The sequence below is a fragment of the Abrus precatorius genome, unplaced genomic scaffold, assembly GCF_003935025.1.
Source record: "Abrus precatorius isolate BTA unplaced genomic scaffold, Abrus_2018 Scaffold2, whole genome shotgun sequence".
Taxonomy (NCBI): Eukaryota; Viridiplantae; Streptophyta; class Magnoliopsida; order Fabales; family Fabaceae; genus Abrus; species Abrus precatorius.
In genome coordinates this window covers 4,634,721-4,706,809 of record NW_020874362.1, presented here as the reverse complement: position 1 = coordinate 4,706,809, position 72,089 = coordinate 4,634,721, and the positions used below count along the sequence as shown (strand labels likewise).

General features: G+C 35.8%; 4 protein-coding genes and 2 non-coding genes across 6 annotated transcripts; 4 read left to right on the top strand and 2 right to left on the bottom strand.

Annotated features, from left to right (window-relative positions):
* The first annotated feature begins 5,832 nt into the window (after positions 1–5,832).
* LOC113859339 lies at positions 5,833–12,357 on the top strand. The gene is made up of 6 exons (XM_027492143.1): positions 5,833–5,952; positions 6,022–6,361; positions 8,645–8,781; positions 8,896–9,772; positions 9,857–9,923; positions 12,078–12,357. The coding sequence occupies exons 1-6, from the start codon at positions 5,833–5,835 to the stop codon at positions 12,355–12,357; spliced, it is 1,821 nt and encodes a 606-aa protein (XP_027347944.1).
* A 12,841-nt stretch (positions 12,358–25,198) lies between these two features.
* Positions 25,199–25,305, bottom strand: LOC113860484. Its single transcript, XR_003503935.1, has one exon. It is a non-coding gene; the product is annotated as a small nucleolar RNA R71 (small nucleolar RNA).
* An 8,807-nt stretch (positions 25,306–34,112) lies between these two features.
* On the top strand, positions 34,113–44,115 carry LOC113859338. Its single transcript, XM_027492142.1, has 5 exons — positions 34,113–34,390; positions 43,067–43,112; positions 43,204–43,467; positions 43,537–43,850; positions 43,944–44,115. The coding sequence occupies exons 1-5, from the start codon at positions 34,113–34,115 to the stop codon at positions 44,113–44,115; spliced, it is 1,074 nt and encodes a 357-aa protein (XP_027347943.1).
* A 13,406-nt stretch (positions 44,116–57,521) lies between these two features.
* On the top strand, positions 57,522–60,925 carry LOC113858065 (protein Dr1 homolog). Its single transcript, XM_027490499.1, has 5 exons — positions 57,522–57,764; positions 57,849–57,938; positions 58,550–58,644; positions 59,409–59,477; positions 60,446–60,925. The coding sequence occupies exons 1-5, from the start codon at positions 57,710–57,712 to the stop codon at positions 60,605–60,607; spliced, it is 471 nt and encodes a 156-aa protein (XP_027346300.1). The 5' UTR covers positions 57,522–57,709; the 3' UTR covers positions 60,608–60,925.
* Positions 60,926–62,358: 1,433 nt separating this feature from the next.
* LOC113859234 (protein MIZU-KUSSEI 1-like) lies at positions 62,359–63,649 on the top strand. Its single transcript, XM_027492047.1, has one exon. It carries the CDS (start codon positions 62,496–62,498, stop codon positions 63,270–63,272), a length of 777 nt encoding a protein of 258 aa, XP_027347848.1. The 5' UTR covers positions 62,359–62,495; the 3' UTR covers positions 63,273–63,649.
* Positions 63,650–68,063: 4,414 nt separating this feature from the next.
* Positions 68,064–68,170, bottom strand: LOC113860477. Its single transcript, XR_003503929.1, has one exon. It is a non-coding gene; the product is annotated as a small nucleolar RNA R71 (small nucleolar RNA).
* Positions 68,171–72,089: the final 3,919 nt, after the last annotated feature.

The following is a 72,089-nucleotide window of genomic DNA, read 5'->3' as shown; positions in this document are numbered from 1 at the left end:
TAGGAGAAGAGTGTGAATTCTACAAATGTGATGTATTGAAGAGATCAAAAATTAATAGGAGAAGAGTGTGATGTATTGAGTTCAACAAGTACAGTTGAATCTAACCCTTTTGATTTTAATGCTGCAGGAATTTCTTCTACTGAGAGTACCAAATCACTTCCCTCTATAGAGCAACCTCCCACACTGGAGCTCAAACCCTTACTAGAATATCTGAAATATGCCTATCTAGAGGCAAATGAAAAGCTCCCAGTGATAATCTCTACCAAGCTGAATATTGATCAAGAGGAGAAACTCCCTGAAGTGATAAAGAGGCACAAGAAAGCTATAGGCTAGACCCTCGCTGATATTCCTAGAATCAGCCCCTCTTTGTACATGCACAGAATACTATTGGAGGAGGGTGTCAAACTAGTGAGGCAGCTCAGAGGAGGGTAAATCCCATCATTTTGGACATGGTGAAGAAGGAGGTCACCAAGTTGCTACAGGTTGGGATCATCTACCCTATCTCAGACAGCACTTGGGTTAGCCTGGTCTAAGTGGTTCCAAAGAAATCTGAACTCATTGTGGTGAGGAATGAGAAAATGAACTAATACCCACCAGAGTTCAGAATAGTTAGATAGTCTGCATAGACTACTGGAGACTAAACCAAGCAACCTGGAAGGATCATTTTCCACTACCCTTCATTGACCAGATGCTGAAGAGGTTGGCTGGTAAGTCTTATTATTGTTTTCTTGATGGTTTTTCTGGTTATTTTCAAATTTATATAGCTCTTGAAGACCAGGAAACAACCACTTTTACATGTCCTTTTGGCACTTTTGCCTATAAGAGAATGCCTTTTGGCTTGTGCAATGCTCTAGGAACATTTCAAAGATGTATGTTAAGCATTTTTTTTACTTAGTGGAGCATTGTATAGAAGTCTTTATGGATGATTTCATTACGTATGACCTATCTTTTTCTGCATGCTTAGTTAATTTAGAGAAAGTTTTGAAAAGATGCATTGACACTAACCTTGTGCTAAATTTTGAGAAATGTCACTTCATGGTAGAGCAAGGTGTAGTGTTAGGTCATATCATATCTGAAAAAGGCATTGAGATAGATCCTGTAAAATTAGATTTTATTGCACAATTGCCTTACCCCTCTTGTGTTCGAGAGGTTCGTGCTTTCCTTGGCCATGCAGGGTTCTACAGGAGATTCATCAAGACCTTCTCCAAAGTTGTCATTCCCCTGTCCGAGCTTTTACAAAAGGAGGTTGAGTTCAATTTTGATGAAAAGTGCAAAGAAGCATTTAATATGCTTAAAGAAGCCCTGACTACCACACCCATTATCCAACCCCCAGATTGGACCAAGCCATTTGAATTGATGTGTGATGCATCTAATTTTGCAGTAGGAATTGCCCTAACACAACGGGTTGGTAAATTTCCTCACATAATTTATTATGCTTCTAGAATCTTGGATCCAGCACAATGTAATTATACCACAACTGAAAAAAAATTGTTGGCCATAGTCTTTGCATTGGACAAATTTAGGTCATATCTTTTAGGGTCAAAAGCTGTGGTTTTTACTGATCATTCTGCCTTGAAGTATTTACTGAAAAAGACATATTCTAAGCCTAGGCTGATAAGATGGATGCTTTTACTTCAAGAGTTTGATTTGGAGATCAAGGACAGAAGTGGAACTCAAAATCTGGTAGCGGAGCACCTGAGCAAAATAGAGGGAGTTCTTGACCCTATTCCTCTTTTAGATAATTTTCTTGATGAACAACTCTTAGAGTTGTATGCTTCACGGGCACCTTGCTATGTTGACATTGTTAACTTTCTTGTTGCAGGGGCCTTTCCAGCAGATGCACCCAGAGCTAAAAAGAAAAGATAAGGAGTGATGCCAAACATTACGTTTAGTATGACTAATCAATTAGAATTTTTACAATCTTATTTCATCTCGTTCCTAGCTCATTAATCATCTTTTGTGCCTAATTGGTTTGAATTGGATCATTTTATGATGTTTGAATTTTATTTGGGCTTTATTTAATTTTTCTAGTATTAGGCAAATTCTGATACTGTTTTGGTTTCTGGGCCATATCTTGAGTTGTAGAGCTCATTTCGTTATGATTCTTGATTTGTAGGAAAGTTGAGAGAAAGGCGCACAATTCCTATAAGAGGTAAGAAACCAATTTTGACGATAAGATGCTGAAACTGGGCCTGGAAAAAGTCAAAAATATGCACTCGCAGTTTCTGACCTTAGTACAGTATTTGAGCCATATCTCAGTCCACAGATCTCCGTTTAAGCCCATTCTAGTTGCGTTTTGAAGCTAACATCTAGGACTACAATTTCTCTTCATATCAAAAATTGAAATGGACAGATATTCATAGTAAAAAATACCACACAATATCTTCTCGGATTTAGCATGGATACTGGGCAGCAATTACAAGCATAAATTTCCCTCCAAAATTCAAACTTGAACAAATAAGGATTTCAGAGACAGCTATTGAGTAGAGGATTAATGTAATTGAATAATTATTAATTAGTTTTTATGTTTTGACCTTTAAAAGGCCTGTATTTAAATTAGGGTAGTGATGAATCCACACTTTATAGATATTTTATTTGATTTTTATAAAGTTTTAATAGAAAAAAATAGATTTAGAGGCTGTAAATAACATTAAAATCTTATTTAGGTAGAAAACAATAGCTTTCTTAATTTTTGTCTTATTTCCATTAATTTTTGTGAATATATTTTACAATTTTGATCATTTGAATAATTGTGCAGGGAATTCTAGACAAATTTCATGAATTTTTGGCTCTTTGAAAAAAATATGAACTGAGAGTAACTACTATCAGATACCAGAGTAATCACTCCAGGGAGCTGGTTTCAAGGGATAGGCCAGAGTAACCACTTTCAGATATCAGAGTGACCACTCCAGAAGCCCCAGACCCCAAGTGTCCTGCGCGTAAACACTCTCAGAAATGGGAGTAATCACTCCAGAGACGCCCAGAAGAAAGTGTCATGCGCGTGTTTACTCTCAGAAATGAGAGTAATCACTCCAGAAAGGGAAAAAGCTAAAGTTGCTGCGCGTGTTTACTCTCTTGTTTTACAGAGTGATCACTATGGGGCCATGTCAGACTTAGTATATATAGACTTTTAGAAATTAGGGTACGTGAGGCAATTTTCCTTAGATTCTTTTACCACTTTTGGAGCATTTTGCAGAGCTTAGGATTCTTGGGTGACAGCCAGGGATCCATTATAGGTTTTAATTTCCAATTTCCCTTGGATTCTCCTTGATTTTACATTAATGTTGCTTATGTTTCTACATTCTCTTCTTTCATTTGTGAAGCCCATCCATATGGAGGGCTAAATTCTCTTGTAATTCCTAGTCAACTCATATGGTTCTTGAATTCTTGAGTTTAATGGCAATATCACTCTTTCTTTCCTTGGATTTATTAACCCCAATCTCTGAATGAAATGAAATTTGCATGAGGGGAACATTGCTTAATGAACCCTAAATTACCCAACGAAATTCTAATCTAAAATTGCTTAATTTTGATTAATCTTTGAGATTGCTTAATCTTAGGGATAGAGAATTGGAGCCCATTAAGATGCTTAATTTTAATTGGGATACTAAAGTTAATTTTCGCTTGTTAAATTAACTTAATTCAAGGGAAAAATAGAGGATTATTGAATCATTTGAAAGAATAGGGATAGAACACATTGATTGACTAGGGATTACTCTTTTTAATTGATTGAATTTCATTAGTTTACATTCTGTTCTTGATTAAAATCTAGAAATTGACAAACCTCCCCCCAATTTACTTGCTTTAAAATATATGTTTACACTTGTTCGATGTATGTTCCCAACCAAAAGTTCCTTGGAGATAACCTAGGACAACACCCTAGTATTGCATTTATATCTTGCATATTTGATGAGGATTAACGACAATCTTTGTGCATAACGAGTAGTGAAAAATCGTTCCATCAAATTGGCGCCGTTGCCGGGGAACTTTGGTGTTAATTTTGCATTGAACTTGTTAGTTGCTCTGTTTTAGTGTTCTGTTTCCTATTTTTCTGCATTATTACTCTGTTTTTGCTGCATAATTCTGCAGCATTTGCTAGCTTGTGTTGTGTTTTCTTGCAATTAATTGCAATTCCTTTTCTGTTTTTGTTGCTTAACCTCTTTGCTTCATTTTATGCACATAGACATTAGTTTTCTGCATAATTATCATCTGATTTTTTCTGCATTTTTTGCTGTTTCATCTAGCTTACTTCTTTTCATTCCTTATAATTAGATTCTAGTGCATGACCAGATCGAATCCTGGGGACTTGTATCCACTTGACCCAGAGATTGATAGGACATTTCATAGTAGCATTAGAACACATAGGAATAGTTCTGAACATTTTGAAGAGTTTTCATCTCCTTCATCTATCTATTCATCACCCCATTCATTAGAATTTAGAATTGAAAACATGGCTGACAATGAAAGAACATTAAAGGAACTAGCTGCACCGGATGTAACATATCAAACCTTATGCATACAGTATCCTGATATTGATGCTCCTTTTGTTCTAAAGACTGGACTAATACACTTGTTGCCAAGATTTCATGGCCTTGCAGGTGAAGATCCGCACAAGCACCTCAAGGAGTTCCATATTGTTTGTTCAACTATGAGGCCACAAGGTGTGCCTGAGAAGCATGTCAAGTTAAAGGCTTTTCCGTTCTCTCTGATGGATGCAGCTAAGGATTGGCTCTACTATCTCCCTCCAGGATCTATTGCTAGTTGGGACAACTTGAAGAGACTTTTCTGGAGAAATTTTTTCCAGCATCAAGAGTTGCGTCCATAAGAAAGGAAATATGTGGGATAAGGCAACTTGAAAGAGAGACCCTCTATGAATATTGGAAAAGATTCAAGAGGTTGTGTGCTAGCTGCCCTCATCACCAAATTAGTGATCAATTGCTCATACAGTACTTCTATGAAGGACTGCACCCTATGGACTGAAGCATGATAGATGCCGCAAGTGGAGGGGCGTTGGTTGACAAAACTCCAATTGCAGCCCGGAATTTGATAGAGAATATGGCTACCAACTCACAACAATTTGCAACAAGGCAAAATTCTTGTGTTACCAGAAATGTGAGTGAAGTTCAAGTTGCTGAGTCTAGTAAAACAGAACACAAGCTTGATGAATTGGCATCCATGGTGAAGCAATTGGCTTCTATGCAAAAGAGTGCTGCTGCATCCTCATCTGCTCCACCACCTATTCCAGCCATGTTGTGTGGTATTTGCTCAGCTACAGACCATTACACTGATAGCTGTCCTACACTACAAAAGTCTGATACTTTAGAAGTGAATCCTCAGGGCTATGCTGCAAATATTTACACTAATAAATTTCCTTTTCCAAATTCGCAGAAGCAGCCCAATTGGGATCTATCTTCCAATAGATATAACCCAGGCTGGAGGAACCATCCAAATTTGAGATGGGGGAACAATTCTCAACAACAAAACCAGCAGCACGGCACTCAATATCAAGCACATCATGCTGGCCCAAATAGATTCCATCCATCTCAACATCAACCACAGCAAGCCCAACAACATCACCAACCATCTTCCTCACAACCAAATGCACCCCAGAAAAATGAACCATCACTGGAGGAGCTCATGAAGCAATTGACCATGAACAACATCACTTTCCAGCAAAGAACCGAGGCTAGTATTAAGACTTTGGAGAACCAAATGGGACAACTAGCCTCATCTCTGAACCAGATGCAATCTCAAGGTTCAGGAAACCTCCCTGCACAAACTGTAGCAAATCCTAAAAATGTGAGTGCAATCACTCTGAGGTCTGGAAAAGTGATGCAAGAGCCCACAGTGTCCAAAGAGAAAGAAGACCCAAAATGTGCTCCATCTAGAGTTGATCTAAATGGAGAGGAAAAGGTTCAAGAACAACCAGAACCTACATCTGCCCAACCAAAGGTGGCAGAAAATGTTGATAGGCCAATTCCTCTACCATTTCCTCAGAGAGTTATCCAGCCAAGCAAGAAGATTGAAGAGGCTGAGAAAGAGATCCTTGAGACCTTCCGAAAGGTAGAGGTGAACATACCTCTACTAGATGCAATCAAGCAAATACCCAAGTACGCCAAGTTCTTGAAAGACTTATGCACCCATAGGAGGCGTCTTAAGAGTAATGAGAAGGTAAATATGGGTAGGAATGTTTCTACACTCTTTGAAAAACAAAGGTCCACAATGCCTGAGAAATGTAAGGACCCAGGAACATTCACTATCCCATGCATTATTGGTAATAATATGATTGAGAATGCCATGCTAGATTTAGGAGCATCTATAAATGTCATGCCATTGTCCATTTTTACTTTACTGTCTCTTGGCCCTCTGCAGCCTACAGGTGTGGTTATTCAGTTAGCCAACAGAAGCATAACAAACCCAGCTGGGATTGTTGAAGATGTATTAGTCAGAGTGAATGATCTCATCTTCCCAGCTGACTTTTACATTTTGGACATGCAAGAGGGAGAATTAGTGAAAGGTGCTGCACCAATCATTTTGGGAAGACCGTTCTTGAAGACTGCAAGAACGAAAATTGATGTGCACGCTGGGACGCTCACTATGGAGTTTGGAGACAGCATTGTGCGCTTCAACATTTTGGACGCCATGAAGCATCCATTGGAAGAACACTCTATTTTCCAAATTGATTTGCTGGATGATTTGATAGATGATCAATGTTCTGAATTTTTAGAAGAAGATTTTGCTCTTAATTTTTCTGAATTTATAGACAATTCCATTTGTGAATATTGTAATAATTCTTCTGTATGTGACAATTGTATTTCTAACTTTTTGAATGTGAATTCTGCAACCTCTGTTATTGAGGAAATTGAAAAATCAATAGGGGAAGAATGTGATATTTTGAGTTCAGCAAGTATAATTGAATCTAACCCCTTTGACTTGAATGTTGCAGAAATTTCTTCTACTGAAAGTGCCAAGTCACTTCCCTCTGTGGAGCAATCTCCTACACTAGAGCTTAAACCATTGCCAGAGCATTTGAAATATGCCTATTTAGAGGAAAATGAGAAGCTCCCAGTGATAATCTCCACTAAGCTGAATATCAATCAAGAGAAGGAGCTCCTAGAAGTGATAAGGAGGCACAAGAAGGCTATAGGCTGGACGCTTGCTGATATTCCTGGAATTAGCCCCTCTCTTTGTATGCACAGAATATTATTGGAGGAGGGTGCTAAACCAGTGAGACAGCCTTAAAGGAGGGTAAATCCCATCATTTTAGACGTGGTGAAGAAAGAAGTCACCAAGTTGCTGCAAGCTGGGATTATCTACCCTATATCTGATAGCACTTGGGTCAGCCCGGTCCAAGTAGTTCCCAAGAAATCTGGACTCACTGTGGTGAAGAATGAAAAAGATGAGTTAATACCAACCAGAGTCCAGAACAGTTGGAGAGTCTGTATAGACTACCGGAGACTTAACCAAGCGACCCGGAAGGATCACTTCCCATTGCCTTTCATTGACCAGATGTTGGAAAGGTTGGCTGGTAAGTCTCACTATTGTTTCCTTGATGGTTTTTCCGGTTATTTTCAAATTTGTATAGCACCTGAAGACCAGGAAAAAACCACTTTTACATGTCCTTTTGGCACTTTTGCCTATAGGAGAATGTTGTTTGGCTTGTGCAATGCTCCAGGCACATTTCAAAGATGCATGCTCAGTATTTTTTCTGATTTAGTGGAGCATTGCATAGAAGTCTTTATGGATGACTTTACTGTATATGGCCCATCTTTTTCTGCATGTTTGGTTAATTTGGAAAAAGTTTTGAAAAGATGTATTGATACTAACCTTGTGCTAAATTTTGAAAAATGTCATTTCATGGTAGAACAAGGTGTAGTCTTAGGCCATATCATTTCTGAAAAGGGAATTGAAGTAGATCCCGCAAAACTTGATGTTATTGCACAACTACTTTACCCCTCTTATGTTCGAGAGGTTCGTGCTTTTCTTGGTCATGCAGGGTTCTACAGGAGATTCATTAAGAACTTCTCCAAAATTGCCATTCCCTTGTCTAAGCTTTTGTAAAAGGAGGCTGAGTTCAATTTTGATGAAAAGTGCAAAGAAGCATTTAATATGCTTAAGGAAGCCCTGACTACCACACCCATCATCCAACCTCCAGATTGGACCACACCATTTGAATTAATGTGTGATGCATCCAATTTTGCAGTGGGGGCTGCATTGACTCAGAGGGTTGGTAAGTTTCCTCACATCATTTATTATGCTTCTAGAACTTTGGATCAAGCACACTGTAATTATACCATAACTGAAAAAGAATTGTTGGCCATTGTTTTTGCACTGGATAAGTTTAGATCATATCTGTTAGGGTCAAAAGTTGTGGTTTTTACTGATCATTCTGCTTTGAAGTATTTACTGAAAAAGACAGATTCTAAGCCTAGGCTTATAAGATGGATGCTTCTACTTCAAGAGTTTGATCTGGAGATCAAGGATAGAAGCGGAACCCAAAATCTGGTAGCTGACCACCTGAGCAGGATAGAGGGAGTTCCTAACCCTATTCCAATTTTAGATTATTTTCCTGATGAACAACTCTTAGAGTTGTATGCTTCACAGGCACCTTGGTACGCTGATATTGTTAATTTTCTTGCTGCAGGAGTTTTTCCAACAGATGCACCAAAAGCCAAAAAGGATAAGATAAGGAGTGATGCCAAACACTATGTTTGGGATGACCCTTATTTATGGAAATTCTGCAGTGACCAAGTCATTAGAAGATGTGTGCCTGATGAAGAGGTCTCATCCATACTGCAGTTCTGTCATGCCTCAGCTGTAGGAGGTCATCAAGGACCCCAGAGGACTGCAAGAAAAGTATTGGATGCAGGACTATATTGGCCATCCATTTTCAAGGATTCATGGCAAGCATATTCCACCTGTGAAAGATGCCAGAGAGCAGGCAGAGTAATTACCTGGAGACAGGAGATGCCCCAGCAACCCATCCTGTACTGTGACATCTTTGATGTCTTGGGTATTGATTTTATGGGACCATTCCCTTCCTCTTTTGGTTTTCTGTATATACTTCTTGCTGTTGATTATGTCTCAAAATGGGTGGAAGCTAAAGCCACCAGGACTGATGATGCTAAAGTTGTTGCAGATTTTGTCCGTAGCAACTTGTTTTGTAGGTTTGGAATCCCTAGAGCCATCATTAGTGATCAAGGAAGTCATTTCTGCAATAGGACTATGGAAGTCTTATTGAAGAAATATGGAGTTGTGCACAAAGTTTCCACTGCCTATCACCCACAGACAAATGGGCAGGATGAGCTCTCCAATAGGGAAATCAAGAAAATACTTGAGAGAGTAGTGCAGCCCCATAGAAAAGATTGGAGCCGCAGGCTTGATGATGCCTTGTGGGCACATAGAACAGCTTTTAAGACACCCTTGGGAATGTCACCATACAGGGTGGTCTATGGAAAAGCCTGCCATCTACCAGTTGAAGTAGAACACAAAGCTTACTGGGCAGTAAAGACTTGCAATATCCATTATGACTCAGCTGGAGAGCAGAGGAAATTACAGCTGCAAGAGTTGGAGGAGCTACGTCTGGAGGCCTATGAGAACTCCAGAATTTACAAGGAAAAGACCAAACAATATCATGACAAGAAGATCTCAAGCGAAGAGTTCTACGTTGGTCAAAAGGTTCTTTTGTTTAATTCTCGTCTTAAACTCATGCCTGGAAAGCTCAAATCAAGATGGCTTGGACCCTTCACTGTTACGAAGGTATTTTCCCATGGTGCAGTGGAAATCATAAGTGACTCCACTAGCAAAAGCTTTATGGTGAATGGACATCGGTTGAAGTCATTCTTACAAAATTCAGTTACCTTGGAAGAAGTTGAGGAGATTGAACTGCACTCACCATGCACTAATCTCTCCTATAACCTATGGTCTGAGTAATCCACTTCATGCGTCAAGCTAGTGACGTTAAAGAAGTGCTGTGTGAGAGGCAACTCACAAAAGATCTTAGGAATTTTTAGTTATTTTTCTGCAATAAATGCTGGTCTTACATTTGAGCCTTTCTATTTTGATACTTCCTTGTCTTGATACCTTGTTGCATTAACTAACATGGTTTTTTTCTGTATAATCTCCATTTTGGCAGAGTGAGATCATGATTATGGGGGCTAAATGCTGTACAAAGTCAAGCAAGTTTGAATGCAGCAGGATGGTAAATATTTTTCAGGCTTAAGGCAATCCCCTTGGTAAGAAAACAAAAGATCATCATGAAAGTAAGCACTTTCCTGAACAAAAGTAATCACTTTCAATTCTAACTTGCATTTTCACTTTCTGTAGTGAACACTCTCACATTTAATAGTGATTACTTTCATTGCATGTAAGCCCAAGAGGTTGCGCGTGTTTACTCTTAAAAATCATAGTGAACACTCCCAAGCCTTTTAGCACAGCACCCAGGGTGAAGCTTCTGGAGTGTTTACTATTGAAAAGTTGACAGTAAACACGCGTAGAGCTTTTTACCCACTTTCACCCTGAAGCCTCTGGAGTGTTTACTATTCAAAAGTTGACAGTAAACACGCGCAGAGCTTTTTACACACCTTGATCTTAGAAGCCTCTGGAGTGTTTACTCTTGTAAAGTTGGTAGTAAACACACACAGACTCATTCCTCTTTTTGAACTTAGATGCCTCTGGAGTGTTTACTCTTAAAAAGCAGAGTGAACATGCCCAGCTCATTTGCACCAAAACCTTGTGCGCGTGTTCACTGTTAACTTTTGAGAGTAACCACTCTGGCCCCCTATATATATATAGTGCTCACTCTCTCACACACTCTCACCCCAGTTCTGAACAATTCTCACCGCCATTCTCAAATTCATCCCCCTCCTCCATTCGTATTTGATTCATTGCCCCAAAGGTTCAGTTGCTCACATCTGTTTCGCACCTTGCACATCCAATTCAGGTAATTTTTAACTTTTAATTCCTGGAATTAGGGCTCTTGCTGTGAAATTAGGGATTTCAATTTCGCAACTTCCTGGACTGCAATTGGGTGTTTTAATCTGTCATTCCATCAATAATTCTGCATTTCAGACTTAATGGACCAGTCACTTGCGTTTAATTGTTGCACTTTCGATATTTTAAACCCTAGGGTAGTTGCCCTGTGCGCCCAGAGTGCTCACTTTGGATATTCTGCATTTGGACCTTTTGGATTGAAATTGTTAACTTGCTGCAGTTATTAATTATATGTTTGGATGATTGAAAGATGAAGGGGGCATTTCATCTGATTGTTCTGCTGAATTGAGAAGTGTTACCTTAGGAGTAACCACTCCCATTTGCAATAGTTTTCACTTTGAGTGTTCTACTGTGCTGATATTTACATAGTTCAACTAGGATATGTAATTTTTAATTTTTGATGCATTTCCTGAATTCACTACTAATTACACAGTTCCCTTGTGCTATCCTAGTTATTTTGACAGCAATTAAGCCTTGTAGTGATCATTGCCATGAACATAAGTAACCATTTTGTCTGCACCTCCCTCACCACAATGTGATATTTTGGGATTCTTTGCTGTCTTGAATGTGATAGATTGTTATCATTGCTGCACTTTTATGATACACATTCAATCACCCTTAAGCACCTCTTTCATGTTGCTGAAAATCTGCATAATCATACACTGCATAACACTATCTGTTCACTCTCATGCTCAAATGCATTCACTGACTGTGTGTACAATTTCTGAAGCATGTATACTCACTCTGAACCTTCATCCACATGCTTAACCTAGTTATTTTTGCAATCTGCTGCATCATACCTATCAAGACTAGATTCTAGAGTGATTACTGTGTGCCATGATCATCATTTTGCCATGTTCTTTACTGCATATGTATAGTATATCTGCCACCACACATGCAGCAGCAGTTCTACACACTATTTCTTGTTAAGTTTGCCCTTTTGAACTGATATGTTTTAACCTTTCTGCATAAATTGTTGTTGCCCTGTGTCCAAAGTAGTTACTGTCATTCTGCATAGTGAACACTTTGGCAGCACAACACCTCACAGTGCACACTCTGACATCACTTAAACTGTGAATCTGCAGCAACATGGCTAATACACACAGGAAGACCACCCCTAGAGCCAAGAGAGCCAGAGCTGCTGGAGCTTCATCATCCAGACCCCCTCCTGCACATGACCCGAGGTTTCGCTCATTAGCTCATGAAGAATATTTCAGAACCAACATCCTGCGAAGGCAGATAGTGCAAGATCGTAACTTTGAGATCCAGGAGGGCACCTATACTCAATTTCAGGAGGAAATTCAGAGGAGGGGCTGGGATCTGTTTACCTCTTGTGCTGGAAATGGGTGGAAGGAGATCACCTAAGAATTTTATGCTAATGCAATAAGGGTAAAAGGAGACCAGCTGGCCCTTCGGCACACTATGGTAAGAGGTGTAGAAATTGATTTTTCTCCATCTAACATTCAGAGGGTTCTGAACATACCTCTAGTGGAGAGGAGAGCTGGACAACTTGATTTCACTACATTCAGCTATCAAGAAAAGAAGGACTACAAGCCCATACTCCAGGCCATCTGTAAACCAGGAGAAAATTGGGAGTTTGACATGCAGCTCATGCCAAAGAATCTGACCACCAAACACCTCCTCCCACCAGCCAAGGTGTGGAGCATTTTCCTGCTAAGCTCCTTTATGCCAGTACGCCATTCCTCCACATTGGCTGTCAAAAGAGCTGAGCTTTTAAATGCCATCCTCACTGGTATGCCAATCCATATGGGAGACATTATAAGCAACTTCATCATGAGCATCTTAAGCACCAAGAGGGACTCCCTTGCTTTTCCTTCCATCATCACCATGCTCTGCCAGGATGCTGGAGTAGACATGGGTGAATATCAGCAGAGAGTCAAAGCTGCCCCTCCCATCACTACTGCCATGGTGAAAGATCTTTTCAATGCTAAGAAGAAGTCTGCTGACCCAGGTCTCTCCCTCCTTACTGAATATAGGAAGAGAAGCCAGTTGAATCTTAGAGAACAGGTCCGGCAAATAGCACTGAGGCAGGATGCAATCCATGCTGGCCAGAAATCCATGCTGACCCTCCTGGAAACTATGTCCCTCAATATAGGAAAGAAGCTGGGCATGACATCAGAGCAAATTTATGACGCCCCTACCTTCACTGCCCCTTTCCTTAGAGCAGCAGTTAACCAAGATTTACCTCCATTCACCACCACCCATGCACACTGCAACTGAGAAGGATAACAGCTCCAGTTCTTCAGAGGAGGAAGAGAAGGAAGAGGATGATGATGAGAATGATGACAATCTTTCATCCTCCAGCTCAAATGAAGATCTTATATAGCATTGCTTTTCTTTCTGTCATTTATATTTCTGCAATTTCTAGCTCATTTCCCTGTATTTAGTAAATACTACTTTCATTGTAATTATCATCTTTAGTACTATTTTCCCCTTTATTTTCATGCATCACCCCTTGAACACTCTTTGACGCTTTTATATATATACTATTTGCAGTTTAAATTCTATTCTTATACTCTGCTGAATCCCTTGTGCGTCTTTGTGCAGAGAATGCCCTCAATAACATCAAGAGGAGCATGAAATTGATCTCTGAGTGTGACTCTAAAAGGGGGGTGATCTCTTTGCCTCTGTTTCGCATTGTTTAGTCTGTTTTTCCTGCATAGTTCATAGATAAAATACAAAAACAACCTCTTTGTTTCTTTACTGTTTATTTTTGATGAAATTTAGTTTTCTAATTCTGATTTTATATTCTGATCGCACTTCCTATTCAACTTAATCATTCTCTGTTTTGTCAATAATTATCGTTCTTACCATACTGAACATAGTTTCCTGTAAGGTGAACTGTATTCACATGTTGCTATGAAATTATCATCTTTTACCATGGTACAGAATTGGGCCTTAAAATTCTTTTTTGTGTGCACATTACATGTACTTTTGCATTCATCTTCTAGAACTTGCCTTGTTTCTTAATTGAATATGCATTGTACAATTTTTCATCTAGATGATTGAGGCTTTCTTTGCACATATCCACCCTAGAACACCCCCCACCAAATTTCCTTTGTTCTACACTCCCTTCTTTTGCTAAACTTAGCCTACCAACATAGTTTCCTTCCCTTAAGAGAGGTATTTCTTTTGAGTTGCGTCAAGAATGATTGCAAGAAACTAAGTTTGGGGTGCTAATTGTGACTGTAGTTGCTTGAGGACAAGCAAGATCTTAAGTTTGGGGTGGTGAGCATTATACATGTCCATATTACATGTCAAAAAAAAAATGCTTGAATTTGAAGAAAAGAATGATTGCCAAAGTCCAACGAATCGAAAAAAAAAATAATAAAATGAAGGAATGGAGGAAAAAGGAAAAGAAAAAGAAAAATACAGCAAGTCTTTTTGATAGAAAAAGAAGTTCCACATAAGGCAAAATAAAAAAAAATGATGAAAGAATGCCTAAACCTCATAAATTGCATCCTTTAGTGCATTCCATTCTAGTTATTGTGCTCATTCACTCAAAAGAATTTTCCTTTCTTAAAAACCCACTTGAGCTTTTGCCATTCCTTGATCAAAAATTGAACCTAACCTAACCACATTTGTGACCAACAAAGCCCTTATGATAGGTGGTTCATTGTATCTAGGCAAAGCAGATTGAGAATATGGGCAAGCATATGGTAGGGTGAGGCAAAATGCATGAATTGAGAGAAACACTGAGCCTACAATATTAATGAGTGAGAGTGAAACACTATACTGTGAGCTGGATGATTTCTTTGCATTGTGTGGACTGCATGAAACCTTGCTGGACTTTTGTTTCGGTTTAGTGGGATTTTGCATGAAAATAGATGATATGAGTGTGATTGTTTTGTTGAATGAATCCATAATTTTGAAAATATTGGAAGAGCTAATTGGAGTCTAAGATTGGAATGGAAATCTTTGAGAAAATTTTTGGATAAATCCAACCCTTTACCTTCAATTTTTTTAAAGTTTTAGTTTGCTTGAGGACAAGCAAAAGTCTAAGTTTGGGGTTGTGATGAATCCACACTTTATAGATATTTTGTTTGGTTTTTATAAAGTTTTAATAGAAAAAAATAGATTTAGAGATTGTAAATAACATTAAAATCTTATTTAGGTAGAAAACAATAACTTTCTTAATTTTTGTCTTAATTCCATTAATTTTTGTGAATATATTTTGCAATTTTGATCATTTGAATAATTGTGCAGGAAATTCTAGACAAATTTTATGAATTTTTGGCTCTTTGAAAAAATATGAACTGAGAGTAACTACTATCAAATACCAGAGTAATCACTCTAGGGAGCTGGTTTCAAGGGATAGGCCAGAGTAACCACTTTCAGATATCAGAGTGATCACTCCAGAAGCCCTAGACCCCAAGTGTCCTGCGCGTAAACACTCTCAGAAATGGGAGTAATCACTCCAGAGATGCCTAGAAGGAAGTGCCCTGCACGTGTTTACTCTCAGAAATGAGAGTAATCACTCCAGAAAGGGAAATACTCTCTTGTTTTACAGAGTGATCACTATGGGGCCATGTCAGACTTAATATATATAGACTTTTAGAAATTAGGGTACCGGGATTCATTTTCCTTAGATTCTTTTGCCACTTTTGGAGCATTTTTGCAGAGCTTAGGATTCTTGGGTGACAGCCAGGGATCCATTATAGGTTTTAATTTCCAATTTCCCTTTAATTCTCCTTGATTTTACATTAATGTTGCTTACGTTTCTACATTCCCTTCTTTCATGTGTGAAGCCCATCCATATGGAGGGCTAAATTCTCTTGTAATTCCTAGTCAACTCATATGGTTCTTGAATTCTTGAGTTTAATGGCAATATTACTCTTTCTTTCCTTGGATTTATTAACCCCAATCTCTAAACGAAATGAAATTTGCATGAGGGGAACATTGCTTAATGAACCCTAAATTACCCAACAAAATTCTAATCTAAAATTGCTTAATTTTGATTAATCTTTGAGATTGCTTAATCTTAGGGATAGAGAATTGGAGCCCATTAAGATGCAATTTTAATTGGGATACTAAAGTTAATTTTCGCTTGTTAGATTAACTTAATTCAAGGGAAAAATAGAGGATTATTGAATCATTTGAAAGAATAGGGATAGAACTCATTGATTGACTAGAGATTACTCTTTTTAATTGATTGAATTTCATTAGTTTACATTCTGTTCTTGATTAAAATCTAGAAATTGACAAACCTCCCCCGAATTTACTTGCTTTAAAATATATGTTTACACTTGTTCGATGTATGTTCCCAACCAAAAGTTCCTTGGAGATAACCTAGGACAACACCCTAGTATTGCATTTATATCTTGCATATTTGGTGAGGATTAACGACAATCTTTGTGCATAACGAGTAGTGAAAAATTGTTCCATCATTACTAAAACTCCAAACAAAGTGGACTTGGTCAATGATTTATCCCTAGTCAACTAGCTTAGTTAAATCAAACTAAAGCCCTTCAAAACTAACCAATAATTGAAGCTAATGTGAGGGAGAGAAACTTGACTTGATTAAACAAAAATTAGAAACTAGCTAAAGCAAGTACAAGGACCTAACTAGATGACATAATGGTGGGCATGACTTTGGGAGGCTATTTTCACATGGAAGAAATGCTTGTGGAGGGTTGGATCCCAAATAAAAAACACTTGCTACTACTAGAAACACGCTATTTACAGACAGAAAGTATAGACAAATTTTATCTATCTATCTGTCTGTAATTTTTGTTTGTATTTAGCCTGTCATTTGGGATAAAGCATTATAGACAAATTATAGACAGAAATATCTTTCTGTAATTTGAAAATTGGAGGAAAATTTGGAGTGGGAGTTACAGACGAAAAAATTTGTCTATAAATGTGACCATTTTTTACTAACTTTTCAATTGACAATTTATAGACAGATTTTTTCGTTTGTAACTGTCTTTGGTAGATTTACAGACAGATAAATCCTTCTATAATTAAACTTGTAAATGTACTATTTCATTAAACCATTTATAGACGGATTTTCCTGTTTGTAATGTGAAAAAACATCAAAATCGCGCCTCCTCCTCCTTTTTTATTTTGCATAATATCCTCTTCCTCTCTCACCTCTCTATCTCTCGCTTTCTCTAGGAGCTTTAGTTTTTTTAGCCTTTGTGAGTGATTGGAGCATTCATTTGAAAAATAATTTGTATCATTGTGTTTCTGGTATGTGATGAATCCATATTTTTACTAATATTTTAGTGTAATTCTAACATATTTGATAAGGAAAATATGTTAGAAAAAGCAGAAAAACTCAGAAAAATAGAATGGTTAAAGGTTTTCTTTTAATATGTAGTTATTTTAGCATTTGTGAGATTTCTACTTAGAAATTAAGAATTTAATCTTGTTTTGGTAGGAATAATCTGAGTAAGGTTCATGGAAATGGAAAATCAATGGAAAGGAAGAAGAAGAGTAGCAATTCTAGACTCAAAGAACAAGAATTATGGAATGCAAGCTGGGAGTGATCACTATTGTCAGTGAAAGTGATCACTCCAAGCATCAAAGAGGAATACACACTGGGCATTAACATTCTTGCTGGCAAAAGTGAGTGTTCCAGAGAAACCTCAAACATAGCGAGTTCTGCATTATCACTTTTACCAGCGAAAGTGAGTGTTCCAGAAAAGACTTAATTTAACGAGAAGCGCGTAACCACTCTTGCTGGCGAAAGTGGATGTTCCAGAGAGGAGTGTATCAAGGCAAGTTGTGCGTGGTCACTCTTGCTCTCGAAAGTGATCACATGCAACCACTCGACCTCTTGCGTTGCAACTCTTATCATCAAAAGTGATAGTTCCAATTTCCAGAAACTACATGAGCCTCTACGTGGCCACTCTTATGAAGCAAAGTGACAACGCCTAGAGTCAGGAATTCTATAAATACCAGAATAAGCTCAGAACTCAACGTCTTTTGTTCATTTTCCATTTTTTCTGTTAGATTCTCGTTGAGAGAAAGTGAGAGAGAGGATTGGGGTTGAACCTCGAAGCTCCAAGAAGAGGGATTGGATTGGAGCTTGTGAAGATGACTTCTCTGAGCTTCTTTTCTTCTTCTCCTTCTTTCTCTTTCTCTACTAAAATGTTTTCTTAATTCTTCATAGTTAGGAGTTTATGGACTTTGAATTGATGTATTGATTCATTTCTTGCTTCTAAAATTTGAGTTCTTGGATTAATTGAGTTGTTAATTCTACTGTCATTGCAATCTTTGAATGGGAATTCATATGATTAATTAAAGAGGAACATTTGCCAATATAAGTTGGATTTGCTTCTCTGATTTGAATTAGCAACCAGAAATAGGGATTTCTTAAGGATAAGGAAACCTAATCCTGCAATCCTACGGTTCTAAATCTTAATGTAACTTGAAATTGATCTTCACCTAAGGGATTAGGGTGGTTTAGTTACTCGTTAGGGTCAATGATTTAAGGGATTAAACTTTGACTATTAATAAGAGAAACTGATTGTCAATTAACCAATTGCTTGAATATTCAGAGGCATAATTGAATTGATATTGACATTCTTGTGAAATAAATTCCTAACTATCATGCATCAATTTCTAATCTCAACATCAAATTCGTACTGTTTTCTGCAAGTTCTTTACCTTTTAATTGTTCTTGTTTCTTGTTTTCTGAATGTCACAATTCTTGCAAATTCTTATAGCTCAATTAGTTATTGTTCTGTGAATTGATAATTGATTTCCTAATTCCCTGTGGAGACGATACTCTGATCTTAAAAATTACTCATTACTTGCTGCAATTCCTAGTGCACTTGCTAGTGTTAGTGATTGGACAACAGTATGATACTCTAACTTTTAATCCGTTTAGTTTTTGAATTTTTGATGTATAATAGAGACTTAAAATTTCTAAGATAGAGTTGTAGGATTGGAGATATTGTATGACTGGGGAGATGGGTATAGAAGTCCTTCCCTGAACTTAACTACTGTGTGCTATGGGATTATTTGTGCTTGCGGAGATTATAGAATATGCATGTTAAGGAGATGTGCTCTAGAACAGTTAAGATTGTGATGTGTATATTTTTCATGCATTGATTAATAGATTGTTATATAATATATAGATTATGTGTGAAGGAAATTTAGATTTTTGTATTAAGTGTAAACAAATGTAAGAAAATATTCATATATTAGGGGAGACTTTGCCGAAATTTATATTATAAATTTGTTGTATTAAGTGTAAACAAATATAAGGAAATATTCATCTATTAGGGTTGATTCTGCCAAAATTTACATTAGAAATTTTTGTAATGTAAAATAAAAGGTTGATACAACATTATGTATCTGTGTATTTAGTCTCTAAACATGTATTATATTTGATTCAAATATGGTAGTTAAAGGTACGAAAGGTGTTGCTCAACATTCTGATCGTGGCAACACTCCTTCACCTATCACTCCCACTTCTACCTCCAAACCAGCTATAGTGCAAACCTCTCAGGTTAGGGGGCAGGAGTAGTTTATCATAGTGTCTAACCCTGGGTATGTTGCTGCTCACCCTCCAGTACAGAGAATTTCACCATTTACACCACTGACTACACATGCCACACAGTCTCCTTCACTATTGATTACACATGTCACACAACCTCCTTCTACACATGGCACAGGTGAGGGATCCACTGTTGTCCTAGCTGTAGGTGAACAACAATCATCACAAACCCAGGCATCATCAAGACCACTTCTAAGTTTGAGATGGGATGGGTCTACTCGGTAAGTTAAATTCAAAATATGACTAATAACACTGTTTGATGTGAATGCTATAATAATTGTATTATTTTATTGTTTGTTAAGTTGGATATCACCGCAGAAGGGTCTCCACCTGGTGATAGATACCATTAAGAAGATGTTTGATGCGCTTTACACAAGTTTTGCAAAGGTGCCTAAAGATATAAAGATGGAATGGTTCAAAGATTTGAAGGTAATAACAGTTAATTAATTTAAGTGTAATTAAATATTGTTTCTTGTATCTCTTCTAATAAAATTGTATTTATATAGAGTAACTTTTCCATTCCCTCCCAAGATGAAAAGATGATTTTCAAGGCCTGAAAGAGTTGCACTATAAAGCGACTAAGGCAGATGTACACTGAGGCCCGTCAGAATCCATCATCTACTGATTGGATAACAACCAACTTCCTTCATGTCTTGTAGGAGTATTGGGGTACAGATAAGTTTAAAAATCTCTCATAAAGAACAAGACAAACAAGGCATCTAATAAAGGGGGATCATTGCATATTGGTGGCTCTACGACTTTAGTTGGCATTAAGGCAAACTTGGTATGTGATTTTTAATTTTCTTTTAAAATTTATTTTATTCAATCTATAATTAATATTTGAGATGGTGATTTAATTGAAATTAGAGGAGAAGTTGTTGAGAAGACCACCCACACATGGAGAGATATTCAAGGAGACACATACATGCAAGGGAGACGAAACTTTATAGGTTGATACACGATCTCAGGCCACATATGTAAGTCATCGTTATTGACATTATATGTTATTATCAATGATTTATTAAATAGTTCTTGAGACTAATATATAATTATCTTCACTGATTGTAGGATGACTATGTTCAAAGGCTTAAGGAGGCATCTTCTCAGATCAAGAGTTAGTTGATGAGGATACTATATGGTCAGAGATAGTGGGTAGCCTTTATAAAGTCTGCATTTATGGCATAGGGAGCTGCTTTGTAGACTCCATGTCTCTTGCATCTATCACCGGAGATGCCTCTTCCATTATTAAAAAGGAATGGAGGTGGACCAAGCAAAACTTGAAGTTATTAGTAAACTGCCTCCACCAATTAATGTTAAGGGAGTTAGGATTTTCTTACACCATGTAGGCTTTTATAGGAGTTTTATCAAAGATTTTTCAAAAGTACCAAAACCTTTTAGTGATTTACTTGTCAACGATGCTAACTTTGTGGTTAATCATTCTTGTTTACATGCATTTTCTGTTTGAAAAGAGAAACTTATTTCTACTCTTATTCTTGCAAAACCTGATTGGAATTTACCTTTTGAATTAATGTGTGATGCAAGTGATAGTGCAGAAGGTGTTGTTCTAGGATAGAGAAAGGATAGAAAACTGCATATCATTTATTATTCCAGCAAAGTCTTAAATTCTGTACAAGTAAATTACACAACTACTGACAAGGAACTCCTTGCCATTGTGTTTGCTTTTGATAAATTTAGATCATATTTAATGGGATCCAAAGTCATAGTCTATATTGATCATTCTGCCCTCAAATATTTGTTGTCTAAACAGGATGCCAAGCCAAGATTATTGAGATGGATTTTTGATGAACCCATATTTTTACTGATATTTTAGCATAATTCTAACTCATTTGATAAAGAAAATATATGAAGAAAGCAGAAAAACTCAGAAAAAGAGAATGATTTGAAGTTTTCTTTCAATTTATAGTTATTTTAGAAATTGTGAAATTTCAGCTTAGAAATTAAGTTTTTGATCTTATTTTTGAAGGAATAATTCGAGCAAGGTTCATGGAAATAGAGGCTTGATGAAAAGGAAGAGGAAAGTAGCAAGTCTGGACTCCAAAACACAAGAACAAGGAAATGAAGGCTGTACGTAATCACTATTGTCAATGAAAGTGATAACTCCAGAGCTCAAAGAAGAAGTAAAACATGAGCGTTACCACTTTTTCCAGGAAAAGTGAGAGTTCCAGAGAAGCCTCAGACTCAGCATGCTCTGCGTTATCACTTTTATCATTAAAAGTGAGCGTTCCAGAGAGGCAAAATATTAGGATGCTCTGCGTTACCACTCTTATCATTGAAAGTGATCGTTTCAGAGAGCCTTCAACTTGGCGAGTTGCGCGTAGTCACTTTTATTCATAAAAGTGATCACGCGCAACCACTTGACCTGTACGTCAACACTTTTATCAGTAAGAGTGATAGTTCCAGAGAGCTCTCAATTCAACAAAGTTGCGTGTGACCACTTTTTCTCATAAAAGTGTTAACTCGCAACCAATCAACCTTCTGCGTAGCTACTATTTTTGAGGAAAGTGATAACGCTCAAATTTGGAAAATTCTATAAATACCAGAAACGCTCAGATATTTAGGGATTCTGTTCATTTTCAGTTTTGTTAGTTAGATTCTCATTGGAGAGAGTGAGAGAGAGGATTGGGGAGTCGAATCTCGGAGCTTCACAAAGAGACATTGGAGTGGAGCTTGTTGCCATGGTGATTATGAGTTTCTTCTTCTCTTCTTCTTGTTTCTCTTTCTCTGCTTCCATGTCTGTGTAATTCTTTGTAGTTAGGAGTTTATGGAACTTGAATTGATGTATTGATTGGATTCTTGCTTTTGAAATTCGAGTATTTGGATTAATTGAGTTGTTAATTCTATACTTTACCTAATCTTTGAATGGGAATTCATTTGATTAACCTTAGAGGAACATTTGCTAATGGGAATTGGAAAAAGATTTGTCGTCAACCTTCATCAAAATATGCAGAAAAATTTATGTAGTCTAGGATGCAAGCCTAGGTCGTCTCCCATGAATCATTGGACGAGTGACCAAATATCAAACATGTAGTGTGCAATGTATTTAGAAAGCAAGTAAAAAGGGGGGTTTTGTGATTTCAAGTTCAATCAACTTAAGCAGAAAATTAAATTGCAAAGTTCAATCGATAAAATGTAGTAACCCCTAGTTCATTCATATAAACTCTATCCCTATTCCTCTCAAGATTTAATACTTTTCCTTTCCTCCCGGAATTAGGTTGATTTAACAAGCGAAAATCAACCTTATGTTTTCATATGAATTAAGCAATCCAATGAACTCCAATCTCTCATTCCTTGATTACGCAATCTTGGAATTAAACAAGAATTAAGCAATTCAAATTTAGAATTTCCTTAAAACGGATTAGGGTTCATTACGCAATGCTTCCCTCATTCAACCATTAATTCAATTCAAGAGTTTGGGAGGAAGAAATTCATGGAAGAAAAAGATTTGCATTAACATTCAAAAAACCAAGAATTCAAGAATCTATATGAACTCACTAGAGATTACAAGAAAATTAACCCTCCATGAGGATGGGTCTCACAATTACAAAATGAAAGTAAAGAGAAATCAATAACATCAATACAAAAATCAAAGAGAAGTAAGGAGAAAATGTTAATTAAACCCTAGGTTGGACCCTTGGCTGTCACCCAAGGCCACCCTAGGCTCTCCAAGAGTATCCTAAAATTTGTGGTATATATGAGAGAAAAAGTTCTACAAAAGTCCCCCTACCCTAAATGGTAAAAATCCATATATAGAAAAGTTGACGCCTTCAGAGTAGTTACTCTCGTTCATGACAGTGAACACTCTCGATCATAGTAATTACTATTGTTTACAAGAGTAAACACGCGCGAGCATAGTGATTACTATCGTTCACAAGAGTAAACACGCGCAGGGTCCTGAACTCTGGAGCTCTCTGGAGTGTTTACTATCGTTTCTGAGAGTAAACACGCGCAGGTCTGGGTGCTTCCTTTGGTTTTGGAGTGATCATTATTGCTTCTGAAAGTGGTTACTCTGGCCTGCCCTCTAGATCTAGCTTGCTGTAGTGTCCACTTTCACTTCTGAAAGTGATCACTTTCAACTCAAAATTTCTCAAAGGCTAAAAATTCATGGAAAAAGTCTAGAAATTCCTGCACAATTATTCAAATGATCAAAATTGCAAACTATATCTATGTAAATTAATGTAAATTAACCAAAAATTAAGAAACCTATGATAGTTGGCCAAAATGATATTTTTGTGTTATTTACACTTCCTAAGTTTACTTTTTTTATTAAGAAACATCAAAATGACAAGTAAAAATCCAATAAAAAGTGGATTCATCAATAGGTATACTTAATTCTGCAATCGTAATGTTCTAAGTCTGAATGCAAACATGAAATTGAACTTCACCTAAGGGATTAGGGTGGTTTAGTTGCTTGTTAGGGTCAATGAGTTAAGGGATTAACCTTTGGCTATTAATATGCGAAACTGATTGTCAATTAACCAAGTTCTTGAATGTTTAGAGGCTTAATTGAATTAATATTGACATTCTTGTGAAGTAAATTCCTAACTATTCTTCATTCCTATCTCAATCCATTACAACTTTTATACTCTATTTTTACTGCAAATTAATTCTTCGTATTGTTCTGGTTTATTGCTATTACAGATTACAAATCTCATTCCAAATTTGTATGGCTCAAATGGTTGTAATTCTGTGAATTGATACTTGAAATCTAAATTCCCTGTGGAGATGATATTCTATTCTTAAAAATTACTCATTACTTACTGCAATCCTAGTGCACTTGCTAGTGTTAGATTGTAAACAACAAGTTTTTGGTGTCGTTGCTGGAGAATTTTGAATTTCAATATCATTAGTAGCAGAAAAATAGCTAGATTGAGTATTTTGTTTTGTTGAATTTCTGCAGTGTTAGATCAAATTTAGAATTGTTTGTTTGCAGTTAGTGTAACAAGTTAATTCTGTATTAGTGTAGTTCTAATTTCTAATCAACTTAATATTGTTAGAAGTAGATAGCATATATACTGCAAGTTAGTTCAGTTTTCTATTTTCTTTCTATTAGTTTTATAGTATTTATTGTGTATGCGAGGTAGAAATAAAAACAAATCAACTCTAGTCTTTGATCCTGATATAGACATAACCTTAAGGAGAATAAGAAGAGAGACTAGACTGGAAAACTTCATAGATTCTGATAATGAATTAGAGGTTGTCCCTGCTCCAAAGAATAAGAACACTCCTAAAGGAAAAAGAATACCTACACCTTTGAGGCAACCAGAGCAAGAAATGGCAGACCAAAACAAGAATAGAACCTTAGGGGATTATGCAATTCCTAATTTGCAAGGCTTTAATTCTTCTATAATCAGGCCAACTATCCAAGTCAATCATTTTGAGATTAAACCTGCCTTATTACACTTAGTTCAACAGGATCAGTTCTCAGGAGGAAATTCTGATGACCCTAACCTACATATCTCAAATTTTTTACAACTATGCGACACAATTAGGATAAATGGGGTCAGTGAAGAAGCAATTAGACTGAGATTGTTCCCTTTTTCCTTGAGAGACAGAGGTAAGTGCTGGCTTTAAGCTCAGCCATAGGGCAGCATTTCTACATGGGCAGATTTGGTGAACAAATTTCTGATTAAGTATTGTCCTCCTTCAAAAGCTGCAAAAATCAGAGGGGAGATTACATCCTTTGTTCAGCAAAATGGAGAGCCTTTGTATGAGGCATGGGAAAGATACAAAGAGTTATTAAGGAAGTGTCCTCATCACTGCGTACCTGAATGGATGCAGCTTGAAACATTCTATAATGAAATGATTGCTGCAACCAAAACTATGATTGACGCAGCAGCTAGAGGATCACTAAGTTCAAAAACATTGGAGGAAGCTCAACAGATTATTGAAATGATGGCATCTTCCATGTACCAACATGTGAATGAAAGGCAAGCTGCAAGGAGAGGAGGATATGATGTAAAATCCACAGAAGCCATGTTTACTCAAAATCAACTTCAGAATCAACAAATTTCTGAACAGCTTGCTACCTTGACTCAACAAATAAGTAACATGCAGACTGGTGTGGTCCAAAATTCACAATTGAGTTGTGATTTCTGTGGTGGCAACCATGTGAATGGAGCTTATGATCCCACAGTTATAGAGCAACCTGATCAAGTCAACTATATGGGCAATTATCAAAGGCCACAACAACCATATACACCTGGTTTCCAGCCAAATAACAATAGAGGACAATAGTTTTCCAAGTGGAATCCATAGAATTCTAATGCAAGAGGAAATACAGCTACTGCAACCTTCCAAAGTGCAGCTCCTCAAGTCCAGCAACAATATTTTCAAGGAAGTTCTTCTGCACAATTTCAGAAAAACCAAGGGTATTCAAATTCAAGACCCTTGAGTGAGAAACTGAATGGAATCGAAGAAACACTACTGCAGTTCATGAAGATGACAGAAACAAATTTTAAAAATCAAGAAGTTCTATAAAGAAGCTAGAAACACAAATTAGGCAGTTGGCTGAGCAACTGGCCAATAGAGATGAAGGAAGGTTTCCTAGCAGCACAATAGTGAAAAAAAGGAGCAATGCCAAGCCATAACCACTCGAAGTGGAGCAGTGGTTTCCAGCCCAAGAAAGAAAAATGAAGTCACCAATTCGAAGGATGAAAGTGAGCTGAAACAAGAAGATTTTGAAAGTGGGAAATACACTATGCTTAAGAGGGGAGAAGAAGAAGAAAACTGCAGTAACAAGCAAGAAAAGAGGGGAAAGAAGCAGAGATTTAAGCAGGTCTGCAAGCCTATTAATGAAGAGCAGTACAAGAGATTACCTTTTCCAAAAAGAGTGCAAGATCCTAGACAAGAAAAGCAGTTTGAAAGGTTCATTGATGTGTTCAAGAACTCCAAATTAATATACCATTTGCAGAGGCATTAGAACAAATGCTTTCATATGCAAAGTTTATGAAAGAGCTCTTGTCTAAAAATAGGAAGCTGGACATGGAAAAAGGGGTACCACTCACTGAAGAGTGCAGTGCCATTTTGTAGAGAAAACTGCCTTAAAAGTTGAAAGATCTAGGGTCATTCAGCATACCCTGCTCCATTGGAAATTGCACAGTTGGAAAAGTTTTGTGTGACTTGAGAGCCAACATAAATTTGATGCCTTTAGCCATTATGAAGAAGCTGGGAATTGAGGAGGTGAAGTCAACTGGGATTACATTACAATTGGCTGACAGATCATATACATATCCTTATGGAGTAGTGGAAGATCTTTTAGTCAAAGTGGACAAATTTATATTCCCTGCAGACTTTGTTATACTAGATATGGAGGTAGATGCTGATATCCCTCTCATTCTAGGAAGACCATTCTTAGCAACAGGGAGAGCATTGATAGATGTGTAGAAAGGTGAATTGATGTTGAGAGTACAAGAGGAGAAAGTCATTTTTAATGTATTTGAGGCCATAAAACACCCAAATGATGATATGAGCTGCATCAAGATTGATGTAATAGATGTTATGATACCACTTTCTTTTGAAAAAAATGATGAAAGTGCAGTCCTGGAAAGCACATTAGTTGCAGCAAAATATAATATTCATGAAGAGCAAGACGAGAAAGTGAAATACTGCATTCTGCAATTAGAATGCCTTCCATGTATGAACAATGAAATAAATCAACTCAAGGAAGAACTACATCAAGAAGAAGAAAAAAAAAAAGAGTCCAAAGTGGAGCTCAAACAATTACCCTCTCATTTGAGATATGCGTTTCTTAAAGAAGGACACAACAAACCTGTAATAATAAATAGCAATCTGCAGAAAGACCAAGAAGAAAAACTCTTGAGAGTGTAAAGAAAACACAAATCTGCACTAGGATGGCAGATTTCAGATTTAAAAGGTATAGATCCATCTTTCTGCATGCACAGAATTTTATTTGAGGAGAATTGTAAGCCTGTTGTCCAACCTCAAAGAAGACTCAACCCAACTATGAAAGAGGTAGTGAGGCAAGAAGTGATTAAACTACTTGATGCAGGAGTTATTTATCCAATTTTAGATTGTTCATGGGTAAGTCTGGTTCATGTGGTGCCTAAGAAGGAGGTATAACTGTTATTCCAAATGAAAAAATGAATTAATACCTACTAGGACAGTAATCGGATGGAGAATATGCATAGATTATAGGAAGTTGAATGATGCATCAAGGAAAGATCATTTTCCTCTTCCATTTGCTGACCAAATGCTGGAAATCTCGGCTGGATGAAAGTTGCCCTCAAAGTAGCCACTTTTAGAAGCAAAAGTGGCAACTACAGCAAGTCTGGGCATTAAAAGCACCAGAGTAGCTACTATCAAGCCCAAAAGTGGCAACTCCAGAAGCTCTAGGGATGCTGATTTTGAAGCATTCCTGCGCGTGGCCACTATTGGCTCTCATAGTAGCCACGCGCACCAAAGTAGCTACTATCAAGCCCAAAAGTGGCAACTTCAGAAGCTCCAGGACGCTGATTTTGAAGCACTCCTGCGCGTGGCCACTATTGGCTCTCATAGTAGCCACGCGCACCAAAGTAGCCACTTTCAGCACAAATAATGGCAACTCCAGAGAAGTGGCAACCCTTTCATTCTGCGCGTGGACACTTTCAAGGCCTAAAGTGGACACTTTCAAAGGCAAAAGTGGACACTTTGGTGACATGTCATCCACTATAAATAGATTTTAGGAATTAGGGTACGGGACTTTTGACACTTTACACAATTTTTCTTTGTCAAATTGGGATAATTTCTTACGACATTGGAGTCTTGGGTGACAGCCAAGGGTCCTCTATAGGTTTTAATTTCCAATTTCTCTTTGGATTTTTGTTGAATTTACATTAATGTTGTTTACGTTCTTGCATTTCTTTCTCTCATTTGTGAAGCCCATCCATATGGAGGGCTAAACTTTCTTGTAATTCCTAGTCAATGCACATGAATCTTGAATTCTTGGGATTAATTGCAATACAAATCTTTCTTTCCTTGAACTTATTAACCCCAATCTCTGAATGAAATGGAATTTGCATGAAGGGAACATTGCTTAATGAACCCTAATTTACCTAACGAAATTCTAAATTAAAATTGCTTAATTTTGATTAATCCTTGAAGTTGCTTAATCTTAGGGATAGAGATTGGAGCCCATTAAGATGCTTAATTTTGATTGGGATGTTAAAGTTAGTCTTCGCTTGTTAGATTAACTTAATTCAAGGGGAAGAAAGGGGATTATTGAATCATTTGAAAGAATAATGATGGAACTCATTGCTTGACTAGGGATTACTCTTTTTAATTGATTGAATTTCATTAAATTTACATTTCGTTCTTGATTAAAATCCAGAAATTGACAAACCTCCCCCCAATTTACTTGCTTTAAAATACATGTTTACACTTGTTCGATGTATGTTCCCAACCAAAAATTCCTTGGAGACGACCTAGGGTAACACCCTAGTACTGCATTCATTTCTTTGCATATTTGATGAGGATTAACGACAATCTTTTGCATGACAAATAGCTAAAATTTGTTTCATCAACATCTCAGATTTAAAAGGTATAAATCCATCCTTTTGTAAGCACAGAATTTTATTTGAAGAAAATTTTAAACCAGTTGTGCAGCCTCAAAGAAGATTAAACCCTGCTATGAAGGAAGTGGTAAGGAAGGAAGTCATTAAACTATTAGATGCAGGGATCATATATTCTATTTCAGACAGCAATTGGGTAAGTCCTGTGCAAGTGGTACCTAAAAAGGGTGAAATGAGTTGATACCCACAAGGACTATCCCAGGATGGAGGATGTGTATAGATTATAGAAAGCTGAATGATGCAACCAAATAAGATCATTTTCCTCTACCTTCTGCAGACCAAATGCTAGAAAGGTTAGCTGGACATGCATTTTACTGCTTTTTAGATGGATATTCTAGCTATAACCAAATTGCTGTAGATCCAATTGATCAAGAAAAAATTGCTTTTACTTGTCCCTTTGGAATATTTGCATATAAAAGAATGCCTTTTGGGCTGTGTATGCTCCAGCTACATTTCAAAGGTGCATGTTAGCTATTTTTTCTGACTTGGTTGAGAAAATAATTGAGGTATTCATGGACGATTTTTCTGTTTTTGGGAATTCATTTGATGATTATTTATCTAATTTGTCCATTGTTTTGCAGAGATGTCAAGACACCAACTTGGTATTGAATTGGGAGAAATGTCACTTTATGGTGCAAGAAGGAATAGTGCTTGGCCATAAGATTTCAATTAGAGGGGTGGAGGTTGATCAAGCTAAAATAGAAGTGATTAGTAAATTACCTCCACCTGTGAATGTGAAAGGAATTAGAAGTTTCTTAGGCCATGCTGGGTTTTATAGGAGGTTCATTAAAGATTTTTCTAAAATTGTCAAACCTCTTAGTGACTTGCTTGTAAAGGATGCAGCATTTGTATTTGATGAATCTTGTATGCATGTTTTTACTGTTTTAAAAGAAAAACTAATTTCTGCTCCAATTCTTGTTAAACCTGACTGGACTGTACAATTTGAGCTAATGTGTGATGCAAGTGACAATGCAGTGGGTGCTATATTAGGATAAAGAAAAGATAAAAGACTACATGTGATTTACTATGCTAGTAGAGTCCTAAACTCTGCACAGATTAATTACACAACCACTGAAAAAGAGGTTCTTGCTATAGTATTTACTTTTGATAAATTCAGGTCTTATTTAGTAGGGTCCAAGGTTGTGGTATATACTGACCATGCTGCTCTGAAATATTTGTTTTCTAAGTAGGATGCTAAACCAAGACTGCTGAGATGGATTCTACTACTTCAAGAATTTGAGTTAGAAATTCGAGATAAGAAAGGAAAAGAGAATGGTGTTACGTGACCATCTATCCAGAATTCCATTGGACACAATGCCATTAGATTACTTGGATATTAATGAAGAATTTCCAAATGAAAAGCTACTAACTGTAGATGAATTACCTTGGTTTGCTGATATAGCAAATTTTAAGGCCACTCAGCAATTCCAAAGAGAATGAATTGGCAGCAAGGAAAGAAATTTCTTCATGACAGCAAGTTCTATATTTGGGAAGATCCTCATCTATTCAAAATTAGAGTAGATGGCATTTTGAGAAGATGTATTTCACAGAAAGAACAAGCTGATATCCTATGGCATTGTCACAATTCAGATTATGGAGGCCATCATGATGGATCAAGAACAGGTGCCAAAGTATTACAAGCTAGATTTTTCTGGCCTACATTGTTCAGAGATGCAAAAATTTATGTAGAAAACTGTGATAAATGCCAAAGAGTTGGTAACATTTCCAGAAGACATGAGATGCCTTTAAACAATATCTTGGAGGTGAAACTGTTTGATGTATGGGGAATAGACTTTATGAGACCCTTTCCAACTTCTTTTTCTCATGAATACATACTTGTGGCAGTAGATTATGTGTCTAAATGGGTGGAAGCTATACCAACTAGAACAAATGAAGTCAAAGTGGTGATTTCCTTCATAAAGAAAAACATTTTTCCAAGATTTGGAGTGCCAAGAATTCTAATTAGTGATGGAGGATCACACTTCTGCAATAAATACCTTGATAATGTTCTGGATAAGTATGGAGTAAAACACAGAGTAACAACTCCTTATCATCCTCAAACAAGTGGACAAGTGGAAATTTCAAACAGAGAAATTAAGAAGATCTTAGAGAAAGTAGTAAGTAACTCAAGAAAAGATTGGTCAAGGAAGCTTGATGATACATTATGGGCATACAGAACTGCATTCAAAACACCAATTGGTATGTCACCATATCAATTAGTGTTTGGGAAATCATGTCATCTTCCTGTTGAACTTGAACATAGAGCATATCAATTTTGATTCAACCAAGGCTGGAGAAAAGAGAGTGCTACAGCTACATGAACTGGAGGAATTCAGACAATTTGCATATGAAAATGCAAAACTGTATAAAGAAAGGACTAAAAGAATACATGACAAATTAATCCTGCAGAGAGAATTCAAACCACGGCAGCTAGTTCTACTATTCAACTCTAGATTGAAGTTGTTCCCTGGAAAAATCAAGTCTAGATGGTCAGGACCTTTTATGGTAAAGGAAGTATCTCCCTTTGGTGCTGTGTTACTTGAAGATCAGAGAGAAGGGAGAAAGTTTAAAGTCAATGGCCAAAGACTGAAGATTTACAATGGAGGAGAATTCAATAGGAACACCTTTTGCATTAACTTGGTTTCTCAGCAGTGAGGAACATTTAACGTCAAGCTAGTGACGTTAAAAGAGCGCTTTGTGAGAGGCAACTCACATTTCTGAACCATTTTTACTCTATTTGCATTTTACTTAAACTTTTGTTAATTCTTTATTACAATTTCTGCAATTTTCTGATTTTAGATTCTGTTTTATTTGTTTTAGGAATAATGTGTTAATTTAATGAAGGCTTATGTTGTGGATGCATAAATGAGATGATTGAAATTGAATGCATGAGGTAATTAAGTTTCTAAGGAGCTTTGAATAACAAAAGGAGTCACTATTTTGCAGAAAAGTGATCACGTAGAGCTTTAATTACAGTGTTCCATTCTGAACAATCACTTTTGCTGATGAAAGTGATCACGCAGAGGAGCAAGGAACGACACCCTTATCTGGAACAATCACTTTTGCTGATGAAAGTGAACACGCAGAACCCTTTGAAAGACACCCTTCTCTGGAACAATCACTTTTCCCAGTGAAAGTAACCACGCCCAGGCTTAAATAGAGGTAATGTGATGCGCGTAGTTACTTTGTCCAATAATAGTGATCACGCACATGAGTAAGGTATAGTTACAAGTCAAGGTTGATGCGCGTTACCACTTTTTCTAGGAATAGTAATCACGCAGAAGGATACTACCTGCGCGTGATCACTTTTTCCAAAAAAAGTGAACACGCGCAGCTCATTTCAAATTACTCAATGCAAAGCCCTCTGGAACGTTCACTATTTCTAGCAATAGTGAACATGCGCATACTATTTACCCTCAAAGTGTTCACTTTTGTCAGCAATAGTGAACACGCACACAGCATCATCTCTACAGCTTCCATTTTTTTTAGAAAAAAGTGGCCACGTGCAGTAAGCGTGTCCATTAAAATGCATAAAACGAACAACACAAAGCCATTTTCAAAATCTCAAATCTTCATTTCTTCATCTCATTTCTCAAATTCTTGATCTTTCTGACTTTTTGCTGAACGAAATTTGTTTCTAAACAATCAATTGAAGTTCATTCTGCACATTTCTCCAAATCCAGGTCAGTATTCTACTTCTTTGATTTAGAAATTAGGGTTCTTCATTTTGCAGAATTGTGGAAAACACTGAGTAATGAAAAAATTGAAATTTTCTTGTTAATAACTAATCTGAATATGCAATTACAAGGCAATGTAGAGTAATTCTCACTTCAATTGATAGATTTTTAGATGGAAAAAGACCTACATTGACAGATTGCATGAGTTAACCTTAGCACTTAAAGTGAAAAATAGTTAGAAAGAAATTTCTACATAAATATAACTCTTGAACTCTAGCATTTTGCATTCAAAATCATGAATATCTGAGTTTAAATGCTTCAAGGAACCATATTCTGCATTGTTATGATATTCTTATGTTCTGCATTATTCATATTCTGTTATTCTGAAATTGAAAATGTCCTGCATTGCATTGCATTCATGTCTTTCAGTATATTGAAATATTCTTTTTATGCAGGAAATTTTAAAAATGGTAAGGACATCAGACAACACTCCAGTTGGCTCTTCTAAAGGTACTCCTAGAACAAAGAAAGGAAGATTAGCAGGAGCCTCTTCATCAAGGCCAAACCCTCAACATGATCCAAGGTTCAAGAGCATAGCTCATGAGAATTATTTCAGAGCTAATATCTTGAGAAGAAAGATTGTCCAAGATAGAGCAATTAAGATAGCTGAAGACCATTATCCAGAATACAAGGAGGAAATTCAGAAAAGAGAATGGGAATCCTTTTGCATGATGGCTGGCATTGGCTGGAGAGACATTACACAGGAATTTTATGCCAATGCCATGAGATTCAAGGGAGATCAGTTGCCTAAATACCATTCAATAGTCAAGGGGACGACAGTTGATTTTTCTGCTGCTAACATCAATAGAGTCCTTCCTCAACATTAAGACTCAAAAACAACCTAAGCAGCAAGACTTTAAAGCATTCAGGGATGCTGAAGACAAGGACTATGTTCAAGTCCTTAAGAGGATTGGGAAACCAGCGACCACTTGGGAACTGAATCTATCAGAAAAGCCCAAATGCATCACAACCAAGAACCTTTTGCCCTTTGCAAAAGTGTGGAGCACCTTTATTTTGAGTTCATTCATGCCTGTTAGGCATAGCTTCACTCTAGTAGTGTAGAGAGCTAAACTCCTATATGCTATAGTCAATAATTTTTATATAGATGTAGGAGAAGTGATTAATGGATGCATTCTGGACATCCTCAAGAGAAAAAGAGATTCTCTAGCTTTCCCTTCGTTAATAACTGTTCCTTGTGAGGATGCAGGTATTGAAATTGGAGATTATCAAATCAAAATTAGAGTTGCACCTCCAATTACAGTAGCTATGGTGAAGGAGATTTATGCTACTGTCTCTTGCACATCAGCAGCTCCAATTCCCTTCCAGTTCAAAAGAGAGAATCCAACCACAATGAAGGAGAAGATAGCCTTCATGGCTGAAAGACAAAACTCCTTATTTGAGAGGCAGAATAAGTTGCACAGCAGTATGAAGACTAGCATTATGCCCTTGGAAGGTGTTCTCATGAACATTGGTCAAAAGATAGGCATGACCAAAGAAGACTTGTACCACACTCCAAATCAAGCAGAGAATGCCCAATGCCTGAGGTCAGCTGTCTTCAAAGACCTCCCCATCTACAGAACTCATTTTCCTCCACCAGCAGCTACTGCAGAAGAGGAAGAAGCAGAGGAAGAAGATGATAATTTGGAAGATGAGGATGATGATGAAGATGAAGAGTAGATTAGGAATTTAAATTTCTGTCATTATTTTAATTTTTGTAAAAAGATTGTAATTAGAATTTCAGACTTTTGAGTGTTGTAATTACATTTTAGTTTTATTTTGGTTATGAACAATTCTGTTTTAAATATCTACTAGCTTTGAATTTTATTGAATTTTTATTTGATAATTGATGGACAACTTGTGCTGTTTTTGTGCAGACCATGCTCTCAAACTCTGAACAAGAAGCGCATGGAATGATTGAAATATGCACAGCTACCATGAAAGGGGGTTTAATTTTGTACCTCTATTTTCATGTGTATAGCTTACATTTTGCATAAAATATTCACAAGTTAGAAAAATATTAAACTGCATTAGATTTTGTTTTCTTAATAAATAAACCTAATTTTCACCTGATTGAAATTCTGATTGTTGAATTACATATGTTGTTTTTCCCATTCTTAACATGATTGTCATACTTGTATATTAAAAAAATAAAGTAGTCTTGCCATTTTATTCATGCAAATTTTTGAAGTAAATAGTGAACTGAATTGATGAATATTATCCATTTACTTCCTTGGTAAGACTTGAACCTTTTCATTCATTGATGTGTGACTGATCTCAAATTCTGATTCACTCTCTAGAACTTGCTTTGTTTCTTAACTGAATATGCTGTTTTGCACTAATCACATAAAGGATGGAGGCCATTATTCAGATTTACCTAGTGAGCCAAATATATTACCTTTCATTCTTGAATGTCCTAGTTAGCCCCTTTGAGCTGATAGCCTTTCTTTGATCAACCTCAATACAAGCTTTTCTAGAAAAATCATTTTACCTATTCAAATAGAAAAGAGGCAAATTGAGTTGAATCAAAGATAAGTTTTAAAACTAAGTTTGGGGTAACATCATGTTTCTAGTGCATTACTTAAGGACAAGTAATGTTCTAAGTTTGGGGTAGAAAAGGATTGAGAAAAGAATTGAAATGAAATAAGAAAGTAAGAAAAAGTCATGCAGAGAAAATATGAAAAAGAAGTAAAAAGCTACAAGTAAAAATAGAAAAATGAAAAAGAAGTAAAAAGAAATCAGCAAATCAAAAAGGAAAAGAAAATTGGTAGATAATTCTGCAAAAATTTAAATTGTGATTGAAAGTTGATTAAGAATAGAAACAGTTGATGCAGCCCTTACTAAGTTTAAAAGCTTATCTACTCAATTTGCATCTTTTTCTGTTTGAAATTAGCTGCATTGATATCCTGAATTCACTGAAATCATACCTATCCCTGAGCCTTAATATTACCTAAAAAGTCCTCTTGATATGTGATTAATTGTAAATTTGCAAAGGAGGTAAAGAATATAGGCAAGCTTATGGCAGAGTTTGATGAATTTGGTGATGATGAGAGCAAACACAAGCTTAAACACTGATTGAGTTAGAGAACCACTTTCTGAGAGCTGTGATAATATTTCTAAACTCTGTTTGCATGTAGCTTTAATGATTTGCTTGATTGAAATGAATGAGATTGTGCAGCAAACAGATAATTCAAGTGTGACTATCATGATGAAGAATTGGTGAATGACTTAGTGAGAAAATAATTAGAATGCATTGAAGTAAAATGGATTTTTAATCTGAATTTTTTTGAAAAATGTAAAAAAAATTTGGATTTCAATTAATAAGAATTTACACCCTTGATATGTCCTAATTTGCTTGAGGACAAGCAAAAATTCAAGTTTGGGATAGTGATGAATCCATATTTTACTAGTATTTTACAATATTTTTTAGTGCAATTAATAAACAAAACATGCTAGAAATAGTAGAAAACCCTTAAAAAAATAATAAAATGTTGCATGTCACTTTTAAACATAGTTATTTTAAAATTCATTGATTTTCTATGTAAAGAGTGACAATTCAAGTATGCTTTTGTAGGGAATTCTGAGCTAAGTTCATGAGGATTGGATGATCAAAGGAAAAATAGAAGAAAATTAGCAAAAAAATTGGAGGAAAGAAGTTGATAATTGAAGAACAGCCTCTGAGTGATTACTTTCGCTGGTGAAAGTGATCACTCCAGAACCATAAAATGAAGAAGAGTTTCTGCTTAATCACTTTTGCTGGCAAAAGTGATCGTTCCAGAGAGGTTTGATGAAACGATGTTTTGCTACTCGTTATGCACAAAGATTGTCGTTAATCCTCATCAAATATGCAAAGAAATGAATGCAATACTAGGGTGTTATCCTAGGTCGTCTCCAAGGAATTTTTGGTTGGGAACATACATCGAACAAGTGTAAACATATATTTTAAAGCAAATAAATTGGGGGGAGGTTTGTCAATTTTCAGATTTTAATCAAGAGCGAAATGTAAACTAGTGAAATTCAATCAATTAGGAAGAGTAATCCCTAGTCAATCAATGAGTTTTATCCCAATTCTTTCAAATGATTCAATAATCCCCTTTTCTTCCCTTGAATTAAGTTAATCTAACAAGCGAAAATTAACTTTAGCATCCCAATTAAAATTAAGCATCTTAATGGGCTCCAATTTCTATCCCTAAGATTAAGCAATCTCAAAGATTAATCAAAATTAAGCAATTTTGGATTAGAATTTAGTTTGGGTAATTTAGGGTTCATTAAGCAATGTTCCCCTCATGTAAAATTCATTTCATTCAGAGATTGGGGTTAATAAATCCAAGGAAAGAAAGAGTAATATTGCCATTAAACCCAAGAATTCATAAACCATGTGAGTTGACTAGGAATTACCAGAAAATTTAGCCCTCCATATGGATGGGCTTCACAAATGAAAGAAGGGAATGCAGAAAAGTAAACAACATTAATGTAGAATCAATGGAAATTAAAACCTATAATGGATCCCTGGCTGTCACCCAAGATTCCAAAGCTCTGGCAAGAAAAATATCCTAATTTTGCAAAATGAATGAAAGAAAAATAAAAGTCCAAGCTCCCGTACCCTAATTCCTAAAATCTATTTATAGTGGAGGACATGTCAGCAAAGTGCCCACTTTTGCTTTGAAAGTGTCCACTTTGACTCTTGAGAGTGTCCACGCGCATATACGTGGTTTGCAAGTTCTCTAGAGTTGCCACTTTTCATGCTGAAAATAGCTACTTTGGATGCGCGTAGCCACTATGAAAGACAATAGTGTCCACGCGCAAATTGCTTCTCAAGTGGCGTCCCTGGAGCTTTTTGGAGTTGCTACTATGAAGGTTGACAGTGGCTACTTTGGATGCGCGTAGCCACTATGAAAGGCAATAGTGTCCACGCGTAAATTGCTTCCCAAACGGCGTCCCTGGAGCTTTCTGGAGTTGCTACTATGAAGGTTGAAAGTAGTTACTTTGGACCCTTAAAGCCCAGACTTGCTGTAGTTGCTACTTTTGCTCCTGAAAGTGGCTACTTTGGGGTCAACTTTCGTCCAAGGGCCAAGATTTCTCAAAATTAGCTTGGGGACTCTGGAAAATCATCAAGATAATTAAAATTGCAATCTATATCTATGTAATTAAATGAAAATTAACCAAAAATTAATAAACCTATGATATTTACTCAAAATGTGATTTCTGTATTATTTACACTATCTAAGTCCATTTTTTCTATCAAGGAGCACCAAAAAGGCAAGTAAAAATATAATAAAAAGTGGATTCATCAAGGTTACATTGAGAAGAGCTTCTGCGTAATCACTTTTTCTGGAAAAAGTGAGCGTTCCAGAGAGCACTATTATCCACAAAAATGAACACGCGCAAGAAGGTAGTCTCTGCGTGTTCATTATTTCTAGCAGAAGTGAACACGCGCATGACATTAGTAAGGGAAGCTTCTGCGTGGCTACTATTTTCAACAAAAGTGAACACTTTGAAGGGTGCGTGGCTACTATCACCAGTAAAAGTGATCACGCCAGCATAGCGGGAATTCTATAAAAGACAGTTAGCTCAGGGAAAAAAAAAGAAATTTTTGGTTCATTTTTCATTCTCTGTTTTGTTTTTGTTGTGGAGAGAGTCAGAGAGGGAGATTGAGGACGAACACCAAGCTTCATTTCTTGAGGGATCAGATTGGAGATTGGCTTGAAGATGTTTCTTCTTTGTTCATTCTCTTCTTCTCTTCTCTTCTCTTCTCTTTTTGTAATGTTTGCTTAAACTCTTTGTGGTTAGGAACTGTGAATCTGAAATAGAAATGTTGAATTGATTTTGGATCTGAACTTTGAGTTTCAGATTGGATTGAGTGATTGATTCTGCTGTTAAAGTAGTGATTGAATGGAAATTTGATCAACTAATCATAGAGGAACTCTTATCAATGGGAATTGAATTTTTTTCTCAGATCTGAATTAATTGCCAAGGTTATTGGTTTCTTAGGGATAAGATATCTTAATCTTGCAATCTTTTGGTTTCTCAAACTTAATGCAGCATTTGATTGGATTAGATCTAAGGGATTAGAGTGATTTGATTAGATGCTAGATTCATTGAGGCAAGGGATTGTCCTTTGATTAATATAACGTAAAACTGATTGTCATTCCATCTAAATGCTTGAAAGTTCAGAACTTTATTGATTCAATGTTGAAGTTTTGGTGAAACAATTTCCTAACTACTCTTTCTACATCTGTTTACTATATACTTTTATGCTAACTATTCTGTTTTACTTTCTAATTTCATTTTTGATACATTCATACCAAATCCATCTGAAATTTGTAAAGCTCAACTAATTGTGATCTTGTAAAGTGGTAATTGCGAACTTTATTCCCTGAGGATGATACTTGGAACTCAATTTGATTCTAAGATTTTTTATAACTTGCTACAACAACACTAGTACACTTGCTAGTCAGTTTTCTTACAGTGTAACAGCAGTTGTAAAAGTAACACTCATTTGATAAGAAAAATATATAAAGAAAGCAGAAAAACTCAGAAAAAGAGAATGAATTGAAGTTTTCTTTCAATTTGTAGTTATCTTAGCAATTGTGAAATTTTTGCTTAGGAATTAAGTTTTTAATCTTGTTTTTGTAGAAATAATCTGAGCAAGGTTCATGAGAATGGAAGTATAATGCAAAGGAAGAGCAAAAGTAGCAAGTTTGGACTCCAAAACACAAGAACAAGGAAATGCAGGCTGGGCGTGATCACTATTATCAGTGAAAGTGATCACTCCAGAGCTCAAAGAAGAAGTGAAGCCTGGGCGTTACCACTTTTGCCAGGTAAAGTGAGAGTTCTAGAGAAACCTCAGACTCAGCATGCTCAGCGTTATCACTTTTATCATTAAAAGTGAGCGTTCTAGAGAGGCAAAATATCAGGAAAGCTCCGCGTAATCACTATTGTCATCGAAAGTGATCGTTCCAGAGAGCCTTTAACTTGGCGAGTTGTGCGTAGTCACTTTTATTCATAAAAGTGATAACGCGCAACTACTTGAGCTTTACAGTGACACTTTTATCAGCAAGAGTGATAGTTCCAGAGAGCTCTCAATCCAGCAAAGTTGCGCGTAGCCACTTTTTCTCATAAAAGTGTTAACGCGGAACCAACTAACCTTCTGCGTAGCTACTATTTTTGAGGAAAGTGATAACGCGCAAATCTGGGAATCTTTATAAATACCAGAAGCGCTCAAATTTTCGAGGATTCAATTTTATTTTTTTGTTTTTCTGTTAGATTGTCGTTGAGAGGGATTGAGAGAGAAGATTGGGGTCAAGTCTTGAAGCTTCCACAAAGAAGAATCGGATTGAAGCTTTCGGCCATGGCTTCTTGGAGTTTTTCTCCTTCTTCTTCTTCTTCTTTCTCTTTCTCTTCTCCTATGTCTGAGTAGTTTTCTTGTAGTTAGGGGTTTATGGAACTTGAATTGATGTATTGATTTGATTCTTACTTCTTCAATTCGAGTATTTGGATTAATTAAGTTGTTAATTCTGCACTTTTACATAATCTTTGAATGGAAATTCATTTAATTAACCTTGGAGGAACATTTGCCAATGGGAATTGGATTTGATTCTCTGATCTGAATGAACAACCAGAATTAGGGGTTTCTTAGGGATAAGTACACTTAATTCTGCAATCCTAATGTTCCAAGTCTTAATGCAACATGAAATTGAACTTCACCTAAGGGATTAGGGTGGTTTAGTTACTTGTTAGGGTCAATAAGTTAAGGAATTAACCTTTGGCTATTAAAATGCAAAACCGATTGTTAATTAACCAAGTTCTTGAATTTTCAGAAGCATAATTGAATTAATATTGACATTCTTGTGAAGTAAATTCCTAACTACCTTTCAATCCATTTCTAATCTCACATTGCATTCATTGATCTATTTTCTGCACGTTCTTCTTTACTCTTAATTGCTTTGGTTTATTGCTTTCGTATGTTACAACTCTTCTCCCAAATTCGATGGCTCAAATGGTTACAATTTAGTGAATTGATACTTGAAATATAAATTCCCTATGGAGACGATATCCTATTCTTAAAAATTACCCATTACTTGCTGCAATCCTAGTGCACTTGCTAGTGTTTAGATTGCAAACAACACAAGACATCAAACACGAAATACTTAGTGATCAAACTGGAAATTAGGAATGATTATTGAAGAAAACAAACAACAAATCATAGAGGACAACACGATGAACAGCAGATTAATACTACAACAATGCAAAAACAAATCAATTACAGAATGCAAAAACGAGTCTCAGGATCAATTACACAAGAACAAAGTTTGGAAACTAACACAGAACATAATAAACAACAAAATGCATAAATGTTTAAACACAGAATCACAGAATCAGTTAGTGCATGTGATGAAATAAAAACAAAATGACTTATGTCCCCAGGAACGGTGCTATTTTGATAACCACGTCACAATGGTATCAAACAAGCTAGATTTTCTCAACAATTTTGCAATATAAGGAGCAAACCTAGGTCATCTCGCAAGGACATAAAATGCATTTTGCTTTCGGTTCCATCATACAGTTTACAGTTAGCTTGGGGGAGGATTTGTTTTGAATTTAATTGTAAATAACAGAAGAAGAATAAAGAACAATTCCAACAAAATATGAACTTCAACGAATTCAAGATCTCAATCCCTACAATGCAATTCTCATTGTTCACACGAATACAATTCCAATGAAATTCCAATCAACACTAATTCAATTTGACATTAATACTTTGAAATCTAAATTTAGATTATGAATTTCATCAAAACAAGAACCGTAATCGCAAATCCAACATTCTAACGAAATTCAGAACAATTGATTGATTGAATTGAATTAGGTGAATTCAATTATTTCAAATTAGAAATTAACTCATTCTCTGCTTAGGATACAAACAAAAATTCAATATCATGAAAAACTTAATTAACCTAATCAGAAAAGAGAAAAAGGAAGAAATTCGATAGATTTTGTTCAATTCCGAGTAGTGTAGCTCCAAATATGGTCTTTGCAAGAAACTGTGTCAAAACAAGAAATTATGGCGGGAATTAAGAAAGATTTACATTTAAATCCTACATGACTTACCAACACAAATCTAAATTAATACATCAAAATAGTACACTAATGAGAATCAATTAAACCAAATACATGGAGAGAAAGATTTACTAAAATATGACTATCAACATAGCCCACGTTTTATCCACAATATACGGTACATAGCCTTCATTCATTCACAATATCATTAATTCGCCAATCAATGGCATTCAATCACACACAATCACCCCCACGGGGCCTAACTGTTCTAGCACACATCACATTGCACACCAATTTCCATTCAACACGCAATTTTACTCCCTATCTCAGCCACATTGCATTAATTAACAAAACACATAAGAATTACAACACATTTGAGATAGGTATAGTCTCCCCCTACCTTGGATTGACGACTCACACACTAAATCTACCAAGAAATGCTTCCCTCATGGATTTCATCCTAAACACATGGAGAAACTCCATGAGAACCACAGGAAACTCAGAAATGGAGAAAAGGGGATGAGAAATAGAACCCTAACCATTAAAACTCACCTCCAAGTGTTCTGCACACGGATTCAACCTTCAATCAAGATCCCGAACGGCTTTGGAGGCAATTAATCGGTGGAATAGGGCTTTGGGTATGAGAGGATCCAAGGGATTTCGAAGGGAGAGGGAGAGATAACCCTCCCCGAGCCCTAACCCCCTTAAAATCCTTTTCTGGTCGTGACACTCTCGCTACACGCCTTCACGCTGCAGCGAAAATATCAGACGAAACTGCACTCTGATTTCTGCAGAATCTCGCTACAACTAGACTGGACTTAGAAATGCACTCCAAATTGTCGCTCTGTCGCTACAGCGAGACGTCTCTCGCTACAGTGAGATGGCGACAGTTTTAGTCCTTTTTCTCAGGCCCTCTCACTACAGCGAGAATCCTCTCGCTGCAGCGAGAACAGCCCAGTATCACGCCCTGTACTTAGGCACTTAGCCCATTTCAGCCCTATCCAATCATGCATACACACATCTATATACTTAGTACACATAAACATCATTATCAAGTAAATCAACACACACACACACATATATATATATATACACACACACACACATATGCATTTAGATTATATAAATAACAATAATTAATATTACCGAAATTCAGGATGTTACAGCCATAAAGGCAGTTGCACACCAATTGCATCTGTTGAGATTCCAGAGGTATTTAAACTACAGTAAATCATCATTTACCTTTTAATGTTTAATGCTTTTGATTTAATTTTTGCGTAATATAACAAACTTTTATTTGTAGGGTGATCATGACTGTATGCTATACTTGAACAAACCTTTTCGTGTGGTTACAAGAGGTAGAGTATATCATACAGTGGCTGGGGACTCCTTAAATAATATGACTCTTCGTCCAAAGCATGGTAAGGTTTCTATAGGGGTAGTGCAACGACATAAGGAGGACTCTGCACTGCCTGTCCCAAATGAACAAGCAAACTTGTATTCCCTGAGAGATGTCATTGGTACTTATGTTGCTTGGCCATTGTCCCTAATCAATTTAAGACCCAAGGTATGTAAACGTGTTTCTTTATAGTTCTTATTGCTAGATGTTACAATTAAAAGGGTTTGTTCTTTTCAGGTTGCCCCTTCATCAGGTAAAGGGTTAGGGAAAGAGACAAGCTACTCAAAAGAGTCCATTGCTGGTCCATCCAGTAAAGGTAGCACTGGTTGTGTGTCATCAGAGATTTTGAAGTTGGCAGAAGCCCAAGGTGCTGCATACTTGGATATGATGAAGTTGTTTGTAAGAAGTGATCAAACCATTGATACAGCTACAATTCAACTGACAAGTGAGCAATGGGGTAAAGAGTTTTGTGACATTGTGGGGAAGGAAAACATCATAGAGGTCATACATCGACATTGGTTAAGTGCCTCTACCATTAACTTTTACATACGGTACATTAATTTTCAAATTATATAATTCATAGTCAATTTATAACTTTTATAACCTTTATTTAATAATGTTCAATTCTACTTTTGCAAAACAAGATATTTGTGTGAAGCTTATTTGCATGGGATAATGGCAAATAGATTCTCATTTATATCTCTGTATGAAATGGACGAAGCGCTCAATCCAAACCAACATCAACATATAGCTGAAATGTTGAAGCGTCATATGGGTGAGGATCACTTGATTTTTGCACCTTATAATGTTGGATAAGTCATTGAGACTCTGCTTTATGTTTTATAATTTAGCATATAACTTTTAAACTTAGTAATCTTAAAATGATATTTATACTCGTGGTAGGCAACATTGGGTCTTGGTTGCCATCAATACTGCTGACGAGACTATCTATTATATGGACCCTCTACGCAAGCAGCTGAAGTTCAAAACACACATGTAAAACCTATTTAATAAGTAAGCATTCATTTATGTCAACCAACTATGATTAATGTTAAGTGGTTCAAATGTATCTAATTTCTTTGACTCACAACTTTTAGTGCTCTTGTCATGTATCGAGCAGAGAGGAGAGTGCAGCCCTCTAGTACAAAAATGAGTCAAACAAAATGGGTCACTTTGCAGGTAAGACTATATCATATCTCATGTTTTTAATTTTCAGCTAAATCGTAAATGCATTGTATTTCATTCTTAGTTAATGCTGTTTTATTTGATTTTTATCTTCCACACAGTGTCCTAAGCAAACAAATAATGATGATTGTAGATATTATGTGTGTCTATTCATTGGGGATGCTTTGCACCATGGACAAACTGTAATCCCAGTAAATGTAATAATCTTACACATTCTAATTCGTTTGCTATATGCTTATTATTTCACTTAATTAATTAAGCTTTGTTTTCCCTGTCCTTGTATTTCAGTGCTTTCCAGAGGTGCAGATGTCAACTTTTCTTGACAACAAAATTTTTCAATTGCAAAAGAAGTGGTATTCATATATGTACCATAGATATTTAAAGGAGACATTAAGCACAATAGATTATTAGTGTTCTTTTACAATATTTAGACAATTTTCTTTCAAGGCTAGGCAAAATGTGTAAATATGAGACTCTGATTGATTGTAATCTGTATATGTGAGTTGTAATTGAATAATACAATGTGCAATTACTCTGAAATTCTGGTAAATCAGGCTCTGTTTGAATTTTATATTCTGTTTGAATTAGTTCTGAATACTGTATAATTTACCAGGTATGCTAAAAAAAGGTTCTATGCCATTTTTATTAAAATATTTAAAAATGTTTCTTAACTTTAGAGAGCAATTCAAAAAGAACTGCTTTGCAAAGTCCACTTCTGAGAGCGGTTCATACAATAACCGCTCTCATAAGAACACTTAAGAGAGCGGTTAAATATAAACCGCTCTTAGAAGTTCACTTTGGAGAGCGGTTAAACTTTAACCGCTCTCAGAAGTACATTTTGGAGAGTGGTTCAAGTTTAACCCCTCTCATAAGTTTGAGATAAGAGAGCGGTTAAGCTGTCAACCGCTCTCTTTAGTCTAACTTCTAAGAGCGGTTCAATCTTAACCGCTCTCCAAAGTACTATATTTTGTAGAGCGGTTACGTGCTTAACCACTCTCTTTAGTGAACTTCTGAGAGCAGTTAACCTCGTAACCGCTCTCCAAAATATACATTTGAGAGCGGTTAAATAACCGCTCTCCAAAAATGAAGACATTGGATAGCACGTGATTTTAAAGCACCACTAACCGCTCTCTTAATTCAAGCGGAACAGCTCTTAGATCTCATTTTTGGCGTAGTAAACGAACAATCCATGCCGTGTAAACCAAAATTGGGGATGTTACAAGAATCCTTTTCTACCTATTACATTGCCTCCAAAGTCATTCAGGAGCTTGATTGAAGGTTGAATCCATGTGGGGAACGCTTGGAGGTGAGTTTTAATGATTAGGATTTCCGTTTTCATTCCCTTTCTCTATTTTTGTAGTTTCCCTGAGTTCTAATGGAGTTTCTCCATGTGTTTAGGACGAAATCTGTGAGGGGGAACACTTATTGGTGGATTTAGCGTGTGGGTCTTCAATCCAAGGTAAGGGGGACTTTACCCTGCTCTTTTTACATATAATTGATTGAATATGGAGTTGTGGCTGAGTCGAAGGTAGAAAACATGTAGAGAATAAGAGTTAATTGAGAAATGTGATGAGGGCCATGTGTTGTGAGATGTGAATATTGTGTGTGTTTACCCGAAATGGATGAGTATGAATTGTATGCTAGATGTTGCATGATCGAATGAATATTGTGAACAAATGTGGGCCGTGTAATATAAATTAATATTGGCTATGTGTCGTGTAATGTGAAATGAATGTGGGCCTAGTGCCGTGTATTTGAATGCAATGTGGGTTGTGTGCTGTGTGTGTCACACTTCTAAGGAGAAGTTAATTTGACTAGCAACTGTACTAGTGTTGATGTAGCAAGTTATAAAAATGATAAAACTATGTTAGAGTCCTAAGTATCGATCTTAGGGAATAAAAGTATTCAATTACCACTTCATAAGGCCACAATTAGTTGAGCTTCACGAATTTCAAAGAGTGTTTGGAATTAGAATTGACAAATATTAAAATCAGAAGAAAAATAGAACAATGAATATGTAAATGTGTGATGAACAGATGTGGAAGACATAGCTAGGGAGTTGTTTCACCAAAACTTCAATGTTGAATCAATAAGAATTTGAACTTTCAAGTAATTAGAAAGAATGACAATCAGTTTCACGTTTTATTATTCAAAGGTTAGTTCCTTAACTCAGTGAACCTAACATTCAATCAAATCACTCTAATTCCTTAGATCTGGTTCAATTCAATGTTGCTTTAAGTGTAAGAAACCAGAAGATTTCAAGATCAAGTTCTCTTATCCCTAAGAAAGCTATAATCTTGGTAATTGATTCATATTTGAGAAACAAATCCAATTTCCATTTATAAGAGTTTCTCTGTAATTAGTTAATCGAATTTCCATTCAATCACTATGTAAAATGCAGAATCAATCACTCAATCCATTCCAAAACTCAAAAGTCAGATCCAGAATCGAGTCAACACGTTCGTTTTGGATCCACAATCCCTAACTATGAAGAAATTACACAGCCATTACAACAGAGAAAGAAAAAGAAAGAGAAGAAGAGAAAGAATGTAGAAGAAGCATCTTCAACTGATCTTCAATCTGATTCCTCTAGGTTGAAGCTCGGTGTTCATCCCCAATATTTCTCTCAGACTCTGTCCACACCAAGAAACAAAGTGAAAACAAAAAATGAACAAAAGATCCAAAAATCTGAGCATTTCTGCAATTTATAATTTTTCCCGCCTTCTGCGCGTTATCACTTTGACATTGTATCTTGATTATGGATCTGAATTTTAAGACTTTGATTGTATTGAACGTTTAATTCTATCTTTAATGAAATTGTGAACTAATCATTTATTCAATTGAACTTAGAGGAATCTTCGTCAATGGAAATTGAGTTTATTTCTCATATCTGAATTAAATGTCAAGGTTATTGATATCTTAGGGATAAGAATTCATGATCTTGTGATCTCTTAATTTCTAATGCCTAATGCAATGTTTGATTGAATTACACCTAAGGAATTAGGGTAGTTTAGTTAGATATTAGGATCAATGAGGCAAGGAATTGTCCTTTGATTAATCTAGTAAAATTGATCATCAATCAATTAAAGAACTTAGAGTTAAAATCTCATTCAATTTTGCAATTAATAAAGAGGTGAAATCATTCCTAACTTCATTTACATATCATTCCATTACCAAATTCGTAGTTCTATTTTGCTGTATTTTTCAGATTTCTACACTTTATTGCTTTTGTTTGTTAAATTATTCAAAACACTCCAAATTTGTTTGGCTCAACAGTTATTGATTTGTGAAATGGTAATTGATAGAACTAATCCCTGAGGATAATTCTTGGGACTCATATTGATTTCCAAATTTTATTACTTGCTACAACTACCTAGTACACTTGCTAGTTAGTATTCTCTCTGATTTTTTTATGACACAATGCTTCAGCCACTTTTCAAAGGTGCATGCTTTATATATTTTCTGATTTGGTTGAGAAAATTATTGAAGTATTTATGGATGATTTTTTTATTTTGAAATTTTTTTTATAGTTGTCTAGCTAATTTGTCTATTGTTTTACAGAGGTGTCAAGACACCAATCTGGTTTTGAATTGGGAAAAATGTCATTTCATGGTCCAAGAAGGCATTGTGTCAGAACTCACTAGAATTCGTCACTCACTCACGATTCTCAGAGAGAATATAGAGGAAACTCAAGTCAAAATATTTTCATCATCATTCAAAGGGTACAATAGGTTCTATATATAGCTTTTAACTTCCAACGATTTTACCCGTTCATTTGGTGCCAAAAACTATTTTTCACTAATTAACTAATTATTTTACAACTAATTACAGATTTATTCCTGTTTTTAACTGCCTTGACTATGTATTATTACAATTCCCCCCTCCTTTTTAATAAGGGCTTGACCTCAAGTACTTTCACTTACTTTTCACTCAAAATTTGGGAATTGCCTTTGTAAATCATGAGCTCCCTCCAAGTTGCATTTTCAGGATTTGTTTCCTCCCACTATACAAGTACTTCAGCAATAGCTTGATGGTGCTTCTATTTCATTCGTCTATCCAATATAGCCATTGGCTTAGGTAGCAAGTCTCCATCTTCATTAAACCTAGGTAGCTCAGCAGTAACTGTGTGATTGCCATAATGTCTCTTTAATAGTGACACATGGAAGACATTGTGGATCTTAATGTCAACTAGAAGTTCCAATTTATATGCCACCTTGCCTATTCTTTCCATCACCTTGTAAGGCCTATAGTGTCTGGATGATAACTTATAGAAGTATGAGTTTGCCAATGAATATTGCTTGTACGGCTGTATTTTCAAATAAACCAAGTCTCCATAGTTAAATTCTCTGTCAAGCCTTCTTTTGTCTGCATACACCTTCATTCTCTCCTATGCCTTGCTAAGATTCTCCTGTAGCTATTTGTCAATTTGTTCTCTGGTTTTCATCGTATAGTTAACAGCTTCAACCAAAGTCTCACCACTATTAACTAAATTGAGTAATGTAGGGATATAGCCATATAGTGCTTCAAAGGGTGTCATATGAGTTGTTGTATGAGACTTAGTATTGTACCATAATTTGGCCATGGCTAAGTGGTTGGTCCATTGCTCAGGCATGTCAACAGTAGCACACCTTAAGTAGGCTTCTAAGGACTTATTGAAATTTAGTCTATCCATCAGTTTGTGGGTGGAAAGTTGTGGACTTCAGCAACTGAACCTCATGTGCTTTCATCAACCCTGTCCAAAAATTACTCAGAAATATTGGATCCCTATCAGAAATTATCTCCTTTGGCCACCAATGATGCCTCACCACAATGCTCATGAATAAATTTGCAACTTTAGATGTTGTAAAGGGATGTCCTAAAGGCATGAAATGAGCATACTTAGTTAACCTATCAATGAGTACTAAGATAACACTCATCCCATTAGACTTAGGCAATCCTCTAATAAAGTACATGGAAATTGACTTCCACGCCTTTTTAGGAATAGGTAATGGTTGTAAAAGCCCTGCTAGTAGTTGATTTTGAACCTTTGACATGTTTTACACTCCTTGATCCATTTCTTAACTTCCTGCTGTAAACCCTTCCAGTAGAAATGGTCTTTAATTCTTGTATATGTGTGGTCAGAACCGGAATGTCCTCCTATTGCTAAGCTATGAAAGAAACTGAGAATCCTTGTCTTGAGACTTGGCTGACATCCAATCACCACTTTACCCTTTCTTCTCAACATGTCATTTTCAAAAGTATAGTGCTTTAGAGGTTGTTGAACTAACCTCAATTTATCAATGAGGTTCTGTAATTTTGCATCAAATTTTCAAGAGTGCATAGCTTCAGTCATTAGCTCTGTAGATAAGTGTAAGATAACAACTAGGCTTCCCTTACCCTCCATTCTAGACAATGCATCAACGACTTGATTTTCTCTTCCCTTTTTGTATTTTATACTAAAATCCAAACCCATTAACTTCTGTAATCCCTAATTTTGCATTAAGGTTGTAAGTGGCTATAACAATAATTGCTTTAATGCTTTCTGATTAGTTTTTATAGTGAAATGTTTCTCCCACAACTAGTGTTACCATTTTTTGGTTGCAAATAGCACTGCATAAAATTCCTTTTCATAAGCTGAGAGCAACTTGTACTTAGGTCCTATAGCCTTGCTTATGGATGCAATAGGATGATCATTTTGAAGGAGAATTGCACCAATACCTCCACCAGATGCATTTATCTCAATTGTAAATGTTTTCTGAAAGTTAGGCAACCTCAAGACTAGTTTAGAAACTAATGAATTCTTGAGCTGTTGAAATGTAGTTTCAGTATCCTGAGTCCAGTTGAATTCTGAGTCTTTCTTCAGCAACTCAATCAAGGGACCTGCAATTTTACCATAATTCAAGATAAATTTTCTATAATACCCAAAAAGACCTAAAAAACCTCTGAGTTCCTTGAAAATAATTAGGTGGGCCATTGCTGAATTGCAAGACTTTATCTTAGTCAGGTTGAACTCCATTCATGGTTATCAAATGTCCTAGTTCAATTGTCTTCTTCTCAAAGCTACACTTCTTAAAATTCACAGCTAAACTATTCTCCTCCCAAATCTGCAATGTAGTTGTCAGACACTCCAAATGATCTGGCCAAGTCCTTGTATAGACTAATATATCATTAGAAAACACCTATTTGAAAATTCAAATCTAACCCGTGACAAATATCACTTACGAGTAGGAATGTAAACAAGTCAGACTTCCCGACAAAGGCCTATAATCTAACATTTTTAAAGTATTTAAGTAATAGACTTAATTTATACTTTTGAAAAGACTTAATTAATTAAATAGGTTAAACTTGAGTTTGAGAAAAAACTTATTAGGCCTATTAAAACTGTCTATTTAAAACTCATAAAATTTATAATTATATGTTAAATAATTTTATATAAGAATTATAATATTATATTATATTAAATAAATAAATTTTTAAAATAAATAAAAGCTTAAATTAGAAACTTTAATTATTTTCATTAGAGTTGAAAAGTGTCCCTACTACATACCTTTTAAAAGAGAGAGTCTTGCTTGCTAGAGAATTTTGTATTACTATTGTTTGATATATCTTATATACATAACACTAACTTGCAATTGTGTTGTCTCGATTACGTTTATCACTGATTTTTTTCATTCATCATCTTCTTGCATACTTGTTTATTGATGTAGACAATTCTAGGAGAAAGAATAACTCAAAGAATTGGAAGAACTAGGGACCCCAATGAGAGAATAAAATCTAAAAATCTTATTAAATTAGAGAGGGAATTACAAAATTTTACAATTGATCAAGAATGAATCAAAATTCTGGAATGCAGCTACTATTTCTAGCTAGCAACCACTAACAATTCTTAACAACCTTCCAATTAAAGAAACTAATTGACTTATTGAAGAATAACAGAAATAACAGAATTTAGATGTCCAGCTAAGCATGACTCATCTACAAAGTCCTATATCAATATCTCCTCCTTGACATAATCATTGTCCTCAAGGATTGAAGTCAGGATTACTTCTTCTTAAGATCATAGAAGAACTCACATGTAGCCTCTTCGAGTAGTTGATGTTTCCACTTTACTAGGACCTTGGTGACAGCTTTGTTGCCTCTCTTCATAGTCATCCTATCAATAATGGCTTTTGGTTCTCTACCTCCAATAACATCTACATCATCCAAAGGAATAGAACTGGATGTCACAGCTTCTCCCACATGTTTCTTTAATGGAGAAACATGAAATACATCATGAACTTTAGAATGAGGAGGAAGCTGGATCTTATATGCCACTGCTCCAATTTTGTCCACCACAAGGAAAGGGACAAAATATTTTGGAGTTAACTTTGCATTATTCCTAAAAGCCACAAAGATTTATCTATAAGGATGCAGCTTGACATACAACAAATCTCCAATCTGAAATGTCATGTCAATTTTATGCTTATCAGCTTGCTGTTTCATCCTATCTTGGACCCTTCTCATATGAAATTTGATGAGCTTCAATGCTTTTTCCCTTTTTTGTAAACTTCTTTCAACTAATTCTATTCTTGATTCCCCTGGTAAGTAAAAAAGATGAGTTGGAAGAGGCTGGCCATAAACCACTTCATAAGGACTGGTTTTAATAATAATATGGTAAGATGTATTATACCACCACTCAACCATAGCTAACCACTTGGACTAGTCATGAGGAACATCTGCACACACACATTTGAGGAAGGTTCCTAAGCACCTATTGATGACTTCAGTTTGCCCATTCGTTTGAAGATGATAGGTAGTGGAAAGTTGAACCTACACTTCTTAGAAAGCCATCAAATCCTTCCAAACTGACTAACAAAGATTGGATCTCTGTCACTGGTAATGGAGTCAAGAAAGCCATGTAGTTTAAACACATTATCAAGGAAACTTTAAAGCCATCTGTTTACCATAAGAATTAGGCAACCCTTATACAAAATCCATTGTTATGTATTGCCAAATTCTGTTAGGTACTGGTAAACGTTGCAAAAGGCTTGAGAAAGCAGTCGTATCATACTTGCACCTTTGACAAACCTCACACTTTATGACAAAAAATTTTACATCCTTTGACATTCCTCTCAAATACACTACATATTGCAATCTTTTCAAGGTGACATCCCTATTTGAATGACCACCAGCAGCTGCAGAATGTAACCAAAGAAGTATATCATGCCTTAAGCTTTTCTCTTTGCCAATCACCAATCTACCTTTTCTTCTAAGTTCTCCTTGTTGCCATGTATAATGCTTATGTGAACCAACATCAGTATGTAGATCTTGTATAATCCTTTGCAAGTGCAAACCTTGCTGCCAAGACAACTTTATTCTATCTAGTAAATTACTCTAAGGTGTGAGAGTAATGAGTGCATGACTTTCCACCAATTCCTACCTAGACAAAGCATCAACAGCCATATTTGTATGACCCTGCTTAAATTCTATGGAAAAAATCAAATTTCATTAACTTTACAAGCCATTTTCACTAGAAAGTTGTTGTTAACCTCTGACTGAGAATATATTGAAGACTTCTATGATCAGTCTTGATGGTAAAATGAGAACTAAGCAGGTAATGCCTCCACTTCTGCACAGTAAATACTACTGCCAATAATTCTTTTTCATAAGTAGAAAATGACTACTATTGCAAGTTCAACACCCTACTAATAAAAGCAATAAGATGATATTCCTGCATTAAAATAGCACCAATACCCATACTTGAGGCATCCACTTCCACCACAAAACTCCTTAGAAAAATCAAGTAAAGCTAATACTGGGGCTCTAACCAAGTGATCTTTAAGTGCCTAAAAGGAAGACTTAGCCTCTATTGACCAACAGAAATTGTTTTGCTTCAGCATATTAGTTAGAGGCCTAGCAATACTTCCATACCCTTTGACAAATCTTCTATAATATTCAGCTAGCCCAAGAAACCCTCTCAATTGCTTAAGTGTCCTTGGCATTCGCCAATTCTGCACAGCCATGATTTTAGCAGGATCCGTGGCAACCCTTTCCTTTGAAATAAAGTGGCCCAAGTATTCTACCCTTTCCACTCCAAAATAACATTTGAATTTTTTAGCAAACAAAGAATGAGATCTCATAGTCATCAAAACTAGTTGTAAATGTCGTAAATGATCCTCCAAACTAATACTATAGATCAATATATCATCAAAAAATACAAGTAAAAATTTCCTCAGAAATTCGTTAAAAACATCATTCTTAGCCCTTGAAATGTGGCAGGGGCATTAGTTAACCCAAAAGGCATTACTAAATATTCAAAGTGGTCAGCATAAGTTTTAAAGGCTGTTTTGTGCACATCAGCCTCATCCACTAGAGGAATAAGGAAATTGTATTACACAGTTTGCTTATTAAGTTCTCTATAGTCAACACACAATCTCCAAGAACCATCCTTCTTCCACACTAAAATCATTAGGCTAACATAATGGTTGTTGTTGTTTTGAATAATTTCACTCTTAAGATTCCTGCACCAACTTATCAATTATATCTTTTTGTTGTTTTGCATATCTGTAAGGTCTTTTATTTACTGGATTAACCTCTTGAACCAAAGGAATTTTATGATCATGACCTTCCCTCTTAGGTGGTAAACTGACTGGTTCTTGAAAAACATCTTCAAATTGTAACAGTAAGTTCTCAATAGAAACATTTCATTCACCTGAAGAAGTATGAGTGGTTAAGGATTGTAACGATAAACCACCCTTCTGATCACACAACTGAAGCATGGACAAATGAACTCCAAATGCAATTGTTTTACCTAGCTGCTTTCTTTTCATAGTCTTAAGTCCTTTATTTGAAGCACCTCTCAATACAAACTTTTTTCCTTAAACAAAAAACTAAATTGTCAATTTATCAAAGTTCCAAGTGATATCCCCCAAGGTGACTAACCTTTCTATTCCCAACACCAGATCCCAAAATCCTAAGGGAATCAACAGCATATCAAAACTAAATGTTGAACCTTGTATAGACCAAGAAAATTGTCTCACCACAAAGGCTATACTGACCTTTACTCCATCTGTTACAACTACAGTTATTGGTGAAATCTCTTCAATTAAGCATCCCATTTTCTTAGTTATATTCACATCTAAGAAATTATGAGTACTACCACTATTAATGAGAATATGTAATGATTTTTTCTTATAGTACCCTATGACTCTCATAGTTTTAAAATTGGCTACACCTGTAAGTGCATTTACTGGTATCTGAGGATCCACATAATTCGTCCTTTCAACACTTTTTTCTTAAATTAACTCTTCTTCATCCCCTTCTGACATCTCATGATCATTTACTTCTAATACATGGATTTGCAGCTTTTTGTGTTAAAGCATAAGCAGGGGTAAAAGGTTCATCACAAAAGTAACAAAGACCCTTGACTTTTCTCTCACTCATAAAAGCAGGTAGGTTCCTATAGACTTGTGTATTGGTTTGTGTTAGGTTTTTGGTAGGTACAGGTTGATTTTCTAATAGTTTAGCTGGAATATTTGACAAAATAAGCTTAGACACAGTATTGTTTTTAGGAAATTTCGAGAAGGGTTTAGGTGTATAACTAGTTCCTGTAGTAGAGTCATATAACTTTGCTAATTAAAAAGCTTTCCTCATATTTATTGGTTGAAACATTCTAATAATCATTTGAATATCTTGTTTTAATATTCCAAAAAATAACTAAGCATATATTCTTGAGATAACTCCAATCTAAAGACAATTGCATCAAACTACTCATGATAATCAACAACAATTCCTTTTTGCCTAAGGTAAACTTCTCCAAATCCTTCAATTAAAATTTTAGTAAATTCCAACCAATAAGGTAAACTATTAATAGGGAGAGTTTTCACCAAAAATGTGCTTTTTCTTCAAAATGAATCATTGCTAACTTTGTTTTAACATCCTTAGGTGTTCCATCAATAGCAAAATATGTTTCACATTGATAAATCTATTATTTCATCGAATCACCATTAAAATGGGGAAAATCAATTCACACTAACCTTGTGCCACAAGAATAAGTGGAAGAAGTACATTCATTCCATGTAATTGTTGTATGAGTGAATCTGATCCTGTTACAGGCTTCCTGAGACATTATCGAACTCATTCATCCATTAGCGAATCCATGGTTTGCCTTAAGGTTGTCGCAATCTCCATAAATCTTGCTTCCAAGCGTGCTGCGACCAACCGTTCTTCTTGTTCGCGTAACGTTGCCTAAGTTCTAGTTTCTGCCATGAACGTCACTGGAAGGTGCCAATCTGATACCATTGATATAGACAATTCTAGGAGAAAGAATAACGCGAAGAATTGGAAGAATTAGAGACCTCAAAAAGAGAATGAAATCTGAAAATCTTATTGAATTAGAGAGGGAATTACAGAATTTTACAATTGATCAAGAATGAATCAAAATTTTGGAATGCGGCTACTATTTATAACTAGTAATGACTAACAACTCCTAACAAACTTCCAATCAAAGAAACTAACTGACTTATTTAAGAATAAAAGAAATAACAGAATTTAGATGTCTAACTAAGCATGACTATTAACAAAGTCCTATATCATTTATATTATATGTAATTCTTTTTCACTATTTTTTTTCTTTATTTTTAGGTCAGTAAAATATCTTCTCCAATTGAGAGTCATAAAATACTTTCTTTGTTTGAAGGTCTCAATACGAAATAGGTAATTAGAAAGATAAATAAGATAAAGTAGACTTTTAAAAAGATGAGATTAGCCTTAATAAAAATCTATGACAAATAATAGGTCAAACTTAGACTTTAATATTATTAAATAGGTCAAACCTATTTATACAAAGCTTAACTTAGCTTAATCTATTTTCATCCATACCCGAGTACATATTTTTTCACCATCTTTACATCTCATCATGCCACATGGCATTTTCTTAAATAAAAGTATTTTTAAAAATTAAATTTAAACATGTTTAAGAGTTAGTTTTCACATCATGCCATATGGCATTTATAAATTGAGTAATTAATTTTTAAATTTAATCTTAATTTTAAATTTTTTAAATTTTTATATTTTACTTTTTAATTTAAAAATATATTTTTATTATTTAATATAATAAAATACTTATCACTAATAATTTACATGACATAATAATTCTTGAAGTACTTTCATTTAAGAAAATTTTTAAAATTATTCTTTTAATATATAAAGATAAATAAATTATAAATTATAGATTATTGATAAATATAAATAACAATATATATATATATATATATATATATATATAAATGATTATTAAAATACGAGAAGGAAAATATTATTATTACCAATTACTTGGATTAATTTTCATTAGTTTATTACAATTTAACAAGTAAGTATATAATTATGTGTGTAAATTGTAAGGACTAATTCTTTAATATAAGTGATTTTAAAAGTATTCTCAAATAAAAAAAATTTTAAGAATGATTTTTTATTACATTATTTATTATTTTTAAATTATATATTTAATTTTTAGTTTAATATTAATTTTAGTTTTATAATTCTTTTTAACTTTATTTAAATATTATAAAATATTTATTATTAAAAATTATAATATTTAATATTTTTAAATTGATAGAAATTATTAAATTTAAAAGTATTCATATGATATATATTTTATTTAAAATAATTTAATTTATATGCAAGCATGAAAAGATTACTAATTTTGTATCTTATAAATTAAGAATTTTGTTAATTTATTTGAAGAAACTAGTTTTAAATATATCCAGAAATATTTATCATCTTAAAAAAATAATAAATATTTTTTTATAAAATTTTAAATTTATATTTAACCTTAAAAATTAAAAATGAACATTTTTATAAATGAATTAAAAAAAGAAAGCGTAAATTTTAATTTGTCAGAGGAAAACAAAGTGTTACGTGGATAGGAAGTGAGATGAAAAAAGAATTGGTTACGTGACAAACAGAAAGTTTGTTGGAGGGTTCCGGAAGAAAGGGGCGACGCGCGGGTTGAGCGCGTGAAGAAAGTTGACGTCAACGCGCTTTTGGGTTGCCCTAACTGAGGGGAGGGCGTGACGGAAGCAGGAACTCGCTCTCTTCTCTCGTTCTTATCCATCGCATTGAAAAGCAGCACCATCACAACCATGTCTTCTCTTTCATAAATACTACACACACTATGCACATCTCAGCCATGCCCACCTCCTTCCTTCATCTCGGATCTTCAATTAGTTGACTCCTCTTTCCCTCTTTCATCCCTCAGATCTCAGCGATGGAGCCTATGGACATCGTTGGCAAGGCCAAGGAAGACGCTTCTCTTCCTAAAGGTACTTTTCCATCTTTTTATTTCTTCAAATTTTAGGTTTTTATTTTTTGAGAAAATGTTGGTGTTAAATTATTGATGGTGGCAGCAACAATGACCAAAATTATTAAAGAGATGTTGCCCCCTGATGTGCGTGTCGCCAGAGATGCCCAGGATTTGTTGATCGAGTGTTGCGTAGGTGAGACTTTTCAAACCTTTTCTCATTTTTTTTCCCAGTTTCTTCTGTTTAATTTTTCGTTCATGCGCTTTTTTGTGTTCCTCATTTATTTTTTTATTTTTTATTTTTTGCCTTTCCTCTTTTAAGTTTAGTGGTCACTTGTTGTTCTTTTGGTTTTTTGGCTGTTCTAAGTGGTAGTGCCTGTATCTATTATTATCGATGTCACTGGAATTGATGAACGCAGTATTTTGTTATTTCTGACAACTGTTAGGTTTTTGTTATGCTTGTAATTTTATAAATGGTAATTGTTTATTGTTTCTCCTTGGCTGCATAATTTGTTGATGACACACTGGTCTTTGTTTAAAATATGACAAAGGAAAGGCCTTACTAGATTGTATCCTTTGCGCTGTGAATGATCGGAATGTGGAGTTTATTAATATCTTTGATGGTAAATATTTTTTATTTATGTATCTAAACTTGTGTGATTATCAGGTTGTTCGTTTGTTTATCAGTTTGGGCATGTAATAAATGATTTGCATTGGATTCAATTCTGGTGGCTGTTTTCCGTTTGATTTTAGTGGTTTACTCTTCCTACTAAATAAGATTTTGTTGGTTGATCTGTATCATTGTAGAGTTTATAAACCTCATCTCATCCGAGTCCAATGAAGTCTGTAACAAAGAGGAAAGAAGGACGATTGCACCTGAGCATGTGTTGAAGGCTTTGGGGGTATTTCTCAAATGATTAAGCTGTTGTATTGCTACATCTCTCACGTCAATCCTTTCCAATTTAAATTTGATCTTTTATGTGTTCTCTTCTTTGAAGTTAGGGTTCATTTTGTGTCTTAATTTTCATTTCTATCTTACTAGGTTTTATGTATGAATATGTAGATATTCTTGATTTTTCTGCGTTGTACTTTGACAGCCAACTGTAGCTCAGTTGCAGGTTATATTATTCTGATGATTTAATTACTTGATCATATACTCTGTCTGTGTTATGAGCACATGGGCAAATAATTGATTTTCATAATATTTAGAATTTTAGATAGTGGGTGGATTTTGTAGCTGTTGGAGGTGGCAAATGATTATACAATTTTATATATTTTGACATTTGTATAGGTTTACAGTGTATGTAGCACCATGCTATTCCATCTTGGGCAGTGGTATGTTTGGCTGAGAAATGCCATTGGATAAAGGTTCTTGTTGATGCAGTTTAAACAATATGTAGAAATAAGTATCTTTGTTATATAAAGTATATGTATTATTTTATATTTATCTATATTTAAGATTGTATTTGGAACCTCATACATAAATAATTTATATTTCAATTATTTCTTTTCAATTCCAAAGTTTAAGTGTTCCAAATATAGTATAATTTTTTTGACTGTTATTACTTATTAGTATTCATGAAAATGAAATTGTCAAGATGGGTAAACTGTATGTTTTAAGTGTGCCTAGTGTGCATTGGTTATTGATTTGCACTTGTTTTATCAGGTTCTGGGATTTGGCGAGTACATTGAGGAAGTTTATGCAGCATATGAGCAGCACAAGCTGGAGACAATGGTGATTGTTTAATGTTGATGGCCCATTTGCATGATATAATATGGCTTAGCAGAATTGTTGTCTTGTATACATCCCTCAATCGTTTCTGGCTGAACTTTATATAAATTTATGAAAGTTTAGAAGAGCACCCTTGGTGATCCATTTCTGTGCTTTTATTTGATCATCTTTGAGCCATACGAGTTGAGCTGCACTCTGCAGGACTGTCTAAAGGTGGTCTATGGGAGCACCTGCAGACCTCATTGATGATCCTATGAAGAAGCCCAGGTTGGTCATGGTTCCCTCATAACTATGCTGGTATAGCCTGGTAGAGTGACCCATGGCCATGACATGTTAATATGGTATACTTATTATACGTTGGAGAGATCTTAATGGGCTGATGACTTTTAACCCCTCCTCTCTACTCTTGCTGTTTGTAGTGTGCTTTTTGGGAGCATGGCCTGTATAGTTTGACTGTGCCAGTCTGGGCTCCCATATAATTTGTAGAGGACCTCATTGAAGTGGTATTTGTGTAGGCAAACGCACTGAAAAGATCCTAATGGGCTGATAACCTGACTATGGCCCCCTCATCTCCTTTCCATGTGGTGTTTTAAATATGCTGTTTGAGAGCACAGCCTGTACTTTGGCTCGTAAAATTGAAATTGCCTAGCATTACTCTTCGTTGTGTGTATGGTCCTTTCTATGCTTGTGAAGTTATGTATTCCATTAAGTAAATTTGAGTGTTTGTTCATTGTGATTTTTTATGGTTGTGTTTGTTCATTGTCCTTTCTAGAGATTTTTGTTCTATTATCTGGTATCGGTTCTTGAATTCTTATACCAATGCTCATTGTGGTCATTGAAAGCCATGAGCGTGGGCACGTATTATTGGTCAATTAGACTAGAAAAGTGAATTTTGATTCAGTAAATGACTGTTGTTTATAGATTGACTTCAGCAAAGATAAACTTTTCTGATTGACTTTGTAATCTTCCAGCAAGACTCTTTAAAAGGTGCCAAGTGGAGCAACAGAGCTGAGATGACTGAGGAAGAAGCATTGGCTGAACAGCAAAGGATGTTTGCAGAGGCACGAGCTAGAATGAATGGAGGAGCCATTACTTCCAAACAGCCGGACGCTGACCAGAGTTTAGAGAGCTAACTTTAGGATCTTTATTTTCTTGAATCATAGGCAAGCATCTCTGACTTTTTCCAGTGCGTTCATTTAGCTCGATTTTGCACAAAACCCATTGACTAGTCTGCTGGCCTATGTGGATGTGCTCGCCATTTGTGTTCTTTTAGTAATCCATATTTGTAAGTTAATGTAATTACTGGAGTCCGTCTAGACCCTCTTCTATTTAGAATTACATGTAAATTATTTCATTTACTTGTTGTATCTTCCACACTAAGAGTTCTTAATTTTTACAATAGTGACTATATTAGATTGTTACAGTTTATTATAATCTATATTATATTACCTCTAGTTTTAAATTTTATTCCTGTCGAAATTTTCTTGGATTAATTATTCTTACAAAAACATCTTTAACAAAGATGAAGTAATTAATTAATTTCTAATTATGTTTAACAGCATATAATAAGAACTTTTATATATTAATTTTTTATTTAAATTAACCAAGACATTATTTATTGTATTAATAACATTGAATATTATAAGTTTAATTAAAAGGTTACATTTTTTTAACATTAGTCTTAGGTACACATTAAAGTCAATTAAATTAAATTGAAAGAGTAGGAAAGGGTCTCAATAAGAATAAGGCTAGTTCTAGAAAAATGATATAAATTGTTGGCAAATTTTATGTCATTAGTTTAATTAATTATATTATTTTTTAATTGTTAAGACGTGGTTAAAAGGATTTTAAATTTGAAGACCGTAAGTAGTAATTATAATAATTCCATGAAGGTTTCACGACAGCAATGCGGGTCCCATGATAGTTTATTATCCATGTCCTCGTTTATGAATGCCTTCGAGAGTCCATTGCCCAAAGAATTTCTCAAACCTGTGTCAACTATACGTGTATCTATTCCAATCAACGTACCTTAGTAGTAGGAATCTCGAATCTCTTATGTAACTAGCTAAATAAAAATTAATAGACAAGCGTGCTTTGTAATTCTCATACCATGATAAATATGGAAAATGTTAAAAACAGCATGGGTTACAGTTAAAGGAGGCATATCCCTGCCTAGTCCTTACACGAAAATGGAAATTCGTACTGTAGATGTTGTGCTTATTAACGTTTCAAATTCTAAGGTTGTCCCCTACCCGTTACCAAAACATGTATGTCTGTTTTATAATTCAATGTGAGGATTTATCTCTTCTCTACTGATGATGCCTCTTCAACAAGGAACTCTGATGAGATGATTTTGGGTTAAATTACAAATTTCTTATTAACAAAATAGTAGCAGTAGCAGGATAGAGTACTTTTTGTGGGGCCAACGAAGACGTGTCAGTTCGTAGGTAGGTGTAATGTTGTCTCTGCAGCCAACATGTGCCACGAGAATTCAGTAACTTGAACCGATGAGTGATGTCACCACCGTGAACCATTGCACTAGAAGACATGATGCAGAAGAAGTGCTAAGGGAGTGGCATGTCGAGACTTAACAGTGATAGCTTTGGGGTTTGTTGGTTTTGGCTTTATTTTTTATCATTTTCTACCGTTTTGGGGCCTCAAGTCAAAAGAGTTAGTCAAGCACAATCCCCTCTCCCTGCCCCACAAGAAAGTGAAATTACAAACACGTTGTCTCCTTAGATTCCTTTCTTTTTCCACTTGTAATGCACTCTATCCCTGTTTGATTTCCTACATCAACTGGTGGGGACTGTCCATGTTTCTTTTGTCAGGATTCTCTTGCACTCACTATATAACAAAGGAGAGGACTGGGATTACGAACATGAACTATTACTTAAATTTTAAGCCTCACACATCCATCACCAATAATAAAAAAGAGAAACTAGATTCTCTCTTTGTCTGTCTCTCTATCTTTCCTTTCTATTCTTTAAGCAGCAGCCACCCCTGTGATTTTCTTTCTCAGATATGAATACAGTGATGGCTAGAAGCTCTCAAGACATGTCCTCTAAGAGGCACTTTCACTGGACCAACAAGGTTGGGACAGAAGATGGTGAAGTTCCCACTTCAGAATCATTCTCAACACTCATCCAAGAGGAGAAAAAAGAGGATGAAAAGGTTGTTGTTGCTGCTCCTGAGGCTCAAGCAGCACCTGCAACAAGGAGGAAGCTGCAGGCAGTGGCAATCTCCAGGATTCGCTCAGTTCTTACTGTGTTTGGCAAGAACCGTTTAAACACATCTTTTGGCCTTGGTTCTCGTGTAGTTGGCACCCTCTTTGGATATAGACGTGGGCATGTCCATTTTGCATTTCAAAAGGACCCCACTTCCCAGCCAGCCTTCATGATTGAGCTTGCAACACCAATCAGTGGTTTGGTCCGTGAAATGGCATCTGGGTTGGTTAGAATTGCTCTGGAATGTGACAAGGACAAAGAAGCTGAGAAGAAGGCTGTGAGGCTGCTGGAAGAGCCTGTGTGGAGGACATATTGCAATGGCAAGAAATGTGGTTTTGCTAACAGAAGAGAGTGTGGGACAAAGGAGTGGGATATCCTCAAAGCTGTTGAGCCAATCTCAATGGGTGCAGGTGTTCTTCCAGGAACTGAAGCAGGCTCAGAGGGTGAAATCATGTACATGAGGGCCAAGTTTGAGAGAATTGTTGGCTCCAGAGACTCTGAAGCTTTCTACATGATGAATCCTGATAGCAATGGTGCTCCTGAGCTCAGCATCTACTTGCTTAGAGTCCAGTAGTCTTCCAAGCTGTTTATTATACTTAGTTTTACTTTTCTTTTTTTTCTTACTCTTTGTTCTTTGTGGATTTTGGAACAATGGGTTATTGGTATACTACTTGCTTAGCTCTTCGATCATGAAAATGGAGATCTAGTCCTCTCCAGCTTTCTCTTTTTTCTTCCTGGAGGTATAAGAAGTGGATTTACTATTGTTTTTTAGTTTTGTTAGAATAGGTGAGTAGGCTAAGTCAGAAAGGGGGAGAAATAGTGGGTAACCAATACTTTACAGCATGTTGGTGGGGAGGTGGGTCATGAAAGGTGTATATGTGTAGTTTTTCCTTTCCAATCCTTCAATTAATGATGAGGGACGGAGGTTATTGCAAATCATCATTGTCTTTGCATTTTCATTTGGTTGAATAACTTTTTAGTAATTTCATCATGCCCATCTTATTCAATTCCGAATGGTGATTTGCCCCTCTTGCCACTTAACCCCTCGCACTTCCTTTTCGCCGTTATGTACTAATTGCTTGTCGATTCAATTAATTCCCTATAATTGAAGTGGATGTACCCCTCTTCAAATTTTTGAAGTACACACACAAGGAAAACAAAGACAATGAATTGAGTTCACACCTTAAGTCCCACTATTGGGGTTTAATATATTTCTAAGCGCCCTTAATTTGTATTCTAATGGCTTCTTTCCCTGTTTAGTTAGGATACTTTATCGGTATCCTCTCCAATGTCACAAAAATTCAGTATTTGGTCTAAAAGTTAAGATTGTTCCAATCATTTCTTTCTATGCACAATTTTGTTTGTAAAATGATCCCAATAAATTTTATTGAACCCCAATCATAGAAGTCATAAAAAACCAATAGGTAAATATATTAAAGGAAATTCATATCCGGTTACTGACAGCAGACCCCATCTTTTCCTTCCTTTTCCTTTGTTTAACATCGGCCATTAACTTTTCCTCTTGTTGACTGCTTTTCATTTGTTTGTCTAAGGCAAATCTGTGTGACATTTTCATCAGTTTATGACTCATAGTAGTTTGTGCAGCATGAGATGAAACTTGTAGATTAGCTCAGTTCCCACCATGACCAAAAAGATCTTTTAGTATGTGGCTAGTTGGGTCACCGGGGTGAAAACCCTTTAACTTTTCCCGTTTCCTTGTTTTCAGGCTTTCAATTTTCTACTATTTCCTTGCAAGTTGAGATAACAGAGTGAAGATGAGGAGGAGATATGGCTTATAGCATGGTCAAAATCAAATTCCTAATATTTCTTTCACCAAAGCCAAAGTTGTTCATCATCTAGTCATCATTCTTCTGAATAATAGTTAATTGCTGCGCATCAAGTCTGGCTATTGCTTTATAACCATCTACAAATACTAGCAAGTGTCTTAAAGGCACTGGTTAAGTAATTAAAATAAAAGTAGAAAAATTATATTGAAAACTGTGATTAAACATTCTCTCATGATTTCTAATGCACCTGTAACATGATTTCCGATAAAAACTTATTTTATTTATTAACTCCTTAACCAGTGTTCTACAAGATCTATATAACCATTATGGCTCCTATCAGTGCACCAAAATCTCCTAACAGACCACTGAGAAAAGAGATAGAAGAAATTGGAATGGAGCATCAAGATTGTTCACAAGCTATTACAAATTTCAATTTGTTTCCACTTTTACAGTTTTAATTGTAGGGTCTATTGGTGTCGCTTCTTACTTGACAACCAGCTAGGCTTTGTGTATGACTAATTGATTTCAACAAGTAAACAAACCAATAAAAGTACTGACCACACTGGTGGGCTGCATGTCATCATGAGTGATGTTATAATTGAAGCAGCACATCAGTTTGTTGTTTGATTTTGGACAGTTTTGTGTATATTTTCATAAGACGGCTACCCCATACATACAAGGACTCCAAGGCACCACTACCACTTGTCCCTTCTCTGGGATATGTGCTGTTTTGGGGCCTACTTGATTGGCCGGATCACATAGTTGATTTCATCAAAGATTCCAATTTCGGATGGAATGCAATGCAAGGTCACAAAATTTCAGAGAAAGCCTTGGCAATTTTTTTGGTAGGCCCTGGCAAGACTCAGGGAATATATTTGGTTGGATGAGTTTGTTTTTACTGTTTACAAAGAGGATGAATATCTGGTTTTGTCTTAATCCAAACATATCTAGCAATAGTTCCATGTATAGGAAATGTGTAATCCTTTGTTAATGCTGCGATCAAAGTTTCAAATTGTGGTTCATAACTGCAATTGTGATCACAGCGTAAGGATTTTGGGGTCTCTCAAACTGCATCACAAACGCAATAGCAGCCGCTTTTGATTGCAATATCAAGGTTTTTCAGCACTCCATAGTCGCAATTGTAATTTAAAACATTGGTTGTGATATGTTTGTGCATTCTGGTTTGAAAAAAAAGAATTTAAAAAACAAATTATTAAAATACATTTTTAAAATTTTTTTTAGTTTGGGATCTTTTTATTACATCAGCGTTAATTTTCTCTAAACATAGGACAAAACTTTTTTTTCATTTTTTTAATTAAGTTTCATTTGTAGAAGATAAAAAATAGGAAATTAAGACACCTGTCATAATTATATTGAATTTAGTTTCTATTAAGGATGAAACACTATTTTAAAAAAAAAAATTAAATTTAAACGGTAACACTTCAATTTTGTGGCCCTTGTATAAAAAAGTAGGAGTTTTGGTGTAGGGTATCTCGTTGTAGCGATGAAGAGTGTCTAAAATTAAGTTCTTTAATGCTCTCTCGTTGTAGCGATGTTTCTCTTACTGTAGCGAAGTTTCTCTTGCTGTAACAAAGATGCTATTACTGTAGTTAGAATGACAAACAGTAAAAAAAAAATTTATCTGGTTTTCTTGCTACAGGGAGAGGAGGGTTGATTGTAGCAAGAATCTCTTGCTTTAGCGAGAGTTAGCTTGTTGTAGTGAGAATATCGCGAGTTAACGGGTATTTAAGGGCCTTCAATCTAAAAAACGTGGATTACAATCCAAAATCTCGACCTCCCCTCTATTCTATATAGTCTTTCACCTTCTCTTCTTTGAAATTCTCTTCTAAACTTCAATCATCCTTCGAATTCGGGCTTGGGAGCTCAACTATTCAGATCCAAGTAAGTTTCTTTGAACTTGGTTCTTCAACTCACTACGCCAAAAATGAGCTTTTGCAGCATGTTTTCAATCCCTATTAAAGGAAGACTTGATGCACCATTGAAGACATCTTTGACACACCGTTTTTATCTAGTCTTTGACTCTGGGATACATCTCATCTCGTCTCTCTTGCACGGGATCTTTGGCACACTCTTGGCGGGACTTGGAGCTTCGAGCGATCGTACTTGAAGACCGGGAACACTCATCACACTCTAGTTTTGCTATTTCTTTTCTTTATGGCTTTGTTTATGATTGTTTTAGTTCTTTTCTTTAGCATGAGTAACTAAGTCCATAGCTAGCGCTATGAGAACTATCATTCATGAATTTATAAGATTTTGATGTTTGAATCTAAATTTGATTTCCGCTTTGTGATTAGATTTTATCCTATTGCGCTTTTTTCTTAATTCTAATTAATTATATCGTCAGACGACCGTACCTCTGTTAATTAATAGATCTATAGGACAAAACGAGACAAAGAATTAGGTAGACCAAACCAATCTTTCTCTTCTAATCGTTATTAATTTAGCAAGTTCATAGGCTCCTTAAACTTTCTTTAATTGATGTCTTGCATGACCATTGGGGATGTTAATTTAGAGAAAAGAATATTATTACATGACCAGTGGATATTAATAGTATTAGTATGAATGATTAGTAATTACCAGGAAATCAGATTTAGATCTAAATAGAAAAATAACATAAAGGATTGAATGAAAACACCCATACGCCCTAGGTTCTTCTCCGATAAGTTTAATCAAGACGTGCATTGTATTCCTTACTCTTAATTTTATAATTAATTTTATAAATTCTTGTTTTTAATTAATTTTGTATCTTTGAAGCTTAAACAATTGAATTAGAAAATTCTTAATAATTGAAAACCAATCATTGTGGGACGATATTTCGGGAACTTAATATAAGAACCCTTTATTACTTCTCGATGGGTACACTTGCCCTCCGAACAAGTTTTTGGCGCCGTTGCCAGAGATTGCTTTTTCAATATTAAGAAATTTTCAAATTTAATTGATTTAAGCAATTTGTGTTTTACTTTATTTTAATTCTGTTTTGTTTATTGTTAAATTTTTTAATTATTTTTTTATTTTTTTTATAATTTTTGTATTTATTTTATTTTAATTTTATTTCTTTTTTTTACAATTTTTTTTAATGTATGCTCACTCGTTTTAAGTGCTCTACAACTTGTGTATTTGATCCGGAGATTGAAAGAACAACACGTAGACAAAGAAAAGAAGTGAGAGAGCAAAGAATGGCAAAGGGAAGGAGATCAATTCAAGATTACATGACACCCACTGCTAGAGGCACTCCTAGAAGCATCACGGCACCTAATGTGGAGGCCAACAATTTTGAATTGAAACCAGCACTTATAACCATGGTCCAGAACTCGATATAGTTTGGAGGCATGCCTAACGAAGACCCCAATCTTCATCTGACAAAGTTCCTCTGATTGACGGATACCATCAGGTACAATGGAGTCTCCAACAATGCTATTCGACTCTGCCTTTTCCCCTTCTCAGTATTTGAAAGAGTGAATGCATGATTTTCCTCACTCCCAGCCAATTCCATCAGAACTTGGAAGGATCTCACTCAACAATTATTGGGAAAGTACTTTCCCCCATCAAGGTCCTCTAAGCTTATGACGGAGATATGTTGCTTCCAACAATATGAAGCAGAATCCTTATTCGAAGCATGGGAGCGATTTGGAGAGCTTTTGAGGATATGTCCTCATCATGATTTTCCAACGTGGAGATAGGTACAAATTTTTTACAGTGGCCTATCAATCACCACCACGGCTACAATTGATGCCGTAGCAGGAGGGTCTCACATAAGAAAAGATCCAGATAATGCATACAAGCTCATAGATGAAACGACATCTTCTAGCTTTCAGTGGCACACTGCTGACTCTTACGACATCAAGAGAAAAGAGACTGCCTCAGTCCACCAAGTAGAGAGCAGTAATCCACTAATTAACCAAATAGCAGCCCTTGCAAAGCAACTAGAATCTTTAATGAAGGTCCAAGACCAGTCTGTAAGAGCTCCTGTAAGCCCAAAATTTAAGCAAGAGGAGGCAAACTTTATGGGTAATCACAGTTCAGGGTGGAGGAGTAATCCTCCTAACTCTTGGGGAAATGGCTTTGGAAGTCAAAATTCAAGTGTTTATCGCCCTCCTCATATGCAAAGTCAAGGAGCAAGACCTGAAGGAAAATAAGCTCCTAGATCTCAGTCCAACTTTCAAGAACAGATGATGCAATATGTGCATTACTCTAATAAGAGGATGACAGAGCTTGAATCCAAGTTGGACCAACATATTGAGAGAACTGATAAAAGGTTCACAGAGGTTAAATTTGAAATACAAGCCAACTCTTCTAAAATGAGTGCACAATTGGAGCAAATTACGAACCTTCTGAGTCAAAGAGTGATGGGAACACTGCCATCTCAGCCTGAGCCTAATCCAAGGGAGCAATGCAATGCCATCACTCTTAGAAGTGGGAAGAAATTACAAGAATCGCAGAATAGAGGCACATGCACGCCCATGCTTGTTGAGAAGCACGCCCATGCTAATTCTACATGCACGCCTATGCTTACTGATGAGCACGCCCGTGCTCACTGATAAGCACGCCCCTGCTGAAATTGAAGCACGACCGTACTTATACAAGCACGCCCATGACAGTGATCAAAGCACGACCGTGCATCACTATGAGCAAGACCGTGCTTCAAGCGAGGAGCCTGAAAAAGAAAAGAACGAAGAGCCTCTTGTTCAATCAAGGTCCTATGAGCCTAAGATTCCTTTCCCACAGCGGTTGCAAGGTCACCCTCCTTATGATGAAGAGTTCCACAAGTTCTTAGACTTATTGGGCAAAGTGCACATCAATATGCCTTTCATTGATGCTATCTCCAAAATATCCAAATATGCTAAATTTTTAAAGGAGATTTTAACCAATAAAAGAAAGCTAAAAGCACATGAAACTGTGAAGCTCACCTAGGAGTGCTCAGCTATAGTCCTTAAAAAGCTTCCACCTAAGCTTAAGGACCCAGGGAGTTTTACTATTCCTTGCACAATTGGAAAAACTCATATTGATAAGGCTTTATGTGATTTAGGAGCAAGTATTAATCTTATGCCTTATTCTGTTTTCAGGAAGCTTGGAATGCATAAACCTAAGCCGACCTCCATGTCACTTCAACTGGCAGATAGGTTGATCATATATCCCAAAGGCATAATGGAGAACGTACTTGTAAAAGTTGAGGAGTTTATATTTCTAGCTGACTTCGTGGTACTTGACATGGAGGAAGATGATGATGTCCCCATCATATTAGGGAGACTATTCTTGGCCGCTGCTAAGGCCATCATAGACGTACAAGAAGGGAAGCTCACACTGAGGCTAGATGATGAGAAAGTCGTATTTCAAGTTTTCAATTCTTTCAAGTACCCGTCTAGCCAAGAATCCTGTCATTTTGTGAGCACTATGGATGCTGCTTCTCCTCCTCCAAATTATGTGAAGCATAGAACCACAAGAAGAAGGCCAAGGAGGAAGCAATATAAGAAGAAGAAAAGACAAAAGCTTAAATCATCCATTAATAAGCCTCCTAATTTAGAGCTTAAATTTTCTTCTCTTTATTCTAATTCCCATCTTATGAATAAATTTTCTGATGTAGTAGGTGTTGGGGAGGCAAAGCTAATGGGAAGACGATCACATATCAAGGGAGTCACCTCTAAGACTCATGCCTTCTTCCTACCTTGATTTAACAGGAACGTCAGGCTCGTGACGTTAAACAAGCGCTCCCAAGAGGCAACCTATGTCTTTTATTTTATTTTGTTTTGTTTATTTTAATTTTTCTATTGTTCTTTTATTTGCAGAATAAAGAATAAGCATATTGAAAAACTGCAAGAACTGAGATTGATTGTTCTCACACACACTTTTGAGCTACTTCTGCAATAGAACCATTGAGACTCTACTAAGAAAGTATGGAGTATTGCACAAAGTATCTACACCTTATCACCCCCAAACTAATGGGCAGGCTGAGCTCTCCAATAGAGAAATTAAGAAGATTTTAGAAAGGATTGTTCAGCCAAATAGGAAGGACTGGAGCAAGCATCTTGATGATGCTCTTTGGGCTCATAGAACAGCATACAAGGCTCCTTTGGGAATGTCACCATACAGAATTGTCTATGGAAAAGCCTGCCACCTTCCAGTAGAAGTAGAACATCGTGCTTATTAGGCAGTGCGAGCCTGTAATATGGACATAGACAAAGCTGGAGAACAAAGGAAATTGCAATTGCAAGAATTAGAAGAACTTCGCCTTGAATCATATGAAAACTCCAGAATTTATAAGGAGAAGACAAAGGCCTTTCATGATGGAAAAATAGCAAGTTTCATAGGTCAAAAGGTTTTGTTGTTCAATTCCCGTTTGAAGCTCATGCCTGGAAAACTTAGATCTAGGTGGATCGGACCTTTCATTGTGACTTCCATTTCTCCCTATGGAGTAGTGCAGGTAAAAAGTGAATCTACAAACAAGGTTTTTAAAGTGAATGGACATCGTCTAAAGCCTTTCCATGGGAATCCTACACTTGAGACCAATGTGGAGGAAGTTTTCCTAGATCAACCTCCAGCTGATCTTGATTCTTTAACTATTTTGGAGTGAAAGCTCCATTAAACGTCAAGCTAGTGACGTTAAAGAAGCGCTTTATGAGAAGCAACTCACAGTTTTATAGCACTTTCTAGTTCTCTTTTGATTTCAATAAGCATTCTTTCATTTGAGCTGTGTTACTAGTCATGTTGCTTAGTTCATTTTGCACAAACATTTTGTTCAACACTTGACTGATTATTTGATTGACGATTTGTTCATAATTGTTGTAGAAAAAAAAATTGTTGTATTTGGACTCAATTTGTACATACATTCATGGAAGTCCAAGTAGAGAGGGAGAAATAATCATTTCCATGGCATCAAGCATTCACTCTAGAAAGAATTTTGAAGTTTGCCATTAAGGTAATCACTTTCCCAAGCCATAGTGGTCACTTTCCACCAAGGTATGTAACTTTGCTCTCTGTAGTTCTCACTTTCAATTTTCATAGTGACCACTTTGAGGGCTTTTGAATTCATTGGTCTGCGCGTAACTAATATAAAAATTCATAGTAGCCACGCGCAGCACCCTGGGAAAATACACATGAAGGGCACCTCTGTGGTGATTACTTTGAATATTCATAGTAACCACTACAAAAACTAATTTTTGAACATTTGATGTGCATAGTTACTATGAATATTCATAGTAACCACGCAAAACTTCTTTTAAAACAACTGAGAAAGGCGCCTCTGGAGTGATTACTATGAAAATTCATAGTAACCACGCGCACCTCATTTTTGCTGAAACCCTTACGCGTGGCTACTATGATTATTGAGAGTAACTACGCCCAACATTTTTATATAAATAAGACCTGTTTCACGTTCACTCTCACTCTTCATTTCTGACAAATTTTTCACTCTTCTTCTAATTTCCTGAGCACCCACTCCCTCGAATTAAATTCCTTGCATCTGAACGTCAACTCCCTACACTTTTGCACTGCATTTGAACTCCAATCCAAGTAATTTCCTCTTCCTCACTCTCTGCGTTAAGGTTCTTCATTTTTCAATTGGGGATTTTTAATTAGAACCAATTTGA

What these genes read in the sequence shown, in the direction of transcription:
- LOC113859339 (XM_027492143.1), top strand. Translation starts at nt 5,833, where the DNA reads ATGCAAGAGCCCACAGTGTCCAAAGAGAAAGAAGACCCAAAATGTGCT. An exon ending in GATGTGTGCCTGATGAAGAG is followed by an intron (nt 8,782 to 8,895) that starts GTCTCATCCATA and finishes TCCATTTTCAAG; the next exon opens with GATTCATGGCAAGCATATTC. An exon ending in AATCTCTCCTATAACCTATG is followed by an intron (nt 9,924 to 12,077) that starts GTCTGAGTAATC and finishes GTGAATCTGCAG; the next exon opens with CAACATGGCTAATACACACA.
- LOC113859338 (XM_027492142.1), top strand. Translation starts at nt 34,113, where the DNA reads ATGGTGAAGGAGATTTATGCTACTGTCTCTTGCACATCAGCAGCTCCA. An exon ending in CATCTGTTGAGATTCCAGAG is followed by an intron (nt 43,113 to 43,203) that starts GTATTTAAACTA and finishes TTTTATTTGTAG; the next exon opens with GGTGATCATGACTGTATGCT. An exon ending in TAATCAATTTAAGACCCAAG is followed by an intron (nt 43,468 to 43,536) that starts GTATGTAAACGT and finishes TGTTCTTTTCAG; the next exon opens with GTTGCCCCTTCATCAGGTAA.
- LOC113858065 (XM_027490499.1), top strand. Translation starts at nt 57,710, where the DNA reads ATGGAGCCTATGGACATCGTTGGCAAGGCCAAGGAAGACGCTTCTCTT. An exon ending in GTTGATCGAGTGTTGCGTAG is followed by an intron (nt 57,939 to 58,549) that starts GTGAGACTTTTC and finishes GTATCATTGTAG; the next exon opens with AGTTTATAAACCTCATCTCA. An exon ending in ATGTGTTGAAGGCTTTGGGG is followed by an intron (nt 58,645 to 59,408) that starts GTATTTCTCAAA and finishes TTGTTTTATCAG; the next exon opens with GTTCTGGGATTTGGCGAGTA.
- LOC113859234 (XM_027492047.1), top strand. Translation starts at nt 62,496, where the DNA reads ATGAATACAGTGATGGCTAGAAGCTCTCAAGACATGTCCTCTAAGAGG.